We start from the raw sequence: 72,089 nt of genomic DNA on the forward strand, positions 1-72,089 counted from the left end.
CTGCCTCCTGTGTCTGCATCTGGGTCTCGCCTTGTACCCTTATAGTATCATGTGGAAGGACCACTAGAGGGCAGGCTGGGCTCATGGATAGTAGCCCAACAAAGCATTGGAGACCAGGTAACCAGAGTCAATTAAGCACAGCTGAAGGTACTAATGAGATACTCTCATTCCCCTATAAGAGAGAGAATGGAACCAACAGAGAGGGGGAAAACTATCTCTGGAAGATGGCTACCGAGAGAGAGAAGCTGTGCTGAAAGAACCAGGAAGATGGTGACAAACCCATGATTTATGTTTGTTGTAGTTTAAAGATTATCCTATTGTGTTCTTGTTTCATCTGGAGAAGAAGATGTGTTTTTTTCCTTGGAAGATTTTTCATTGATTATGTTAATGTTTTTGTTGACAAAATACCCTCAATAGAGAACCGTGTTCAATCAGAAAAACCTACTCCTGACTCGTTTATTCCACCTTCCCGCTTTAGAGTGACGCCTAATTACTTGGTACGCTCACATTGGTGGAGGATGCGGGCATTAGGTGGACGAGTGACACAAGGATAAGTGAGTAAATTAATATTCTTCCAGAAGACCCGGAGGAACCATTCAAGAACGATGGATAACGCCCTACTACAACAATTGATCACGGCACAGCAGACAACCATAGAACTCCTGCAACAACAGCTGAGTCGACGAGAAGAACCTAGAGTTAGGCCAAGAGCGGCTGCTCACGCCATCTTATCTCGTCTCTCCAAGGAGGATGATATTGAGGCCTTCCTCATGACCTTCGAAAGGACGGCCACCTTGGAAGAGTGGCCGCCCACAGAATGGGCTAGCGCATTAGCTCCTCTTTTGACCGGGGTGGCTCAGGAAGCCTATTTTGACCTGGATTCCCGCGAAGCTGCGGACTATGGGCGACTAAAAACCGAGATCCTGTCCCGGTACCAGCTGACTGCCAGAGATAGGGCTGTAAAGTTCCATCAATGGACCTATACAGCTGATCAACCCGTTCGTGCCCAGATCTTCGCCTTAATACGACTGACAAAACAGTGGCTAGAACCTGGAAAGGGAGTAGGACATGTGATAGAGACTCTCGTAGTGGACAAGATATTGAGAGAATTACCCAGTGACTTAAAAAGGGTTGTGGGGCAAGCCAACCCGTTGTCAGCCGAGGAAATAGCCCAGGCGGTGGAAACATATCGGTCTACAGGGGAGTTGTTAAAAAGTGACAAGGAGGAACGGAAGGAGTCGTCCAATCCCGTACCACGACTCACCCCGGCTTGCCCGCCACCGAAACGTCCAAGCCCCCCCCCGGAGGTGGGAGAAGTCAGCCACCACACAGCCGGGTCGGTGTTATAAGTGTCAGTCTCCCAACCATTATGCCCCACAATGTCCTAGCAAGGATGAGCCCATGGTCACAGAGTCGTCACTGCCTACCCCCACACATCCCGTTTTGAGGGGGCAGGATCAACACTGTTGGTTAGCAGAGATAGCCCCAGCCTCAGAGATTCCGGTGCGAGTTGAAGGACAAGATGTGGTAGCTATTCTCGACTCGGGAAGTATGGTTACGTTAGTAGAGGAGCGGATGGTGACCTCCGCAACACTGCTACCAGACAAAGTAGCCGTATCCTGTATCCATGGAGACACCCACTATTACCCCACTGTGAATCTGCCTATTCTCACTCCAAAAGGAAGGTGTACAGTCAGGGCAGGGAAAGTGCCCCAGCTGAAGGTGCCATTATTGATCGGGAGAGACTGTCCCCTATATAAGGAGCTTCGGCAGATGACGTTATGCACGGGAAGAAGGGGGACAGGAAAGAAGAGAATCTCCAAGCCCGAGGTAGTAGTACTACAAGGAGACGTAGCCGCGTCCTCGTCCTCTACTGCAGAGGAAGAAATAGCGACCCAACGTTTACGACAGATATTCCAGGAAACCACCGATGAAGACACCTGTGAAGGGTTATACACAACGCAGGAAGGAAGGAGCAACCAGGCACTAAGGGATATATTTGAAGCTCCATCCGAGGAGGGAACCTGGAAGGGATTCTCCTCGGTCTCCCTGATGGGGATGTGGAACAACCTCCACATCCCTCTACTGAGGTTGACCTGCCCCAGGAATTAAAGGGACAGTTCGGCACCTCGCAGCATAGAGACCCAGACCTAAGGGAGGCCATGAGGAAGGTGAAGGTGATCGACGGGAGGAACGTCGACGGATCAGGTGAGCCCCCTCTTCCTTACTATGCAATCAGGCGGGGTCTCTTATACTGGGTCGTACGACGAAGGGGGGAAAACCAGGAATTACTAATGGTGCCTAGACCCTACAGGGATACAGTTCTACAGTTAGCCCATTCCCACGTCCTAGGAGGACACCTGGCACGAGACAAGACTATTGACAGAATCATGCAGAGATTCTATTGGCCCCGTGTCACCCGAGATGTGGCCAGGTATTGTAAGACGTGTGATCAATGTCAACGTACAGCCCCAAGGCCACACCTACGTAACCCTTTGATTCCTCTCCCCATCATAGAGACTCCCTTTGAACGCATAGCTATGGACCTCGTAGGACCCCTCCCAAAATCCGCCAGAGGACACGAGTACATCCTAGTGGTTATAGATTATGCTACCAAGTTCCCGGAGGCCATACCCCTGCGTAACATGTCGTCAAAGGGAATTGCCAAGGAATTATTCCTGATGTTCTCTCGTGTGGGCCTTCCCAAGACGATCTTAACCGATCAAGGAACCCCGTTCATGTCCCGGTTGATGAAGGACTTGTGTCGGTTATATCAGGTTCAACAGATACGTACAAGCATATTCCACCCTCAAACAGATGGGTTGTGTGAACGCTTGAACAAAACAATTAAAAGCATGTTGAGAAGAGTGGTGTCCCGAGACGGGAAAAACTGGGACATGCTCCTCCCACACTTAATGTTTGCCCTGCGAGAAGTACCTCAGGCATCCACTGGATTCTTGCCGTTTGAATTGCTCTATGGCAGACCCTGTCGAGGAATCCTCGACTTAGCCAAGGAGACCTGGGAGACCCAACCATGCCCCTTTCGATCCACAATAGAACACGTTACCCTGATGAGAGACCGCCTGTCAGCAGTGTGGCCCATAGTCAAGGAGCATATGGAGAAGGCCCAAAGGACCCAAGGCCGGGCCTATGATAAATCTGCGACCCCCGTGAGTTCACCGTGGGAGAGAAAGTGATGGTGCTTGTGCCCACGGCCGAACATCGCTTGCTGGCGCAGTGGAGGGGGCCCTACGAGGTAATGAAAAGGGTCTCACCGGTCAATTACCTCATCAAGCAACCTGACAGGAGGAAGAAGGTCCAACTCTATCACATAAACCTGCTGAAGACGTACCATGGACGAGAGGAGGAGGTGGCTTTGATGGCCCTGGAGGGCAAAGAAAAAAAGAGGCTCTACCACAGGTGCGCCGTGGCCAAACTCTCCTACCGGAGCAGTCAAGACAGCTAGATAAGCTGATTATGAACTTTGGTCGAGTATTCTCTCCATTCCCAGGACAAACAGATGTCCTGTTCCACCATATCCACACTGAACCCGGCAAGAAAGTGCATATCCGCCCTTACAGGATTCCTGAGGCTCGCCGAGTCATCGCTAAGAAAGAGGTGAGGGAGATGTTGAGGATGGGCGTGATCGAGCCCTCGACGAGCGAGTGGTCCAGTCCCATAGTCCTGGTCCCCAAAGCCGATGGTAGTATGAGACTCTGCAACGACTTTAGGGGCGTGAATGCCATCTCTACATTCGATGCGTATCCCATGCCCCGTGTGGATGAACTCTTGGAGCGCTTAGGAAAGGCCAAGTTCATCACTACCCTGGATTTGACGAAGGGATATTGGCAAGTGCCGGTGGCTCCGGAGGATCGCTCAAAGACTGCCTTCGCCACCCCAGAGGGGCTTTTCCAGTATGTGAGGATGCCCTTCGGACTGCACGGAGCCGCTGCAACCTTCCAACGCCTCATGGATGCCATTCTACGCCCCCATCAAGAGTATGCAGCGGCGTACATAGACGATGTGGTCATCCACAGCGAGGACTGGGATAGTCACCTCCTGCGATTACGGGCGGTGCTCGTGAGTTTGGAAGCCACAGGGTTGACAGCCAATCCAAATAAATGCTGCCTGGGCCTGTCCGAAGCGGAATACCTGGGGTATACCGTGGGGAATGGGAAAATACGCCCGCAGGCAGAGAAGACCAGGGCAATTCGTGACTGGCCTCGACCCCGGACCAAGCGAGACGTTCGGGCCTTCTTAGGGATAACAGGATATTATCGCCGTTTTATCCCGGGATATGCAACCATTGCCAACCCCCTCACAAACCTCATCAGGAAAAACCTGCCAAACCAGGTAGAGTGGAAAGACGAGGCGGAAGAGGCCTTTCAATTGTTAAAAGATGGCCTGTGTTCTGATCCCGTTCTACAGGCTCCGGACTTCTCACAAGAGTTCATTGTGCAGGTCGACGCCTCGGATACCGGGCTCGGGGCCGTACTAGCTCAGGGTGAAGGTGAAGCAGAGAAGCCGATTCTCTTCATTAGTAGGAAACTCAGCGATCGGGAACAGAGGTATGCGACCGTAGAGAAAGAGGCCTTAGCCATCAAGTGGGCCCTCGATTATCTCCGGTACTACCTACTGGGTCGGAGGTTTGCATTAGTTACTGACCATGCACCCCTCGCGTGGATGGCTGGTAAGAGAAACAATAACAACAGAATAGCCAGATGGTTTTTGTCTTTACAACCGTTCTCTTTCCATGTCATCCACAGGGCCGGATCGAGGAACGGGAATGCAGACGCGCTGTCCCGACGCGACCAAGACGGTGCGTCTGGCGCCCGACCCTCCGGTTCGGTCCTGGGGGAAGGTATGTGGAAGGACCACTAGAGGGCAGGCTGGGCTCATGGATAGTAGCCCAACAAAGCATGGGAGACCAGGTAACCAGAGTCAATTAAGCACAGCTGAAGGTACTAATGAGATACTCTCCTTCCCCTATAAGAGAGAGAATGGAACCAACAGAGAGGGGGAAAACTATCTCTGGAAGATGGCTACCGAGAGAGAGAAGCTGTGCTGAAAGAACCAGGAAGATGGTGACAAACCCATGATTTATGTTTGTTGTAGTTTAAAGATTATCCTATTGTGTTCTTGTTTCATCTGGAGAAGATGTGTTTTTTTCCTTGGAAGATTTTTCATTGATTATGTTAATGTTTTTGTTGACAAAATACCCTCAATAGAGAACCGTGTTCAATCAGAAAAACCTACTCCTGACTCGTTTATTCCACCTTCCCGCTTTAGAGTGACGCCTAATTACTTGGTACGCTCACAATCATTTGTAGCCAGAACACCATTGAGCAAAGAGCAAGTTCATCTTCTACTTGCTACAGGCCAATCACATAATGCATGGATGGATTTGAAATACTGTAATGCGCAAACAGGTGCATTGCTACATATTTTTAGCAGTAGTTTACCCCCTGACCAAAAAAGAACAAGGCAAATACTTGCTACAGCAGGTTCAACATGGTTTTTCATATGTTCAACGTGAGGGTGGTAGATATACTCTGGCTGTGGTACCTTCCCTCAATAAAAATCTCCAACAGCATTTCAGGAGGTAATAACTGTCTGTGGGAAACAGCCATACATTACATTTTACACAAGATTTACACGTTTGCAATTGTAACATGTTCCATGTATTTGAAAGGACCTGATAACCTCTTTCCAATACATTTTAAGATTATTTAGGGAGAAAAAAACTGCACTCCAAACAAGCGTTTTACAATTCGGGGCCCCCCGAGTTGCGCAACCGGGGTTGTCCAGGTTAGGGGAGGGTTTGGCCAAGGGGCCTTTACTTGGCTCATCCTTGTGGTGGGCTGGGCGCCTGCAGGCTAACTTCAGTCGTCAGTTGAACAGAGTTTCCTCCGACACATTGATGCAGCTACCTTCCAGGTTAAGCAGGTGGGTGTTAAGGAGCGTGCTTAGGCGGGTCATGGTTTGGAGCATGTATGACTCGACCTTCACCTTTCCCGAGCCCGTTGGGGAGTTGCAGCGATGGGACAAGATCGTAATTGGGAGAAAAAGGGGGTAAAATACAAAACAATGTTTTTTTACAATTCAATTTGTGTTAAAATAAAAATATGCTATTGTGTAATTATTGTATTTCCAACTAGTTTTTAACATGTACTGTACATTTCCAGTAGGATGTACAATTCCGGTAGGCTTTGCCTGGCTACCCATCCACATCTCCGGCCAAATGCCACACCCACTAAAGTTTCTTCTCAACGAAGAGTCTGGATTTTGCCTTCTTGAATGCGAACACATTCAATCCGTTCTGGTTGGCCCCCAAAAACTGATGGGTTGGGTATACACACATATTCACGTCAGCACAAACAACATTCATGGGTAGTAGGGGCGGCAGGGTAGTCTAATGGTTAGAGCGTTGGACTAGTAACCGGAAGGTTGCGAGTTCAAACCCTCGAGCTGACAAGGTACAAATCTGTCGTTCTGCCCCTGAACAGGCAGTTAACTGTTCCCAGGCCGTCATTGAAAATAAGAATGTGTTCTTAACTGACTTGCCTGGTTAAATAAATAAATAAAATAAAAAGGTTCAGCGGTCAAGCAGCTAAATTAAATTCAGGATGAGTCATCAGGCAACTTCAACACTCAAACTATATAATATTGAGGATAACTTCCTAATATTGAGTCGCAACTCCTTTTGCCCTCAGAACACCCTCGAGTCTACAAAGTATTGAAAGCATTCCACAGGGATGCTGGCCCATGTTGACACCAATGTTTCCCACAGTTGTGTCAAGTTGCCTAGATGTCCTTTGAGTGGTGGACCATTCTTGATACACATGGGAAACTATTGAGTGTGAGAAACCCAGCAGCGTTGCAGTTCTTGACACACTCAATTAAAAGGCACTTAAATCTTTTGTCTCGCCCATTCACATTCTGAATGGCACACATACACAATGTTTTGTGTACTCAGTGGACGCGGCCTTATGCTATCTTTTCCTCATTGTGTGATACAGTAACACGAAAACATTTACATGACATATACAGCACTACATATGATATCAACATTCAATTTTGTATTTGAAATACCTTATATGTTCAGGTAATCAGTCCAATAAATAAACCACACATACAGTGGGTATCACAAGTATTCACCCTGGGATTTTTTTCACATTTTGTGGCATTAATTGTAATTTGTTTGTCTTTCATCTACACAAAATACTCCATAATGTCAAATTTAAAAGATACATCTACAGATGTGTACAAATTAATAAAACGAAATAACTAAGATAGTTGTTGTTGCATACATTTTCACCCCCTTTCTTTATGCAAGCCTAAATAAGTTCAGCAGTAAATATATGGACTAACTGTATGAAATAATAGGGGTTGACATTTTTTAATGACTACCCATTCCTCTGGCTCCCATACATACAACATATGTAAGGGCACTCAGTCAAGTACTGAATTTAGCACAGATTCAACTTCAAAGACCAGGGAGCTTTTTGAAAGCCTCATAAAGAAGGGCAGCGATTGATAGATGGGTAACAAAAACAAATCGGACATTTAAGCGTTAAGCTTATAATCAAGTTCTCTCAAAGAGTGTAGTGTATAAAGTCAGAACATCTGTTGTCTCTGCCACTGCCTGTCACCAAGGGAGTACACCAAGGCTCGATCCTAGGCGCCACGCTCTTCTCAATTTACATCAACAACATAGCTCAGGCAGTAGGAAGCTCTCTCATCCATTTATATGCAGATGATATAGTCTTAGTCTCAGCTGGCCCCTCCTCAGATTTTGTGTTAAACGCTCTACAACAAAGCTTTCTTAGTGTACAGCAACCTTTCTCTGCCCTTAACCTTGTTCTGAACACCACTAAAACAAAGGCCATGTGGTTTGGTAAGAAGAATGACCCTCTCCCCACAGGTATGATTACTACCTCTGAGGGTTTAGAGCTTGAGGTAGTCACCTCATACAAATACTTGGGAGTACGGCTAGACGGTACATTGTCCTTCTCTCAGCGCATATCATAGCTCATCCACCACATACAACACCCATTCTGCCGGTCACATTCTGTTAAAGTCCCCAAAGCACACACATCCCTGGTTCGCTCGTCTTTTCAGTTTGCTGCAGCTTGCGACTGGAACGAGCTGCAACAAACAGTTTTATCTCAATCTCTTCATTCAACGACTCATTCATGGACACTTACTGTGAGTGGTGGCTCCTTTGCGTGATTTTTTGTTGTCTCTACCTTCTTGCCCTTTGTTGTCTGTGCCCAATAATGTTTGTATCATGTTTTGTGTTGCTACCATGTTGTGTTGCTACCATGCTGTGTTGTCATGTGTTGCTGCCATACTATGTTGTTGTCTTAGGTCTCTCCGTATACAGTGTTGTGTTGTCTCGCTTGTCGTGACATGCATTTTGTCCTATTTAAAATGTTTAAATTTTAATTCCCTGTCTCCACAGGAGGCCTTTCGCCTTTTGGTAGGCCGTCATTGTAAATAAGAATTTGTTCTTAACTGACGTGCCTGGTTAAATAAATCAAATAAAACAAAAAAGTGAATAATTATGCTGTTGACGATGTATTAAACCATGCAGAAATATCAAAGGTACATTCGTCCTTCTGAACTGAGCTGCATAAAAGGAAGAAAACTGCTCAAGGATGTCACCATGGGGACATGCGTGATTTTAGAACAGCTACAGAGTTAAATGGCTGTTATGGGAGAAAACTGAGGATGGTTCAACAACATTGTAGTGACTCCACAATAATGACCTGAATGACAGCGTGAAAAGAAGAGTACAAAATATACAGAATAAAACATGCATATGTATGCAACAAGGCACTAAAGTAATACTGCAAAGAAACAGGGCAAAGGAATACACTTTTTGGGCTAAATGCAAAGCCTTATGTTTGGGATACATCTAACACAACTTATCGTTGACGAACTGAAGCCTAATTTTCAACGATGGTGTCGGCTGCATTATCCTATACGCACGCTTGATATTGGCAAAGACGAAAATAAATGGGATGGAGCTGAGCACAGGCAGAATCCAAGAGGAAAACCTTCTTAAATCTGCTTTAAACCAGATACTGGGAGAGGAATTCACCTTTCAGCGGGACAATAACCTACAACACAAGGCCCAATCTACACTGGAGTTGCTTGCCATGATGACAGTGAATGTCCCTGAGTGGCCAAGTTACAGTTTTGACTTAAATCTGATTGAAAATGTATGCCAAAACATTAAATTGCTGTCTAGTCATGATCCCCAAAACCATGACAGAGCTTGAAGAATTCTGAAAAGAATAATAGGCAAATATTGTACAATCCCGGTGTACAAAGCACTTAGAGACTTACCCAAGATTACTCATAACTGTAATCGCTGCCAAAGATGTTTGTAACATGTGTTGACTCAGGGGGGTGAATACTTTTTTAAATGTTCATTAATCTTTTAAAAAATGTTCTGTGAGAGTGTTTTGTGTAGATCGTTGGCAAAAAGGTCAATTAAATCAATTTTAATCCCAGTATGTATCACAATAAAATGTGAAGAAATCCAAAGGGGTTGAATATTTATGATGCCCAGTGTAGACCACAGACACTTGACAGTCAATAAAGTATTCCACAAAGAGCATAAACACCTGCAGCTAATCAGATAGGAGCAAACAAGCAAAGAAACGCCCAAGCATTCTGTCGGTTGGTCACAACTACCTGTGTACCCAATGCTACAGCCCCCCTGTGTTCCCCCTATACAGGGTCCATATTAGGAAGAAGTCCTGCTGAGACTGAGGCTGTCCTAATGTGGACACTGTACCCCTATTCCCCTTCACAAATAATCAGTAGGTCCCCGCGGTGCTCACTGTGGTATAGCTGATCTTGGACATGGACGAAGGACCAATAGTCCCTGTCACTGTCATCTCATCATCCCTGCCGCCCCGCCTCCCCCGGCGGCGCCGACAGCAGGGCGGACGGCAGTGGGCAAAGGTGGTGATCAACGCCTTGCGGAAGCGTGTATTCATAAAACAATAGATAACGGGGTTAACGCACGCCGATGTGTAGCTCAACAGGTGGATGAACGAGATGGGTGCCCCCGAGAGGAGCCGGTGGGCTGAGCTGATGTGGAAAGCCTTCCACGTGTTGGCCGTGTACAGGGGCATCCAGCAGAGGAAGAAGAGGACGGCAGTGACGATGAGCATGCGGATCACGCGCTTCTTGGCCAAGAGTTTAGCCTCCGAGCTATTGCTTCGAGGGTGCTCAGTGGACACTCTGGGTTTGGGAGGGGCCGGAGTAGGGGTGGTGAGGGTAGACAGCTCCATGGACGGTGGCTTCTTCGGCATCTGGATGTAGCAGCCATCATCGTCCGTGTCGTTGGTCACTGTGGTGTTTACTCCGTTCTTCAGTGCTGTGGAATGTACATGGAAGTCTGTAAGTGGGTCTAAATTGGGTGTAAGTGTGTAGGTGAGTGTATGTGTGTAGGTTGAAGAAAGAGTACATGACTAATAATAGCATAAGAAAAGAGTTGATGACATAAGCCTGCATTGTGGGGAACATGCATTCACGAACAAGTAGGCCTTATGAAAACAAAGTTACTGTATGAATGCAAAACCCTTACCCTGGACCCAGCCTTATTATTTCCCGGTTTTAAAAACCCTAAACCTAGTCCTTGCTCTCATTGCTTCTACACAGCACAACCCTATTTCAAAACCCCAATCCCTAACCCAAAACCTCAACTTCACTTGTGTAACTTTGTAAGAAACAAATGAGATGTTCAATCAAATCCACAACAGGATGATACATGTAGTGTAGGAGTCTCACCACTGCTCTCTCTGTTTTGGTCCAGCTCAAACTTCATCCCCCGGCACAGCTCTCTGGAGATGAGTCCATAGGCAACGATCATTACCACCCCAGGGATGAAGAACAAGATTAAAAGCAACAGCATGTACCTGAGAAGAAAGGATAGAGGGAAAATAGGGAAAATGAGAGAAAGAGGGAAGGAAGAGAGGGAAAGAGGGACAGGAAGCCAGACAGGAAGAGAAAAAAGTGACTGATCATTGTGGTCATAAAATTGCATAATATTTCTAAGGTGGTCATTAACATTTTACCAATTATCTTTACATCATCCAGATGCTATCAACTTGGCCGTATACAAAAAAAGTACAAATCCACTATTGTTCCTTCTAAACACTTTGAGAATTAGTAGAGAGGAAGCCCTTATTTTGTGTTGTGTGAAATTCTAATGGGTGCGTGGGTGTTTTCCTCTGAACATCCTCCATGGATGGTTCCTTTTTCATCTCCCATCAGCCTTTGCAGCAGGTTAGGCTCTCATTCATTCATTCATTAATGCAGCCTCTGATACTCAAAGCTTTTCATCAGTACTCTGTTTGATAGTGGGTCACATATCAGGGGTGGGGGGACACAAGGTGACAGGAAGCAGGGACATACAGAGAGGAAGTAAATAGAGGTTAGAGGTTTCGGTTCATCTTTTTGTTTAGTCTTTGATCCTGATTCTCTATCGTCAGAGAGGAACATGGAAGGGAACGAGGAACAGGTGCTACACTAATATTTCTGTTTCACATTATTTGAGGATTCTTCATGGCTGGCATCATTTGTAAGCATAATCATAATTACATACTCTGATTTAATAGCCAATTTGGGGAGTTGCCCCTAATGGACCCACAGTCCCTGTGGCTGTCAGTCCAACACCTTAGCCATTACACCAAGATGCTCAGCCTCAAATAGGTCACCAATGTACAAAAGTAAGTACAAGTTGTGTTTCAATAGCATCTTTTCTGAAGTATATTGTAGGAACTAAAAATGATAGGTATTATATTTTGTGTGCTTGTCGATGACAGCTACTGTCACCGCTGCTTTCATAATTTTTTAAATATCAATACACATTATAATATAAATCTGATTAAAATGATTTTACCTGCCACTGTAAAGAGAGTGGCCCCTTCCACAGACCCATTCCCTTTTTCCACATGTTGTTAGGTTACGGCCTTATTGTTAAATGGATTAAAAACAAAAAATCCTCATCAATCTACACACAATACTCCATAATGTATATAAACACATAATATTCAGAGACTCAAAATTGAGCTCAGATGCATCCTGTTTCCATTCATCATCCTTAAGATGTTTCTGCAACTTGATTGGAGTCCACTTGTGGTAATTTCAATGGACTGGACATGATTTGGAAAGGCACACACCTGTCTATATAAGGTCCCACAGTTGACAGTTTATGTTAGAGCAAAAACCAAGTCATGAGGTCAAAGGAATTGTCTGTAGATCCCCGAGACAGGATTGTGTTGAGGCACAGATCTGCGGAAGGATACCAAAACATTTCTGCAGCTTTGAAGATCCCCAAGAGCACAGTGGCCTCAATCATTCTGAAATGGAAGAAGTTCGGCCACCTGGCCGAACTGAATAATCGGGGAGTAGGGCCTTGGTCAGGGAGGTGACCAAGAAACCGATGGTCACTCTGACAGATCTCCAGAGTTCCTCTGTGGAGATGGGAGAACCTTCCAGAAGGACAACCATCTCTGCAGCACTCCACCAATGAGGCTTTATGGTAGAGTGGCTAGATGGAAGCCACTCCTCAGTAAAAGGCACATGACAGCCCGCTTGGAGTTTGCCAAAAGGCACCTAAAGGACTCTCAGACCATGAGAAACAAGATTCTCTGGCTGAAGAAACCAAGATTCAAGTCTTTGGCCTGAATGCCACATCTGAAGTAAACCTGGCACCATAACTACGCTGAAGCATGGTGGTGGCAGCATCATGCTGTGGGGATGTTTTTCAGTGGCAGGGATTGGGAGACTAGTCAGGATCGAGGGAAAGATGTGACGGTTCACCTTCCAACAGGACAAGGACCCTAAGCACACATCTAAGACAATGCAGAAGTGGCTTCGGGACAAGTCTTGGAATGTCCTTGAGTGGCACAACCAGAGCCCGGACTTGAACCCGACCGAACATCCCTGGAGCAACCTGAAAATAGCTGCATAGCGACTCTCCCCATCCAACATCAGAGCTTGAGAGGATCTCCCGAGAAGAATGGGAGAAACTCCTCATACAGGTGTGCCAAGTTTGTAGCATCATTCCCAAAAAGACGAGGCTGAAATCGCTGCCAAAGGTGCTTCAACAAAATACTGAGAAATGGGTCTGAAAACTTATGTAAATGGCTTGTTATGTTTTTTATTTATAGATTTGAAAAAAATGAGGGTTTTGCATTCATACAGTGCTTTGTTATTATGGGGTTTTGTGTAGATTGATGAGGGGAAGAAAAAGGATATAGATTTTTGAATAAGGTTGTAATGTAACAAAATGTGGAAAAGGTCAAGAGGTCGGAATACTTTCCGAATATCCCCAAAAGACTCTTGCGGTTGTAGTGTAAAATAAAAATAAGCATAGTCTGGGGGAGGGGTGGGAGGTTCTGACAGGCCACAATCAGTGAACAACTAAACTCAGCAAAAAATAAATGTCCTCTCACTGTCAACTGTGTTTATTTTCAGCAAACTTAACACGTGTAAATATTTGTATGAACATAACGAGATTAAACAACTGAGACATAAACTGAACAAGTTCCACAGACGTGCAACTAACAGAAAGGGAATAATGTGTCCCTGAACAAAGGGAGAGTCAAAATCAAAAGTAACAGTTAGTATCTGGTGTGGCCTCCAGCTGCATTAAGTACTGCAGTGCATCTCCTCCTCATGGACTGCACCAGATTTGCCAGTTCTTGCTGTGAGATGTTACCCCACTCTTCCACTAAGGCACCTGCAAGTTCCCAGACATTTCTGGGGGAAATAGCCCTAGCCCTCACCCTCCGATCCAACAGGTCCGAGACGTGCTCAATGGGATTGAGATCCGGGCTCTTCGCTGGCCATGGCAGAACACTGACATCCCTGTCTTGCAGGAAATCACACACAAAACAAGCAGTATGGCTGGTGGCATTGTCATGCTGGAGGGTCATGTCAGGATGAGCCTACAGGAAGGGCACCTTCTAAAACTGCTTCCCTAGCCCTGAGTTAATCCTAAAATAGAATTTATTTGCAATAATGTTGCTGCGGTGCTCCTAAATGTCTGGCTATGACAATTCTGTTCAGTCTTGCAGGGGGAAAAGGGAAGACTTTACTTTTGGGCAAATGTAATGTCAGTGGAAATATATTGAAAATAGCATAAAATGCCTCATTGCTTCCCTGATCAGAAAATCTATATTTTGAAATAAATCTATTCAATATAAGCAATCAAACATAAAAACAAACCGAACAAACCCAAGATACTTTTTTTGTACAAGGGACTGGCAATCTATGTTCCATTGATGCCTGCTTACTTTGAAACTACCACACGAGAACTGGCAATTAGTGTCAGGAACTTATCTAAGGGACCAGTCAGAAGCCTGTTCTGACCACTGCACTAGAGGTCTCCAGTCAGAAACTCACTCACCACGTCTGTTCTACCCCACCGCTTGGCCATTCCAGGCGGCACATGTGGCCCGTAGTTCGGTCGGGTTTGGGGAAGGACTTCAGGTGGCTGAACACTGGGTAGGGCACCATCATGACCAACGACAACACCCAGATGGCAGCGATGACCCGGTAGGCGTGGGAACGAGTCTGCCATGCCCGCGACTTCAGCGGGTTGCAGATAGCGCTGTACCTCTCGGTCGCAATGGCGACCAGGCTGAAGGTGGAGATGCTGACGGAGAGCGCTATGGGAACGCAGGGAAGGCGGAGGGGTCAATAAGAGAGAGATTAAAATGACAGTATCAACAGTGATCAGACCTGGGTTCAAATAGTACTTGTTTTATTTTCTTTCTGTCTGGAGTGCCAGATGTACGGGGTTTAAACTTTTATCACCATTGAGCAAGGCAAGTTCAATTAAGAAGAAAACATATTTGAATGAAAACAAATACTATATTACCAGGTGATACACACCTTCTATATATTTGAGCAGGCTTGACACATCAGAGAGATGCAAGTATGCCACCAAAAAAGTGAAGACAAATGGTGAAACCTCTTTAGCTTATCATTAAGTAAAGACACAAAGTACATTACATTCCAGGCAAATAGTCTCACACTGATGGAATCACACCATTGTCGTTCTGTCCTGCTCAATGTTAGACCTTTGAAGTGCATTATAATACCATAGGACACCCTTGTAATTGGTTTCAAACTTGAATGAAAATCCTTTAGTGAAAATCTTCAACCCAAACTGTGTTTGCCTACATAAATATGTATGAAGCTGCACTGAGGGAGTGCACTCAATCGGTCTGCAGTCAGAAAAGGAGTCAGCAGTGAAGATGAATAGCATTAATAAAGGCATACTGTACCTGCACTAAACCAGCAGCCATTACCCAGCACCTGAGACTCGCTCTAATATATTCCACCCACTAATCCTCCCTCCTTAGAAAGATCCACAACTTTAATACCAGGCCCACCTCTGTCGTGACGTGACTATCATTAATGTGATGACATCTATTTTAGCAAATCAATTAACTATGTTAATGATTACGTGATTAAATGAATCATGTAACAATAAACTCAATTGTAACTTGGGGCACTATGGAAAAAGTTTGTTTAACGAGTTAACGTTTCCCGAATTAACTCAAGAATTTGACAGAATATACCATTACCATACCAGTCATCCATTAATTATTACCTCATATCAGTCTCATTCTAAATGTTGTTGACTGCAAATCTGCATGAACTCTAGTCTAAATGATCATTCAGCGATACACAAATTGGCTTCATTATGTATTTACTAACTAACTAACTAATCATACAGAATTACATAAACACACACAGGATAGATTACAGGTTGATTAGTAACATAATGCAATGAAAAGTCCCTAGTGGACTAACCCAGTATGACGGCTTGTTACATAATGAAAGGGAGGGGCAAGATGAAGAGAGCAGGACAGACTGATTAGGCTGGTGCATACATGTGGAAGCTATGCTCATGAGAATTAATACTTTGCACACGAACAACCGCTCATTCGAAAACAATTGCAATGTATATATTTACAATTGTATGTCTCAGCAATGTACTGGTCTGATGTAAATTTTGTTATGAGTCCTTAGTAAGCACTCTGGCAAAAGGGGAGTGCCATCCTTTTGGCATAATGTCTGTGCTCACGTCAGCGTGATTACTGACTGGGTAAAACTTTACATGAGAAACAATTATGTAATTTAGAAGGCTAAAATCAAAATGTAATCTTCTCACAAATAGTTTTATATTGAATCATATATGTTTTACAACATTTAGATGTAACTCTGACATATACATTGTGAAAGTTACAATGTTTCCGTTATATGATGATCACAGAATAATTAATTATCTGATATGATATGTTTGGATCTCCACTGAACTTCCCAAAAGTTTGGATTTCAAAACTAATGTTCCATCGTCAAATCTTTTGATGCTAAAGTTTTTAACATGAGTCTTTCTCTACACACAAATCATTTTGGACTTCTACATACTGAAGGTCCAGAGAGAGAAAGTTTACAACTGGTTGTTAAAGTCATATAACCGGCCCCACTCCCCCTCTTCCTCTTTGGAAGAGTTGATTCTCACCCAGGAGTGAGAGTCATGACAACTCATACTCTATTTCACAATCACAGAAATGCCTTGTTTTCGCACTATAGAAGGCTGCATCCACAGAGGCATTCATTTCATAGGCTAATACAGACAGACAGACAGACAGACAGACAGACAGACAGACAGACAGACAGACAGACAGACAGACAGACAGACAGACAGACAGACAGACAGACAGACAGACAGACAGACAGACAGACAGACAGACAGACAGACAGACAGACAGACAGACAGACAATTTGACCCTCTTGAGGTTTGGAAACCCCAGCTTTATAGTGAGCACTTGGCAGTACATTTTTCTAAGCACTATATGCAACGTGCGCTCCATGCTAAGATAATAGAATTCTACTCTATCCCTCTGAAGTGAAGATTGTAAAGCTATCTGCTCTGTGCTCAAATTACATTTTAAGTCAGCATACAGTACAATAGTATGGCTTTAATCTCTTACAGGGAATTAATTTACACGTCTGAATTTTTTATTTAACCTTTATTTAACTAGTTAATAATATTTTTATTTTATTTACAATGACGGCCTACCAAAAGGCAAAATGCCTCCTGCAAAACACACATCATGACAAGAGAGACATCACAACACTTCCTAAAGAGAGAGATAAGACAACAGCACAGCATGGCAGCAACACATGACATGATAGCATGATAGCAACACAACATGGCAGCAGCACAAACATGGTACAAACATTGTTGGTCACAGACAACAGCACAAAGTGCAAAAAGGTAGAGACAACAATACATTGTGTGCTAAGCAGCCACAATGTCAGTAAGTGTGTCCATGATTTAATCTTTGAATGTATAGATCGAGATAAAACTATCCAGTTTGAGTGGTTTTTGCCGCTCCAGTCCAGTTTGCAGTTCCTGTTGTTCCTGCAGCAAACTGATCACATTCAATGAGACACACAGAATCGCCTTCAATAAGTCAACTAAATTCAATTAGCTACAGGTAGAAGTTTGACTTGAACTTTGGAGGAAAGGTCTTCTTTTGTTCTATTTCCACCCATGTTTAAGCATCTGCAGCATCTGTATCATCACTTTGCTAGAGACCTGTGTTCAAATAGTAAGCTGTGCTTAATTGTACTTTCTTGGCACCGTCCGTATTATCTCCCAAGGTAAATCTTGTCCATTATTGTCAAAGCGGTGTAAATCGTCCCAAAGACAACACCACGATATCCCTCAAGAAACTCCATTGGACTATGTGCAAACTGGAAACCATATATCCGGAGACTGTATTTATTGTAGATGGGGATTTTCACAAAGCACATTTGAGAACGAAGCTACCTAAATTCTGTCAGCATATCGATTGTAGTAACCGGGCTGGCAAAAACACTGGATCACTGCTACTCTTCTAATCGGTTGGGTCTCAATAGCACCCTATTCCCTGTGGTGCACTACTTTTAACCAGAGCCCTATGTAGTTGTCCTACATAGGAATAGGGTGTCATAAGTGTGCCATTTGAGATGTAGACATTGTTCACTCTAACTTCTGCGATTGCATCCCCCGCCCTTTGTTCAGCAAATGCGACCACAACTCCATTTTGCGTCTCCCCTCCTATAGGCAGAAATTCATACAGGATGTACCCGTGACAAGGACCATTCAACGCTGGCTTGACCAATCAGAATCCACGCTTCAAGATTGTTTTGATCACGCGGAATGGGACATGTTCCAGGTACCCTCAGAGAATAATATAGATTTATACTCTGATTCAGTGAGTGAGTTTATAAGGAAGTGCATAGAAGATGTTGTACCGTGGATACTGTGGCATTCGCTCAAAAGATGACTGGGAATATGGCCAAAAACAAACAGTGTATTTATTCCCTTCGCAAGGCAATCAAACAAGCGGAACGTCAGTACAGGGACAAAGTGGAGTCGCAAATCAATGGCCCAGACATGAGACATATGTGGTAGGGTCTACAGGCAATCACGGAATACAAAAAGAAAACCAGCCACGTCACGGAGACCGACGTCTTACTTCCAGACATACTAAATACCTTCTTTGCCTGCTTTGAGGATAATACAGTGCCACCGACGCGGCCCGCTACCAAGGACTACGGGCCTCCCCTCTACTTCTCCGTGACCGACGTGAGTAAGACATTTAAACGTGTTAACCCTCGCAAGGCTGCCGGCCCAGAGGACATCCCAAGCTGTGTCCTCAGAGCATGCGCAGACCAGCTGGCTGGTATGTTCATGGACATATTCACTCTCTCCCTATCCCAGACTGCTGTCCCCACATGCTTCAAGAGGGCCACCATTGTTCCTGTACCCAATAAGGCAACGGTAACTGAACTGAATGACTATCGCCCCATAGCACTCACTTCTGTCATCGTGAACTGCTTTGAGAGACTAGTCAAGGATCATATCACCTACACCTTACCTGCCCCTCTAGACCCACTGCAATTTGCATACTGCCCCAATAGGTCCACAGATGATGCAATCGCCATCACACTGTACACTGCCCTATCCCATCTGGACAAGAGGAATACCTATGTAAGAATGCTGTTCATTGACTACAGCTCAGCATTCAACACCATAGTACCCTCCAAGCTCATCATTAAGCTTGAGGCCCTGGGTCTCAACCCGCCCAGTGCGATTGGGTCCTGGACTTCCTGATGGGCCGCCCCCAGGAGTTGAAGGTAGGAAACAACATCTCCACTTCACTGATCCTCAACACTGAGGGCCCACAAGGGTGCATGCTCAGTCCCCTCCTGTACTTCCTGTTTGCTGATGACTGCATGGCCATGCACGCCTCCAACTGGATCATTATGTTGGCAGACGACACTACGGTAGTAACAACCTCCCACTCAACGTCAACAAAACAATGGAGATGATCGTGGACTTCAGGAAACAGCAGCGGGAGCACCCCACTATCCACATTGACGGGACCGCAGTGTAGCAGGTGGAATGTTTCAAGTTCCTTGGCGTACACATCACGGACAAACTGAAACGGTGCACCCACACAGACAGTGTGTTGAAGAATTTAACTATCGCCCTCAAAACTTCTACAGATGCACAATTGAGAGCATCCTGCCGGGCTGTATCACCGCCTGGTACGGCAACTGCACCACCCACAACGGCAGGGCTCTCCGGAGAGTGGTGCGGTCTAAACAAGGCATCACAGGGGGAAAACTGCCTGCCCTCCAGGACACCTACAGCACCCGATGTCACAGGAAGGCCAAAAAGATCATCAAGGACAACAACCACCCGAGCCACTGGCTGTTCACCCCGCTGCCATCCAGAAGGTGAGGTCAGTGCAGTTGTATCAAAGCTGGGACCGAGAGACTGAAAAATAACTTCTATCTGAGGCAATCAAACTGTTAATTAAACAGCTATCACTAAAACAGAGAGGCTGCTGCCTACATACAGAGTTGAAATCATTTGACACTCTAGTCACTTTATTAATGCCAATTTAATAATGATGTTTACATAGTATCTTGCAATTCTCATTCCAGATGTATATACTGTATTTTATACCATCTATTGCATCTTGTCTATTCCGGTCGGTCATGGCCCATCCATACATGTATATGTACATATTCTTATTCCATCCCTTTACTTAGATTTCTATGTATTAGGTAGTTGTTGTGGAATTGTGAGATTACTTGTTAGATATTGCTGCACTGTCAGAACTAGAAGCACAAGAATCACGCTACACCCACAATAACATCTGCTAACCATGTGTGTGACCAATAATATATGAATTGACTTGATTTGATTACCAGTCAAAAGTTTTGACACACCTACTCATTACAGGGTTTGTTTATTTTGACTATTTACTACGTTGTAGAATAATAGTGAATACATCGAAACTATGAAATAACATGTATGGAATGATGTAGTAACCAAAAAAGTGTTAAACAAATCACAATATATTTTATTTCACAATAGTCACCTTTTACCTTGATGACAGCTTTGCACACTCTTGGCAGTCTCTCAACCAGTCTCATGAGTTAGTCACCTGGAATGCATTTCTATTAACAGATGTGCCTTGTTAAAAGTGAATTAGTGGAATTTATTTCCTTCTTAATGCGTTCGAAACCAATCAGTTGTGTTGTGACAAGGTAGGGTTGGTATACAGAAGATAGCCCCATTTGGTAAAAGACCATGTCCATAATATGGCAAGAACAGCTCAAATAAGCAAAGAGAAACGACAGTCCATGATTACTTTAAGACATGAAGGTTAGTCAATTTGAAAGTTTCTTCAAGTGCAGTCCCAAAAAAGCCTGATCGTGTTTCTTGGCCAAATCAAATCTCTTCTTCTTACTGGTGTGCTTTAGAAGTGGTTTCTTTGCAGTAATTTGACCATGAAGGACTGAATCACAGTCTCCTCTGAACAATTGATGTGTCTGTCACTTGAACTATGTGAAGCATTTATTTGGGCTGCAATCTGAGGTGCAGTTAACTCTAATGAACTTATCCTCTGTAGCAGAGGTAACTCTTGGTCTTCCTTTCCTGTGGCGGTCCTCATGAAAGCCAGTTTCATCATAGTGCCCAATTTTTATTGCGTTCTTGAAATTTTATGTATTGACTGACCATCATGTCTTAAAGTAATGATGGACTGTCCTTTATCTTTGGTTATTTGAGCTGTTCTTGCCATAATATGCCATAACATGGATACCACCCCACATGTGGTAAAATTATGATGAAATTTAATCAAGGTCAGAATAGGGCATATCTGTAGACACAACTCAGCTACACCTTCATTTATTCGATCTCCACCCCGAACAAATAATGGGTGAATAGCATGCTAATCTCATGCTTAAATCAGAATACGTATAGAGAGAACTGCATAAAAGGGGAAATACGTTCCATTTATGCACGGTTAAGTTGGGTCGGAATTGGCCCCAATGAAAACTATAGATAATGCAGGTTTCTTATTGGAACATTACTTACTCAAATAAATCAATAATGGGCACCATATTTAGTTGCGGAGGTAGGCTTATTCAATAATCTCCATTAATTAAAGCACTACCTTCAAACGTAAAAGTGACCATAGTGGTCAACACCATGTCCACCAAGATTCAATATCAGAATAATATGATTTGTCCAAGTCCCAATGCAATAGAATCAAACAATACAATTGTGGAGCCTATTAAGGACTAGAGTATGAATCATGCATGCATGACCGCCGACTGGGCACCTAATCAGGGAGGAGGGGATATATTCAACTGGGTGAAACTAAGGATATAGGCAAGTGATTATTCTAATAATCCTAAAATAAAACAAAGCATGAAGATTACTGTTCATGTATTGTTTTGTCCGGAAACATTAAACACTCAAACAACTCTTTCTTGCAGAAAACAGTATAGTTAGCAAGAAAAAGAATGCTCAATAAACGTAATTAAAACCCAACTTCAAGCATGCCTTGATCTTAAATCAAATCAAATTTTATTTGTCAGATGTTAATGCGAGTGTAGCGAAATGCTTGTGCTTCTAGTTCCGACAATGCAGTAATAACCAACAAGTAATCTAGCTAACAATTCCAAAACTACTACCTTATAGACACAAGTGTAAGGGGATAAAGAATATGTACATAAAGATATATGTGTGAGTGATGGTACAGAGCGGCATAGGCAAGATACAGTAGATGGTATTGAGTGCAGTATATACATATGAGATAAGTATGTAAACAAAGTGGCATAGTTAAAGTGGCTAGTGATACATGTATTACATAAAGATGCAGTAGATGATATAGAGTACAGTATATACATATACATATGAGATGAATAATGTAGGGTATGTAAACATTATATTAGGTAGCACTGTTTAAAGTGGCTAGTGATATATTTGACATAATTTCCCATCAATTCCCATTATTAAAGTGGCTGGAGTTGAGTCAGTGTGTTGGCAGCAGCCACTCAATGTTAGTGGTGGCTGTTTAACACTCTGATGGCCTTGAGATAGAAGCTGTTTTTCAGTCTCTCGGTCCCAGATTTGATGCACTTGTACTGACCTCCCCTTCTGGATGATAGCGGGGTGAACAGGCAGTGGCTCGGGTGGTTGTTGTCCTTGATGATCTTTATGGCCTTCCTGTGACATCGGGTGGTGTAGGTGTCCTGGAGGGCAGGTAGTTTGCCCCCGGTGATGCGTTGTGCAGACCTCACTACCCTCTGGAACGCCTTACGGTTGTGGGCGGAGCAGTTGCTGTACCAGATGGTGATACAGCCCTACAGGATGCTCTCGATTGTGCATCTGTAGAAGTTTGTGAGTGCTTTTGGTGACAAGCCAAATTTCTTCAGCCTCCTGAGGTTGAAGAGGCGCTATTGCGCCTTCTTCACGATGCTGTCTGTGTGGGTGGACCAATTCAGCTTGTCTGTGATGTGTACGCCGAGGAACTTAAAACTTACTACCCTCTCCACTACTGTTCCATCGATGTGGATAGGGGGGTGTTCCCTCTGCTGTTTCCTTAAGTCCACAATCATCTACTTAGTTTTGTTAACGCTGAGTGTGAGGTTATTTTCCTGACACCACACTCCGAGGGCCCTTAATGTTTATATCCACACCCACTACTGTTTCAATTTTTAAAATAATATATTATTCCCAAAAACAGAGGTTGCCATTCCAATGCAATAGAATTGAGAGTACTTTCATGCATACAGCAGTTTTTTAGGCGGCGGGAGATCACAGCAGCAATTTAGGAGGCGGCCCACCAGGATCTAAGCAAGGGTGTACACTTATTACTATGAAATCATTATCGGGGCACCACTTGCTCAAAGTCAGCAAGAAACTATAAAATAGTTAAAATTATAAACTATGGCTAATGTATTATTCTGAAGGCAATTAAGTTCTTAAAATGAAAAGGCAATGCATTCTTCGAGACTGATATTTTATTAAACAAAGAAGATTTATTTCGAAATAACCAGGGTAAAGCAATGAGTTTACAGGATGAATGATTAATGGAGATTTTTTCTAAATTCTGAACTAATATGATAGGCTACAGAATCAGAGTCACAGGGAATGGGGATTAGAGGGTCTAAAATCAAACAGTTATTCTTGATTATTTCGGAATTAAACAAGGCAGCGATATTGTAACGGCATTCTTCCTCCTCATCTGAGGAAAATGAACGAAACAGTACCATGTGGCAACAAACACTCACACGGAAACAAACACCCACAACTCAAAAGTGAAACCCAGGATACCTAAGTATGATTCTCAATCAGAGACAACTAATGACACCTGCCTCTGATTGAGAACCATACTAGGCTGAACTCAAAACCCCAACATAGAAAAACACACATAGACTGCTCACCCCAACTCAAGCACTGACCATACTAAATAAAGACAAAACAAAGGAAATAAAGGTCAGAACGTGACAGATATTTGAATAAAAATATTAACGTGCAAAATTTCGACAAATTTACTCAGTTACAGTTCATATGTGGAAATCATTTAGTTTAAATAAATAAATTAGGCCCTAATCTATAGATTTCACATGACTGGGAATATAGATATGCATCTGTTGGTTACAGATACCTTAAAATAAATTGCCTCACAATGGGCCTCAGAATCTCATTGCGGTATTTTTGTGCATTCAAATTGCCAGTTGATAAAGTGCAATCGTGTTCACTGTCCGTAGTTTATGCCTGCCCATGACATAACCTGACCACCACCATTAGGCACTCTGTTCACAATCAGCAAACCGCTTGCCCACACAACCCCATACACATGGCCTGCCGGTTGTCACCCTGCCACATGTGACTGACGGGCTCAATTTGGTCTTATGTAGCAACATTCGAAATGGTGTTTTTTTTTACATAGGATAAAAGTAGAGACTCAGAGCTACAAAATTGTATATCATACTCTACAGTTGAGGAACAATGGGAAAGGAATTCTGCTTTGGAAGTTGATAAACATGTAACCTCACTTTTGAGAAAATAGCCTTTGAATGTTTTGGTACCTACTGGAAAGCACTTTTTGTCTACACCCATTCAGCATTGTCCACACCCTCTTAAGCTTTAGCCACACCCATCTATTTAATGGTTGATCCGAGCGTTCTAACAACAACAGTCAAACACCCAATCTAACTGGCTAATGTTGGCTAGCTACTTCCAGACACAAATGAGAGAACAGCTCACTCTGATTATTTTACTCACCCTTGCAGAGCTGGTTAGGCAGATTTTATGTTATCCATGCATTGGTGACTGCAATTGTGCTGCTAGCAACGGTTGAGTGTATTTTGCCAACGTTGACTGACACTGTGCTACTGGCAAAAATGTACATTTTTTGGCCAACGTTTACTGGTGTTGAGTGTTAATAAATTTGTCGGTTATTCTGTGCTCTGGCACACTCAGACGAGAGTGCTCTGAAATCGGAGTACATAGCCAGAACAAATTTACCGGCTATGTTTATCGACAGCCGTTATGTCAGAGTGACATCAAGAACATTCTATTGGAATGGATGCTTGCATAGTGGAGTCTTTTGTTATGACATGTAGCTAGCTAGCTAAACAATGAACCATAATCCCAATTCATGTCATTACAACCCTGCATGAATCTGCAGGTAGCTAACCAACCAGGTTCAACGTTTGCTTGCTAACAATAGGCTATACCGAGCCAAACAAATGGCTCTGAGATACGAATAATAGCTAACGTATACAACTTGAAATGAAAACAACTTTCTGACAAAATTAGAAACGTGTAATATCTGAAAATGTAGCTAGCTAGACTATATTACCCGTATACATGGCTGGACACTTCTCGCTCTCTGTCACTGATGCCATGGTTGCCCTTAGTTTGAAGATGTAATCCGGGGACAGGTGTTTTATCCATCTCCTTAGCTATCATACACTACTCTAATTCCACTGATTTCAAAACTCGGTCCTCCAGAAAGTGTAGAGCAACACTTATGCAGTTCTACTATGTGATATATTTTTTAAAGCCGAGTTAGACAGGATTGCCTAAACATACTGACCAGCTCAAATACACAGAAGTGTGGCAGACCAATTCGAACTCATCTCTCGACAAGTCCAGCCCAGTCATTATCTCAGCCAATCATGGCTAGTGGGAAAGTTGCTCCCTTTTTCTGTGGCTAAACAAAATAGGCTCAAAATTTAACAATTGTATTGGTGGATTTAATTTGATTTTCTCATGATGTCAAGCAAAGGGGCACTGAGTTTGAAGGTAGGCTTTGAAATACATCCACAGGTACACATCCAATTGACTCAAATGATGCCAATTAGCCTATCAGCAGCTTCTAAAGCTTTTCTGGAATTTTCCAAGCTGTTTAAAGGCACAGTCAACTTCGTGAATGTACATTTCTGACCCACTGGAATAGTGATACAGTGAATTATAAGTGAAATAATCGTTGGAAAAATTGCTTGTGTCATGCACAAAGTAGATGTCCTAACCGACTTGCCAAAACTATAGTTTGTTAACAAGAAATTTGTGGAGTGGTTGAAAAACTAGTTTTAATGACTCCAACCTAAGTGTATGTAAACTTCCGACTTCAACTGTACGCCACTATGTTTGACAGCAGAGAAAACCCCCTAAATTATATATTTTTCAACTTGAAATTTGATGACTTTTCCTAGAGTGACCCCAACATTAGAAAAAGAGAAACATCGCATTTTTTCATATTTCCATGAAAGCTGTACACCACCAGGGTACAACGATTGTCTTAGGGTCATTTTTTATTTCTGAGGTTTACAATGGGGTTTACACTGTTATTGTTTCCCTTCAATAAAATGCATTCAAAACTACTTTCTGCACATTTCTGCCACTTTCCTAGGCTATACAAGTGATGTCTCTTTTAAAACAAATAATGTTTACACCTATGCAGTGCCTTTAGTAATAATAAACCCCTACTTTAGAAAATAAAACAATTAAGACAGGTATGTTGGAATAAAAACGAGTGGTGTCCACTGATTAAATGCTGTCTTTCTGCATTGTGAGGAGGGTAAACCCAGACATTCAAAAGGTTTGAGATAAATTACATGTTTCTTCATGCAAAATAGATTTGGGGTTCAAATTTCAATTAAGCTGATTTATTTTAGGGGTTTAGTGAAGGCGGGTCATCTTTTACCCTTAGGACAAGGGGAGTATACAGAATGCTAAGACTACACAAGGGTTAATTAAATGTTGGCTGACAAATTTGTTGGTTACGCTATCCTTATTAGCTGCATAGCATATCAATGCATCAAACTTGCTTGTATATAAACTATTCACATCCTTTTTAGCATAGCTAAATGGTATAGTGATTGTGCATTCTCATTGGACATTGTTAGATAGGGTGCTTTGTAAATTCGCTCTGGCTATTTGTTTGGATTTCAGAACACAGAATATGCCAGAGTGCAGTATAACTGATGAATTTATGAGCGGTCAACTCCCGCTTGTCACACCTTGGTCATTGTATCTTGTGTTTTTGTTATATGTTTGGGTAGGCCAGGGTGTGATATGGGTTTATATGTTGTATTTCGTATTGGGGTTTGTATTAATTGGGATTGTGTATGATTAGGGGTGTGTCTAGTTAGGCTTGGCTGCCTGAGGCGATTTCCCAATTGGAGTCAGGTGATTCTAGTTGTCTCGGATTGGGAACCGTATTTAGGTAGCCTGAGTGCGCGTTGTATTTTGTGGGTGATTGTACCTGCCTCTGTGTTAGTCACCAGATAGGCTGTAATTAGTTTTCTTTCCGTTTGTTGTTTTCTTCTTCAGTTATTTCATGTACCGCATTTATCTTCATTAAAGTCATGAGTAACCTACACGCTGCATTTCGGTCAGACTCTCTTCATACAACAGACAAACAACTTTACAGAATCACCCACCACTCACAGACCGAGCAGCGTGTGAACTGGCAGGATCTGAAGGAGGACGTTATGGACAGCAGAAGAATGGAGTATACTATGTGGGAAGAAATCGACAGGTGGGCGGCCGACCCAGAGCGAGTGCAGGAGCCTGCCTGGGATTCCCTACAGCAATGCGAAGAGGACTATAGACGTATGGAATCGAAAAGGAAAGCACGGCTATACAGAGCAAAGACCGAAGGTAACGGGGAAAGCGCAGAGAGAGAGTGGCTGAGTCAGGAGTCAGACCTGAGCCTACTCTCCCTGTTCATTGTGAGGAGCAGCAATATGAGGACTTCTGGTCTTGGGAGATGATATTAGACAGAAAAGGACCCTGGGCGCAGCCGGGAGAATATCGCCGTCCCAAGGAGGAAATAGAAGCAGCTAAAGCGGAGAGGCGCAGGTATGAGGAGGCAGCACGGCGACGCGGTTGGAAACCGGAAAGTCACCCCAAAAAATGTATTGGGGGGGGCTAGAGGGGAGAATAGTTATGCCAGGTAGGAGACCTGCGCATACTCCCTGTGCTCACCGTTGGGCTAGAGAGACCGGGCAGTCACCGTGTTATGCTATGGAGCGCGCATGGTGTTTCCAGTGCGGGTGCAGAGCCAGCTGCGACACATACCAGCTCTTCCTATTGGCCGGGCTAGAGTGGGATACGAGCCAGGTAAGCTTGGGCAGGCTCGGTGCTCAAGAGCTCCAGTGCGTCTGCACGGTCCTGTCTATCCAGAGCCACCTCTACACACCAGTCCTCCGGTATCAGCTCCCCGCACCAGGCTTCCTGTGCGTGTCCTCGCGCCAGTACCACCAGTTCCAGCACCACGCACCGGCCTGAACTGCCAGTCTGCCTGTTGGAGTCCGCCTGTTCAGACTAAGATCTTCTAGCGCCGCCAGACAGTTCCAGCACCACGCACCAGGCCTGTTTAGCGCAGCCAGAGCTTTTCTCCTCTCCTGCGCTGTTGGAGTCTCCCGCCTGTTCAGCGCAGCCAGAGCCTTTCTCCTCTCCTGCGCTGCCGGAGTCTCCAGTCTGTCCAGCGCCGCCAGTGCTCCCAGTCTGCCCAGTGCTCCCAGTCTGCCCAGTGCTCCCAGTCTGCCCAGTGCTCCCATTCTGCCCAGCGCCGCCAGTCGGCCCAGCGTCACCAGTCTGCCAGGATCCGCCAGAACTGCCAGTCTGCCAGGATCCGCTAGAAGTGCCAGTCTGCCAAGATCTTCTAGATCGGCCAGACAACCTGAATCATCCAGTTCCACCAGCCAGCCAGGATTTACCGCAGCCTACTACCTGCCTAGCTTCCTCTCAGTACTGAGCTTCCTCTCAGTACTAGGCTTCCTCTCTGTACTGGGCTGCCTCTCAGTACCGGGCTTCCCCTCAGTACCGGGCTGCTTCGGTCCCGGGCTACCCCTCTGTCCCGGGCTGCCCCACTGTCCCGAGCTGCCCCTCTGTCCTGAGCTGCCCCTCTGTCCTGAGCTCCCCCTCTGTCCCGAGCTGCCCCTCTGTCCCGAGCTGCCCCTCTGTCCCGAGCTGCCCCTCTGTCCTGAGTTGCCCCTCGGTCCCGAGCTGCCCCTCAGTTATGTGGGGATCAGGGTGAGGACTATTAGGCCATGGTCGGCGGAGAAGGTGGATTATCCCAGGACGCGAAGGGGAGGAACTAGGACATTTATGGAGTGGGGTCCACGTCCCGAGCCAGAACCGCCACCATGGACAGACGCCCACCCGGACCCTCCCTATGCTCTTGAGGTGCGTCCCGGAGTCCGCACCTTAGGGGGGGGGTTCTGTCACGCCTTGGTCATTGTATCTTGTGTTTTTGTTATATGTTTGGGTAGGCCAGGGTGTGATATGGGTTTATATGTTGTGTTTCGTATTGGGGTTTATATTAATTGGGATTGTGTATGATTAGGGGTGTGTCTAGTTAGGCTTGGCTGCCTGAGGCGATTTCCCAATTGGAGTCAGGTGATTCTCGTTCTCGGATTGGGAACCGTATTTAGGTAGCCTGAGTGCGCGTTTTATTTTGTGGGTGATTGTACCTGTCTCTGTGTTAGTCACCAGATAGGCTGTAATTAGTTTTCGTTCCGTTTGTTGTTTTCTTCTTCAGTTATTTCATGTACCGCATTTATCTTCATTAAAGTCATGAGTAACCTACACGCTGCATTTCGGTCTGACTCTCTTCATACAACAGACGAACGACGTTACACCGCTGAATATGGCCGTAGACAGGAAATGTTAGGGAAAATAACGTAATTAAATTATTGACAGCAGCGCAGCGCAGTTAGTCACCAACGCTTTGAATAACATGAAAAAAGTCTAACCAACTCTGCTGGGGTGAATAGAATTGTCAGAGCGAGGATGTATTTTCTTGTTTATGTCTGGAAGTAGCTAGCAAGCTAGCCTATTTGGGATAGGGGGCGGTATTTTCACGTCCAGATGAAAAACGTGCCCAAACTGCCTGCTACTCAGGCCCAGAAGCTAGGATATGCATATAATTGGTAGATTGGGATAGAAAACACACAGTTTCTAAAACTGTTACAATTACGTCTGTGAGTATAACAGAACTTATTTGGCGTGTGAAACCCCGAGGACAAACTATCCAGGTTTCTATGGGAATCCAGATTTCTGAGGCTTTTGGTTGCAGTTCCTAGGGCTTTCACTAGATGTCAACAGTCTTTAGAAATTGGTTGATGTTTTTCTTTTGAGTAATAAAGAAGTATGGCTATTCAGAACGAGGGTCGAGTGTAGTGTGCTGTTGTGTTTGGGGCGTTTGACCAAGCGCTCGCTCCACTTTCATTTTATCCGCTATTGAACATGGTTTATTCGGTCTTAAATTTGATCGATTATTTACTGTATAAAATACCTAAAGTTGTATTAGAAAAGTTGTTTGAAATGTTTGGACCAAGATTACAGGTAACTTTTTAGATAATGTGTAGTCATGTTGGGCGAGTTAGAACCAGTGTTTTTCTGAATCAAATGGGCCAAATAAATGGACATTTTGGGGATATAACGACGGAATTAATCGAAAAAAGACCATTTGATGTTTATGGGAAATATTGGAGTGCCAACAGAAGAAGATCTTCAAAGGTAAGGCATGAATTATGTCGTTATTTCTGAGTTTTGTGTTGCGCCTGGTGGGTTGAAATATGATTGTCATTTGTTTGTTTGATGGGGTGCTGTCCTCAGATAATAGCATGGTTTGCTTTCGCCGTAAAGCCTTTTTGAAATCTGACACGGTGACACAGAACAAGAAGTTAAGCTTTAATTTGGTGTATTGCACTTGTGATTGTATGAAAGTTATATATTTTGAATCTTTTTTTTTGCGCTCTGCAATTTCACTGGATGTTGTCGAAACGTTCTGCTAGCGGAACACTCAGCCGTAACAGGTTAGCCAACTTTAGGCAGTTAGCTTGGGTGCTTGACTGCCTTTGTGAGGTCAGAGAGCTTGATTCAACCCTGCTCCTTGGCAGATTTTGGGGTTGAATAATCCTTATGGGAATCATCAGTGGATTAAGTAACATATTAAAATTGGCATGGTATGAAAGAGAGCACAAATTATGTTTACAAATAGTCTCACTTTGTATCAAGCCACATTTGAAACAATCACTAAATTGTGTAAATGTGAGTGTTCTGTGTAGATACAATATTTAGTGAATTGGTTATTGGCGTAAAAAGACGGAACATGCTAAACATCACCATGTTAGTAAAATGTGTGGTAGAGCAGGGTCACAAGGCATCATAAGGGAAAGTACAACCAGCGAAACAGGAGATAACATAGTAATTAAAGTGGCATCCCTGTGAAGAGAAGTTATTATGTTAGTTTTTGATTATAATTTGTGTCATTGTTCTGTACCAGATGTTAAGACTACAAACCATTATAATTGGGTTATTTGCAGGATTTATTTGTTATTTCAATTGCGTTACTGACTGAAAACTGACTTTCGGATTGTGATTAAACTATTGCCATGTTTTTCTTTTGTAGATATTGTAATGTCTGCTTCCAACTCACACTCTCAAACACGAAGATCCCCTGAACGCAGCTCACTTTCCAGCTCACACTCTCAAACACATAGATCCCTGAACGCAGCTCACTCTCCAGATCCCAATCACCTGAATTCTGACCACCTGTTCACACACCTGTATGTCATTATCAAACACTATTTAGTTCAGTTCTTTGCACCCCATCATTGGTATTGTTTTTTTGTGACACACTTCTAGTCAGAGTTCTGTTTTTCCTGTAATTAATCCTCCTGTGTATGATAGCTTTGGCCTGTATCTCTAACGACGCCCTTTGCCTATTCCCTGCCTGTACTTTTGTCTATCGGATTTCCTGTTATCAACCCACTGCCTGATCTCCTGGATGATGTTACTAGCCTTTTCCCTGCTTGTGCTGAAGCTTTTTTGGACCACCTGTGTATAACCTTCTGCCTGCTCCTGGACCCAGCTACTTGCCTCCTCATGTGGTCCTTTACAATAAACACCTGCTGCGCCCTGTACTTGAAACCAGATCTTTGTCTCCCACTATTACAGATATTGCTGTCAGTTTTTGTTTGAAGATGTAAACTGAATGTTTTCCCAGCTTGCATAGTTGAAATTTAAAGGAAATTTTATTCAACATAAATAGCGAGGAGATTGAGAGGTAATACATTTTTATGTGGCCTAAATGGTCGGCTGGAATATTCTACTGAGAATGGACTCGACATTTGAGTCACTGAATCATGAACTACACTACCGTTCAAAAGTCTGGGGTCACTTAGAAATGTCTTTGTTGTTGAAAGACAATCAATTTTTTTTGTCCATTATTAAAATAACATCAAATTGATCAGAAATACAGTGTAGACATTGTTAATGTCGTAAATGACAAGCATACAAGATGCTGACAGAGATGGTCGCCTAGCTTCGCATTCTTAGGAAAAAATTAAGTTATCAGAGCTCCAGAGTATACTCGCCAATGTCCAGTCTCTTTACAACAAGGTAGATGAAAGGGTTACCTTCCAGAGAGACATAAGAGATTGTAAAATTCTCTGTTTCACGGAAACATGGCTCACTCAGGAAATGTTAGAGTCGGTACAGCCACCCAATTTCTTCATGCATCGCGCCGCTCTGGTAAGAAGAATGGTGGGGGTGTATGCTTTATGATTAACGACTCATGGTGTAATCATGACAACATACAGAAACTCAAGTCCTTTTGTTCAGCTGACATATAATTCCTTACAATCAAATGCCGACTGCTGTAAGGGTTTTCTTCTGGTGAAAGAGAGGCGGACCAAAATGCAGCGTGGTGGTTATTCATGTTTTTAATAAAGACGACTATACATGAACAGACTATACAAAACAAGAAAAGTGAAAACCTAAACAGTCCTATCTGGTGCAAACACAGAGACAGGAACAATCACCCACAAAACCCAACACAAAACAGGCTACCTAAATATGGTTCCCAATCAGAGACAATGACTAACACCTGCCTCTGATTGAGAACCATATCAGGCCAAATATAGAAATAGACAAACCAGACACACAACATAGAATGCCCACCCAGCTCACGTCCTGACCAACACTAAAACAAGGAAAACACATACGAACGATAGACAGAACGTGACAACTGCATTATCTACCAAGATAATTATTTTGCCGTGTATATCCCTCCCAAGCAGATACCTCGACGGCCCTGAAAGAACTTCACTGGACTCTTAAGTAAACTGGAAACCATATATCCTGTAGCTGCATTTATTGTAGCTGGGGATTTTAACGAAGCTAATCTGAAAACAAGGCTCCCTAAATTTTATCAGCATATCGAATGCACAACTTGAGCTGGCAGCATTCTGGATCATTGCTACGCTAACTTCTGCAATGCATACAAAGCCCCCCCCACCCTCCTTCAGGCAAATCTGACCACGACTCCATTTTGTTGCTCCCAGCCTATAGACAGAAACTAAAACAGGAAACACCCAAGCTCAGGTCTGTACAACGCTGGTCCGACCAATCGGATTCCACGTTTCAAGATTGCTTCGATCACATGGACTGGGATATGTTTCGGATAGCCTCAGCCAACAACATTGATGGATATGCTGACTCTCTGAGCAAGTTCATTAGCAAAGTGCATCAGTGATGTTGTACCCACGGTGACTATTAAAACCTTCCCTAACCAGAAACCGTGGATTGATAACAGCATTCGCGCAAAACTGAAAGTATAAAGTAGAGTCACCATTCAATAGCTCAAACACGAGATGTATGTAGCAGGGTCTACAGGCAATCATGGATTACAAAAAGAAAACCAGCCCATTCGCAGATATAGAGATCTTGCTCCCAGACAAATTAAACAACTTTTTGCTCGCTTTGAGGACAATACAGTGTCACTGACACGGCCCACTACCAAAACCTGTGGGCTCTCCTTCACCGTGGCCAACGTGATTAAAACATTTAAATGTGCTAACCCTTGCAGGGCTGCCGGCCCAGACCGCATCCCTAGCCGCGTCCTTAGAGCATACGCAGACCAACTGGTTGGTATGTTTATGGACATGTTCAATCAATCCCTATCCCAGTTTGTGGCCACATGCTTCAAGAGGGCCACTATTGTTTCTGTCCCCAAGAAAGCTAAGGTAACGGAGCTATACAAATATCGCCCCATAGCACTCACTTCTGTCATCATGAAGTGCTTTGAGATACTAGTCAAGGATCATATCACCCCCACCCCTCCCAGCTGATACCCTGGACCCACTCCAATTTGCCCACCACCGCAATAGGTCCACAGAAGACGCAATCGCAACCACACTGCACACTGACCTATCCCATCTGGACAAGAGAAATACCTATATAAGAATGCTGTTCATTGACTACAGCTCAGCATTTAACATCATAGTACCCTCCAAACTCATCATTAAGCTCGAGACCCTGGATCTCAATCCCGCTGATCCTCAACACTGGGGCCCAAAAAGGGTGCGTTCTCAGTCCTCTCCTGTACTCACTCTTCACCCATGACTGCGTGGCCATGCACGTCTCCAACTCAGTCACCAAGTTTGCAGACGACAATACAGTGGTAGGTTTAATTACCAATGAGGAGGTTACAGGGAGGAGATGGGGGCCCTCTGAGAGTGGTGTCAAGAAAATAACAAAGTAGATCATCGTGGACATCAGGAAACAGCAGAGGGGGCACCCTATCCACATCGACGGGACAGTAGTGGAGAATGTAGAAAGATTTACTTTCCTCTGCGTACACATCACGGACAAACTGAAATGGTCCACCCACACAGACAGCGTGTAATAAAGGTGCAACAACGCCTCTTCAACCTCAGGAGGCTGAATATATTTGGCTTGTCACTGAAAACACTAAGACACTTTTACAGAGGCACAATCGAGAGCATCCTGTCAGGCGATATCATCGCCTGGTACGGCATCTGCTCCCCCCACAACCGTAAGGTTCTCCAGAGGATAACGCAGCACTGGGGGCAAACTACCTGCCCTCCAGGACACCTACATCACCCGATGTCACAGGAAGGCCAAAAAGTTCATCAAGGACAACAACCACCCAAGCCACTGCCTCTTCACCCCGCTGTCTTCCAGAGGGCAAGGTCAGTACAGGTGCATCAAAGCTGGGACCGAGAGACTGAAAAACAGCTTCTATCTCAAGGCCATCAGACTGTTAAACAGCCATCACTAACATTTTGTGCCTTTTCCTATCTTCTGCCACTTTTTCCTCTTCCGCATAACACCGTCCTCCACCCCCCCAGTCGCTTTTCCTTCCCCACTATACTCTCCTCATCCACTAGTTTAAACAGTTTTCAGCAATCTAAGTCAGAGTACATTTTTCATCAGTATGAAACAAATCATTATGTTGATACTGAGCACAGCCCCATTGGTCAGAATGAAACAGACGCCTCACAAGTCGTCAACTGGCAGCTTCATTAAATAGTACCCGCAAAACACCAGTCTCAACGTCAACAGTGAAGAGGCGACTCCGGGATGCTGGGCTTCTAGACAGAAATGCTGGGGTGGGATGCTGGGCCCCCACCCCACCCCAATGGGTAGCACAGAGCAACACTTTAAGGGGCATTGCACTAATAATGGCACTGACTAGGAAAACGTTCCCTCTGTTATTAGTGCCAGTCTGCACGTTGAAACTAAAACAACGTAACTAATAATGGCGCAAAAAACTCCCCTTAGTTATGAATTCGGAGGGCAGGCATTATTAAATAATAAAGCATTTGACCTCTCACTAAAGGCGTCACTCAAAAGTTATACTTCAATCTGAACTAGATTTAACGAAAAATGTAAATCCCCAAAAATTGGAAGGTGGTTACAATGAAGAATGTAAATAAGATGCTGTGTTTTTATTTACAGTAGTGATGGACAGATGGTGGCATTTTGAAAACAGGTTTTCAAACACTTGTATCGAGATTAACAGGACAATAGACAGTTATAGCCCGGCTACTGTAGGTGTGGAAGTCACACCTGCCCAGTACTCCTCACCCCGCTCTAAACTCCACCCTTAGCACAGTTACCGTACAAAAACAAGCTGTTTATCTAAAAAAAACATAACATTGCGACCAAAGAGTACAGACAAAATGTACATCGTTTTCATGGTTCATTATGGCCTATTATTATATTGACCATGGTGTTCAGGTCAGGATAACCAAAACACTTCTTTATTAATGCAACCGCTGTGTCAGATTTCAAAAAGGCTTTATGGCGAAAGCACACTGCGATTATGTTAGGTCAGCGCCTAGACAGAAACCCATAAAGCCATTTTCCAACCAAGGAGAGTGTCACAAAAGTCAGAAATAGCATTAAAATGAATCACTTACCTTTGATTATCTTCATCTGGTGGCACTGCCAGGTCTCCATGTCAGACAACAAATGTTTGTTTTGTTCGATAATGTTCATCTCAATGTCCAAATACCTCAATTTTGTTGGTGCGTTTAGTTCAGAAATCCAAAGGCACAAAGCACGCTCTCAACACTAAGACAAAAAGTCAAAAAAGTACAATAAAAGATAGTAGAAACATTTCAAACGATGTTTAAAATCAATCCTCAGGTTGTTTTTGTCATAAATAATCAATAATATTTCAACCGGACAAAAGCTTAGTCAATGGCAAATCTGACAAATCAACTGTACATTTCGGTGTTCCTCAAGGTTCTGTTTTAGGACCACTATTGTTTTCACTATATATTTTACCTCTTGGGGATGTTATTCGAAAACATAATGTAAACTTTCACTGCTATGCGGATGACACACAGCTGTACATTTCAATGAAACATGGTGAAGCCCCAAAATTGCCCTCGCTAGAAGCATGTGTTTCAGACATAAGGAAGTGGATGGCTGCAAACTTTCTACTATTAAACTCGGACAAAACAGAGATGCTTGTTCTAAGTCCCAAGAAACAAAGAGATCTTCTGTTGAATCTGACAATTAATCTTAATGGTTGTACAGTCGTCTCAAATAAAACTGTGAAGGACCTCGGCGTTACTCTGGACCCTGATCTCTCTTTTGAAGAACATATCAAGACCATTTCGAGGACAGCTTTTTTCCATCTACGTAACATTGCAAAAATCAGAAACTTTCTGTCCAAAAATGATGCAGAAAAATTAATCCATGCTTTTGTCACTTCTAGGTTAGACTACTGCAATGCTCTATTTTCCGGCTACCCGGATAAAGCACTAAATAAACTTCAGTTAGTGCTAAATACGGCTGCTAGAATCCTGACTAGAACCAAAAAATTTGATCATATTACTCCAGTGCTAGCCTCTCTACACTGGCTTCCTGTCAAAGCAAGGGCTGATTTCAAGGTTTTACTGCTAACCTACAAAGCATTACATGGGCTTGCTCCTACCTACCTCTCTGATTTGGTCCTGCCGTACATACCTACACGTACGCTACGGTCACAAGACGCAGGCCTCCTAATTGTCCCTAGAATTTCTAAGCAAACAGCTGGAGGCAGGGCTTTCTCCTATAGAGCTCCATTTTTATGGAACGGTCTGCCTACCCATGTCAGAGACGCAAACTCGGTCTCAACCTTTAAGTCTTTACTGAAGACTCATCTCTTCAGTGGGTCATATGATTGAGTGTAGTCTGGCCCAGGAGTGGGAAGGTGAACGGAAAGGCTCTGGAGCAACGAACCGCCCTTGCTGTCTCTGCCTGGCCGGTTCCCCTCTTTTCACTGGGATTCTTTGCCTCTAACCCTGTTACGGGGCTGAGTCACTGGCTTGCTGGGGCTCTCTCGTGCCGTCCCTGGGGGTGCGTCACCTGGGTGGGTTGATTCACTGTTGTGATCTGCCTGTCTGGGTTCCCCCCTTGGGTTGTACCGTGTCGGAGATCTTTGTGGGCTATACTCAGCCTTGTCTCAGGATGGTAAGTTGGTGGTTGAAGATTTCCCTCTAGTGGTGTGGGGGCTGTGCTTTGGCAAAGTGGGTGGGGTTATATCCTTCCTGTTTGGCCCTGTCCGGGGGTGTCCTCGGATGGGGCCACAGTGTCTCCTGACCCCTCCTGTCTCAGCCTCCAGTATTTATGCTGCAGTAGTTTATGTGTCGGGGGGCTAGGGTCAGTTTGTTTATCTGGAGTACTTCTCCTGTCCTATTCAGGTGTCCTGTGTGAATCTAAGTGTGCGTTCTCTAATTCTCTCCTTCTCTCTTTCTTTCTCTCTCTCGGAGGACCTGAGCCCTAGGACCATGCCCCAGGACTACCTGACATGATGACTCCTTGCTGTCCCCAGTCCACCTGGCCATGCTGCTGCTCCAGTTTCAACTGGCCTGGGCCCTAGGACCATGTCCCAGGACTACCTGACATGAGGACTCCTTGCTGTCCCCAGTCCACCTGGCCATGCTCCTGCTCCAGTTTCAACTGTTCTGCCTTACTATTATTCAACCATGCTGGTCATTTATGAACATTTGAACATCTTGGCCACGTTCTGTTATAATCTCCACCCGGCACAGCCAGAAGAGGACTGGCCACCCCACATATGCTCTCTCTAATTCTCTCTTTCTTTCTCTCTCTCGGAGGACCTGAGCCCTAGGACCATGTCCCAGGACTACCTGACATGAGGACTCCTTGCTGTCCCCAGTCCACCTGGCCATGCTCCTGCTCCAGTTTCAACTGTTCTGCCTTATTATTATTTGACCATGCTGGTCATTTATGAACATTTGAACATCTTGGTCATGTTCTGTTATAATCTCTACCCGGCACAGCCAGAAGAGGACTGGCCACCCCACATAGCCCGGTTCCTCTCTAGGTTTCTTCCTAGGTTTTGGCCTTTCTAGGGAGTTTTTCCTAGCCACCGTGCTTTTACACCTGCATTGTTTGCTGTTTGGGGTTTTAGGCTGGGTTTCTGTACAGCACTTTGAGATATCAGCTGATGTACGAAGGGCTATATAAATAAATTTGATTTGATTTGAATGGAAAAAGTAAACAAGAAATGCGCGCTCCCGATCACATGCTTGGTTCATGTCTGGAAATTTCCACTGTCCTCTCATTGAACATGGTGCATCTCCCTCATTTTTCAGAGTAAAAGCCTGAAACAATGCCTAAAGTCTGGTCACATGTTGAGGAAGCCATAGAGATTGTGAACTGGGTCCTAAGTCTTTGTATGGTGGATAGGCTTTCAATGGAAAAACAGCCTTTCAAAATAATAGTACTTCCTGGTTGGATTTTCCTCGGGTTTTCATGTGCCATATCAGTTCTGTTATACTCACAGACATTATTTTAACAGTTGTGGAAACTTTAGCGTTTTCTAAACAAATATAGTAAGTATATGTATATCCTAGGATATGGGCCTGAGTAGCATGGCAGTTTAAAGTGGGCACACTTTTCATCCGGAGGTCAAAAAACTGCCCCCTGCCCAAGACAGGTTTTAAACAATTTATATTTTTGAGACTGTGGGAATGGTCCGTGGGTATTAAGAACAATCCTGTCTAAGTTGTTTATTTGGTGACATCAGGAAGGACGGTATAGCACAGAATAACGGTAGCTTTGGAAGTGAACATTTCTATTCGTTTTCTACCTTGAATGTTTAAAACTTATGGCTGCAATCCCACTAACGGGATAAGTGTCATCAACAATCGCTGAATAGCATAGCGCTACATTCAATAAATATTACTATAAATATTTATATTCATGAAATCACAACCACAATATAGGAAAACACATCTTAGCCTTTTGTTAATCCACATGTCGTGTCAGATTTTGAAATGATTCAGCGAAAGCAATACAAGCGTTCGTGTAAATTTATCGATCGCACAATAAAACATTATGTACACTTAGCTTCAGGTAGCTTGGTCACGGAAATCAGAAAAGCAATCAAATTAATTGTTTACCTTTGAGGATCTTCGGATGTTTTCACTCACGAGACTCCTAGTTACACAACAAATGTTCCTTTTGTTCCATAAAGATTATTTTTATATCCAAAATACCTCCGTTTGTTTGCCGTGTTATGTTCAAATCCACAGGAAAGAGCGGTCACGACAACGCAGACGAAAATTCCAAATAGTTTCCATAATGTCCACAGAAACATGTCGAACGTTTTTTATAATCAATCCTCAGGTTGTTTTTAAAATATATAATCGATAATGTATCAACCGCAAATGTCTTTTTACAGTAGGAGAGGGAAAAGTAATACCTATACAAAGTCTGTTGCGTGAGCAAAACTCATGTGACCACTTGACGCGATGTTATCGTTCTGGTTCATTTTTCAAAATAAAAGCCTGAAACTATGTCTGAAGACTGACATCTTGAGGAAGCGATAGGAAAAGGAATCTGGTTCATATCCCATTAAATCCAGCAAAGGGAGGCTATGGAACATGGAGTATTCAAAATAGAAGGTACTTCCTGTTTTGATTTTCCTCAGGGTTTCGCCTGCAATATCAGTTCTGTTATACACACAGACAATATTTTGACAGTTTTGGAAACTTTAGAGTTTTCTATCCAATACTAATAATAATATTCATATATTAGCAACTGTCCGTTTACAATGGGCACCTTTTCATCCAAGCTACTCAATACTGCCCCTGCAGCCATAAAAAGTTAAAATATACGATTGAATATGAAACTATTTGTGAGAAGATGTAATGTCATGTTGGCCTTCTAAACAAGATAATTTTTACTAGTCAGTGGCCACACCCTCGTGAGCCTAGACATTATGCCAGAGTCATGGACCGCCCCTTTCTCAGAAGTGTATAAAACCCACTCCTGACGAAACTTACATTAGACCAGTCCGCATGCAGCTGTGGCTACATGGCTGACAAATGGTTTAAAACTACAAGTCCAGAAAACCAGACCGCGTGTTGTGTTGGCTACATGGCTAGAAATTGTTAAACACTGAGACTATCAATCACTACAAAATAAGAGCAATCCTAAATATAGAATTACTGGTCTGCAGCTAGAAATGACATAAACCTAGGATGAGAGTACTGACATCTGCCGAAACATCTATTCTAAGAACATGGCACGCCTGACATATCCATTATGAACACAACCCAAGAATTTCTGTCGATTGATTCTTCAACAGACGGACCAGCGATATCATCAGAGAGACAACAAAACAAACAAATGTATATATCTACATTGCAATTTCTTTGAGAATGAGAGGCCTTTCATGTGCAAAGGATTAACATTTCAATTAATATAATTATCAACTGTGCATAGTGAATCCATTTAGTCTTTCCTGCTCTTTTATCTGTCCCCACCCCTTTCCATTATCTACCAAGCCATCATACCGGTTTAGCCCACTAGGGACGTATCAATATATTGTGTAGTAACCAATATCTACTGTTCATTTGTTACGTATGTTACGTATATTAGTTAGTAAATAAATAATTAAACCAATTTTGTATATCGCTGATTCATCATTTAGGCTAGAGTTCGTGCAGATATCCAAGTGTTTGCGACATTCAGTAATGAGAACTTATGAAGTAATAATAATTAATTAGTAGAAGACTGTAATTGATCAGATATTAAAATATCTGAAGATTTATATTCGGGAAATTATAACTCTAATTCTCAACATTGTCCGTGGTGCTCTGACTTCCTAGTTAATTAATGTTTACATGATTAGTTTAATCACATAATAAACCTAGAGTACTGATTTGATATAAACAAATCTTCACATTTAATGATAGTCCAGAAACGACGACATGGAATTAGATAATTGGTGAATTTGTGCAGTTCGACTGCTTTGCAGATGGTCTGGAGATGGCCACAATCTTACCCATGAAGTAGGTGACCATTTTACACATGGCGGCTCCGAAGATGAAGTCCTCCAGCAGGTTTGGGATGAGCGTGAAGGGCATGCAGAAGACAGCCAACATCAGGTCACTGACCGCCAGCGACAGCAAGAAGGAGTTAGTGACCGTGCGCATGCGCTTGTTGACCGTCAGGACCACAATGATCAGAAGGTTGCCAAAGACGCTGAGCAGGAAGATGAGAGAGTAGAGCAGGATGCGCACCGAGTCCATCTCTGAGAGAGAGAGAGAGAGAGAGAGAGAGAGAGAGAGGCAGATGACAATGATCACATATTAAAACATCAGTAAAAGTCGGAAGTTTACATAAATTATGGCGGAGTCATTAAAACGTATTTTTCAACCACTCCACAAATGTATTGTTAACAAACTATCATTTTGGCAAGTCAGATAGGGCATCTACTTCGTGCATAACCAGTCATTTTTCGAACAACTGTTTATTGACAGATTATTTCACCTATAAGTCGCTGTATCACTATTCCAGTGGGTCAGAAGTTTACAAACACTAAGTTGACAGTGCCTTTAAATAGCTTGGAAAATTCCAGAAAATTATGTCATGGCTTTAGAAGCTTCTGTCGATGTATTTCAATGCCTACCTTCAAACTGAGTGGCTCTTTGCTTGACATAATGAGAACATCAAAAGAAATCAGCAAAGACCTCAGAAAAAAACTTATAGCCTTCCACAAGTCTGGTTCATCCTTGGGAGCAATTTCCAAATGCCTGAAAATACCACGTTCATCTGTACAAACAATAGTACGCAAGTATAAACACCATGGGACCACGCAGCCGTCATACCGCTCAGGAAGGTTCTGTCTCCTAGAGATGAACGTACTTTGGTGCGAAAAGTGCAACTCAATCAGAGAACAACAGCAAAGGACCAAGATGCTGGAGAAAACAGGTACAAAACTATCTACATCCACAGTAAAACTAGTGCTATATCGACATAACCTGAAATGTTGCTCATCAAGGAAGAAGCCACGGTTCCAAAACCGCCATAAATTAGCCAGACTGCGGTTTGCAACTGCACATGCGGACAAAGATAGTACTTTTCTGAGAAATGTCCTCTGGTCTGATGAAACAAAAATAGAACTGTTTGGCCATAATGTCCATTGTTATGTTTGGAGGAAAAAGCGGGAGAGAAGCACGGGTGTGACAGCATCATGTTGTGGGGGTGCTTTGCTGCAGGAGGGACTGGTGCAGTTCACAAAATAGATGGCATAACGAGGCAGGAAAATTATTGGATTTATTGAAACAACATCAAGACATCAGTCAGGAAGTTAAAGCTTGGTCGCAAATGGATCTTCCAAAAGGACAATGACCCCAAGCATACTTCCAAGGTTGTGGCAAAATGGCTTAAGGACAACAAAGTCAACGTATTGGAGTGGCCATCACAAAACCCTGACCTTAATCCTATAGAAAATTTGTGGGCAGAACTGAAAAAGTGTGTGTGCGCAAAGTGGCCTACAAACTTGACTCAGTTACACCAGCTCTGTCAGGAGGAATGGGCCAAAATTCACCCAAATTATTTTGGGAACCTCGTGGAAGGTTACCCGAAACGTTTGACCTAAGTTGAACAATTTAAAGGCAATGCTACCAAATACTATTTGAGTGTAAATTTCTGACCCACTGGGAATGTCATAAAATGAATAAAAGCTGAAATAAATAATTATTTCTAGTATTATTCTGACATTTCACATTCTTAAAATAGAATGGTGATCCTAACTGACCTAAAACAGGGAATTTGTACTAGGATTAAATGTCAGGTTTGACTGAGTATAAATGTATTTGGCTAAGGTGTATGTAAACTTCCGACTTAAACTGTACAGTCGTTTTATTTATATTAGTTCAACAATTTTTTATGTACATTTAGTTTAGTTTCAGTTCGTTTTCAGATGCATTTGACTAGTTTTATGAACAGATTGTCAGAGTCGTGCGTATAGGTGGCAATGAAGTCAGGCGCAGGAGAGTCAAAAACAGAGTGTAAAATGGAGTCATTTAATAAATGTCCAAGTAACATGCTCCATAACACTACCAAGTACAGACATAAACAAACATGGGTACGAGGACCCGTCGCGCACCTATATAACAAACACAACACTGACATAAAACAATCTCTGACAAAGACATGAGGGGAAACAGAGGGTTAAATACACAACAGGTAATGAATGGAATAGAAACCAGGTGTGTGGGAAGACAAGACAAAACCAATGGAAAATGAAAAATGGATTAATGATGGCTAGAAGACCGGTGATGTCGACCAGAGACACCTCTCTGTTCCGCTGTGTCTCCTCTACCACTGCTGAGACACCTCTCTGTTCCTCTGAGTCTCCACTACCACTGCTGAGACACCTCTGTTCCTCTGAGTCTCCTCTACCACTGCTGAGACACCTCTCCGTTCCTCTGAGTCTCCTCTACCACTGCTGAGACACCTCTCTGTTCCTCTGAGTCTCCTCTACCACTGCTGAGACGCCTCTCCGTTCCTCTGAGTCTCCTCTACCACTGCTGAGACACCTCTCTGTTCCGCTGAGTCTCCTCTACCACTGCTGAGACACCTCTCTGTTCCTCTGAGTCTCCACTACCACTGCTGAGACACCTCTCTGTTCCGCTGAGTCTCCTCTACCACTGCTGAGACACCTCTCTGTTCCTCTGAGTCTCCACTACCACTGCTGAGACACCTCTGTTCCTCTGAGTCTCCTCTACCACTGCTGAGACACCTCTCCGTTCCTCTGAGTCTCCTCTACCACTGCTGAGACACCTCTCTGTTCCTCTGAGTCTCCTCTACCACTGCTGAGACGCCTCTCCGTTCCTCTGAGTCTCCTCTACCACTGCTGAGACACCTCTCCGTTCCTCTGAGTCTCCTCTACCACTGCTGAGACACCTCTCTGTTCCTCTGAGTCTCCTCTACCACTGCTGAGACACCTCTCTGTTCCTCTGAGTCTCCTCTACCACTGCTGAGACACCTCTCTGTTCCTCTGAGTCTCCTCTACCACTGCTGAGACGCCTCTCTGTTCCTCTGAGTCTCCTCTACCACTGCTGAGACACCTTTCTGTTCCTCTGAGTCTCCTCTACCACTGCTGAGACACCTCTCTGTTCCTCTGAGTCTCCTCTACCACTGCTGAGACACCTCTCTGTTCCTCTGAGTCTCCTCTACCACTGCTGAGACACCTCTCTGTTCCTCTGAGTCTCCTCTACCACTGCTGAGACACCTCTCTGTTCCTCTGAGTCTCCTCTACCACTGCTGAGACCTCTCCATTCCTCTGAGTCTCCTCTACCACTGCTGAGACACCTCTCTGTTCCGCTGAGTCTCCTCTACCACTGCTGAGACACCTCTCTGTTCCTCTGAGTCTCCTCTACCACTGCTCTAATCAGCTAACTACAGTACACGTACAGCCACTAACTAAGCAAACAAACAACTATACAGTCAAATACAGTATAAAGAGATGCCACAGCACAGGGCTATGGGAGAGGAGACCGACAGGGTCATAATGATGATAATAATAATATTATTTAGCAGATGCTTTTTATCCAAAGAGACTTACAGTCATGCCTGTTTACATTTGATGTATGGGTGGTCCTGGAATTCTGGCTTTGCAAGGACCATGTTCTACCAACTGAGTTACAGAGGACCACATAATGATCATTATGATTGATATGGCTAAATAAAGGTAAACATACTGATTGAGAAGTGTACCTCAGTCTATTCTTGTTTAAGTGTGTGTAACTCATAGTCTACATAAACACAACCTTCCTTATTCACAGAGGTAACCTATCTGGTTTGTATGCTGTGTGTATGACAATAGAGCCTCCCGCACCGCCCAAACAAGGAGAGGCAACGACTTCGGCAGAAGTCGTGACATAGATTTATATAAAAATTGATTGGATTTACAGTATATAGCACTTTTTTACAGCCTGAGGTACTCAAAGCGCTTTTCATAGTAAGGGGGAAACTCACCTCATCCACCACCAATGTGCAGCACCCACCTGGGTGATGTACGGCAACCATTTTTCGCCAGAATGCTCACCACACATCAGGTGGAGATGTGAGGAGTGATATATGCCATCTAGGAATGAGGGGGATGATTAGATGGCCATGATGGAATAGGGCAAAATTGGGACACTAGGATTAACACCTGCACTCTTACGATAAGTGCCATCAGATTTTTTATTACCACAGAGAGTCAGGACATCTGCTTTAATGTCCCATCCGAAAGATGGCACCTTACGCAGGGCAATGTCCCCTTGCATCTACATGTCAACTGCATTAACTTTACAAGAATCCTGTAATCAAAGATTGTGAGGTTTTGACTGCAGTGGACTGCAAGCTTCTGCATTTGCCCTTCAACCAACTTCATCCTGCAGGTTTTGTCTGCATTGTGGGAGGCTCTATTGTCAACAAATCATTAGGGTGTTTTTGTTAGACTAACGCGAACGTTACCCAAGGCATGACTGAAACAGGATTAATATGTACAACAGTGGATATACAAATAAATGTGATATTTGAGGCTCTTTCTCTCTAAGTGATTGTACAATGTACACATATTATATTATGAATTTAGTTTGTGAGTGTGTGATATGTCTACTTCGACATTATAAAGAAAACCTTTCATAAACAATAGCAACACTGCCATGTTAATCTGAGCCTTGCTGTTAGAAAACCACATTCGGGTCCGACTTTCGGCTGTCACTTCATTCCTAGACTGTTCATCTACAGTCTACAGCTTTATCCTTACCACTCAAATGCTCCCAATATCTGCAGTGCTGCTTGTGGCAATGTCATTGCACTGAGTCAGGGTTAGAATCAGGGTTTCCCAAACTAGGGGTCGCAACCCCAAATGGGGTTGCACGATTTGAAAATTGGGTCACGAGTGAAAATTTGCGCCTGGTAGATCCAGGGTTATGCCAGAAACCTCTGGTTGCTGCACGATGCGGTTGTAATAGCCTAATAAACTGTATGCTTTCCCAAGTCGTAGTGGGAGGGCCGCACACCATATCATCACGACTTAAAGTTTACTTCGATATGGTTATTATATCAATATTTACGCACAAAGGCGTTTCCACAGCCAATTTTTAATCATAATTAATTTTACAGACACCAAACAAATCCTGCCATGTCGAACAAACAAATGATCTGTCAGCATTTATAAAATTGTACCGAAACCTAATGTTTCCATCACAGCTGTCCTGATTTTATTTTAAACCGTATGAAATTACCTGCATTTAAACTGTGGATGCTAACGGGGTTAGTGATGTTATTTTCTACACAGGATCAATCATACATTATTGTATGATTGTAATACCTTTCTGGTGCATTTCATTCACTTCAAACCATACTGTCAAAAAATACTGTCAGACTGATTTTTACATGGCGTGGGTCGCATTTATTTAAAAAATGGAACATCTGTCACACCCTGACCATAGTTTGCTTTGTATGTTTTGGTTGGTCAGGGTATGAGCTGAGTGGGCATTCTATGTTCCATGTCTAGTATGTCTAGTTCTATGTTTGGCCTGATATGATTCTCAATCAGAGGCAGGTGTTTGTCATTGTCTCTGATTGGGAACCATATTTAGGTAGCCTGTTTGGTGTTGGGTTTTGTGGGTGATTGTCCTTGTTACTGTGTCTGTGTTACTTTGCACCAGTATTAGGCTGTTTCGGTTTTCGTGTTACGTTTATTGTTTTTGATTCGTGTTTACTTTGTTTCATTAAACATGGATCGCAATAGCCACACTGCATTTTGGTCTGACTCTCTTTCACCTAAGGAAAACCGTGACAACATCATTCATGATGGCCTTTATTTTATGTATAAAACGGGTTTTGTTAAAAGTACTCTAAAAGTACTCTCTACTCATAGAAGTAAAGTTGCCTTGAAGATTATTTTGTGTTGCCACACCGGCAGAACCTTTCCAGTTGAAAAAGGTTTCTCCAGGAACACCTCTGAAAAGGGTATTTAAGGAGCCCCTGTGTAAACGTTCAAACCGGAACCCTTTGTGACGGGATGAGTTCAATTTTTAACTGTTTTAATATAGGAGGTGGCAGCCTATCGGATTAGAGGTGTGCCTTTCAGGTAGTTGTTTGGTCCACTGTTAGCGTAAATGTCATTCCTGTTAAGTTTGTTAACTGCAACAAAAATTCCTTGAAAATGTATAGAATTATATATTCTAATATAATAGTAACATTGCTGATTACATTCAGTATTAAAGTGGTAACTAATCCAACTATGGGATTTGCATAGGCTTCTGAGGAACTCATAAACCTCTGTTAGCCTCATTGATGCTACAAAACTGTCAGTGTTAAACCTTGACAATACAGCAGAAAAGTTTAACAGGAATGGCATCTACTCTGAAAAATATATATTAAAGCCACGCCCCTAATAAGCCAAGCCTCCATTCCATGGTTCCTCCAGGAAGGTGCAAATATGAAGCATTAAACAGCCATTGTTCCTTGAAGAACTCTAGGGTTTCCTTGATAATCTCAAGGGTTCCTTGAGTCAGTCCTTATTTTAAGAGTGTAGACTCAGCGAAATTACTTTGCCATGAGCAGCACCACAGATATTGAGATGAGTGAGATGCAAGACTTTGCTCTCACATAGTATCTCCACAAATGCATAGGTTCGCTTCACACCATTACAGCATGATAGCCACAGGACCAAAACAGTGGAGTGAAGTGAAGTTTAGCCTTGTGGTTTAAATATTTTATTTCAGTTTTTTTTCAGGATTCGTTTTGTTTTAGTTTCAGTTTATTGTAATAACCTTGGATGGAAGGGACAGTTACTGTCAGGCCATAAATTTCTCTGTCTCCGAGTCAGCTGAAAACATTTTTGCTATGGAGTCTGCAGATGAAGTCTACATTATAAGAAGTGTGTGTGTGTGTGTGTGTGTGTGCTTGTCTGTGTGCATGCGTGCATATGCTTGTATGTAAGGGGGGCTTGTGTCGTATCTATGAGTGCAGTTCTATACCTTTTCCCCATAATTTTGGTCCATACCTCTCCTATTTTGAGGAAAGGTATCTCCACAGGTTTTCATTTTTTTCTATATTTGATTAATTACACAACTTTGTCTGGTGATAGTTAAGTTTAAAATATATGAACTTTAATAGTGATGCTCTGTGGAAAATGCAATTTCAGTATATTGAGCCATAAAAGTGATGCACCAGTGGAGTGTGAAATATATAGAATTATATAGACTTTGATTTAATTTCCTCCTCTACTATAGTAAAAACCTATGAGAGAACAGCGAATAGCCTGGAACCACAAGGTCTGTCTCAGTCTGATAATAGACGCCTAGTCTACTAAGTATGTACCAGACACAGCCAGCCGTGAGGAGTTTCTCAACTATTGTAATGTTCAGTGGTGCATAACAACCAGTGGCAAAAACTGATTTGTTCTTATTGTCAGTCAAAGAGAGTCGAGCATATAACAATTGCTTGGTTTTTTATTCTTGTAGATCATAATAAGCTTGAATATGAATTAAAGATGCCTCATTTAAATTAAATATGACCAAATATAAAATTGAAGGAGACCATATTTAATTGAATAATATAATGTGAATATGTTGAGATCGATGTGGTTGGGGTATCAATAGAAATCACTCCAGCCAGGTGACCGAAAACAGTTTGAGATTCTCCAAAGTTACCACCCTTTGCCTTGATGACAGCTTTGCACACTCTTGGCATTCTCTCAACCAAATTCACGAGGTAGTCATCTGAAATGCATTTCAAATAAACAGGTGTGCCTTGTTCAAAGTTAATTTGTGGAATTTCTTTCCTTCTTAATGCATTTTAGCCAGTTGTGACAGGCAGGAGTGGTATACAGAAGATATCCCTATTTGTATACAGAAGATAGTTCTATTTGGTAAAAGACCATATTATGGTAAGAACAGCTCAAATGAGCAAAAAGACAACGACAGTCCATCATTACTTTAAGACATGAAGGTCAGTCAATGAGGAAAATTTCCAAGAACTTCAAGTGCGGTTGCAAAAAACACTAAGCGCTATGACGAAAGAGGCTCTCATGAGGACCGCCACAGGAAACGAGGACCGAGAGTTATCTCCGCTGAAGAGGATACGTTCATTAGAGTTACCAACCTCAGAAATTGCAGCCCAAATAAATGCTTCACAGAGTTCAAGTAATAGACACATCTCAACATAATTTTTTCAGAGTAGAGTCCGTGAATCTGGCCTTCATGGTCGAATTACTGCAAAGAAACAACTACTACAGGTACAGTCTTCAAGGCAAAGGGTGGCTACTTTCAAAAAATCTCAAAAATATTTTTATATAACACTTTTGGTTACTACATGATTCCATATGTGTTATTTAACTTATTCGATATAGGGGGTGCTCTTTTAATTTTTGTATAAAAACTTTCCCGTTTTAAACAAGATATTTTGTCACGAAAAGATGCTCGACTATGCATATAATTGACAGCTTTGGAAAGAAAACACTCCGACGTTTCCAAAACTGCAAAGATATTATCTGTGAGTGCCACAGAACTAATGCTACAGGCGAAACCAAGATGAAATTTCATACAGGAAGTTCCCCAGATTTTGAATGCGCTGTGTTCCAATGTCTCCTTATATGGCTGTGAATGCGCCAGGAATGAGCCTACACTTTCTGTCGTTTCCCCAAGGTGTGTGCAGCATTGTGACGTATTTGTAGGCATATCATTGGAAGATTGACCATAAGAGACTACATTTACCAGGTGCCCGCTTGGTGTCCTCCGTCTAAATTATTGCGTAATCTCCAGCTGCGTGCATTTTTCCATTTGGTTCAGAGGAAAAACCAAACTGCCACAAATGATTTATCATCGAATAGATATGTGAAAAACACCTTGAGGATTGATTCTAAACAATGTTTGCCATGTTTCTGTCGATATTATGGAGTTAATTTGGAAATAAGTTAGGCGTTGTAATGACTGAATTTTCGGGGGTTTTCTTAGCCAAACGTGATGAACAAAACGGAGCGATTTCTCCTACACAAATAATATTTTTGGAAAAACTGAACATTTGCTACCTAACTGAGTCACCTCATTGAAAACATCCAAAGTTCTTCAAAGGTTAATGATTTTATTTGAATGCTTTTCTTGTTTTTGTGAAAATGTTGCCTGCTGAATGCTAGGCTTCATGCTATGCTAGCTATCAATATTTTGAAAATCTGAGATGACAGTGTTGTTAACAAAAGGCTAAGCTTGTGTTTGGTTTGAATATATTTATTTCATTTCATTTGCGATTTTCATGAATAGTTAACGTTGCATTATGCTAATGAGCTTGAAGCTATGATTACGCTCCCGGATACGGGATTGCTCGACGCTAGAGGTTAATAGTTTTGATTATTCACTATCATTCTACAATGTAGAAAATAGTAAAAATAAAGAAAAACCCTTGAATGTGTAGGTGTGTTCAAACCTTTTGGCTGGTACTGTATATTAACTTTTGTTTGTGCCTAGATAAAGAACCATTACATTATGTGCACACTGAATGAGTGGTCACCAAATGTATTTTCAACACTTTCCCTGGATGCCACTAGTCTTGTTCAACTAAACATTTCATCTGTTTTATCCGATGTGTCCCCACTTGCATCACCGAACAACTAGCTTTTGTGTGGCATTGACTGGTAAGACGCTTCAGGAAGGTGTCACCTGTGCCAGCAAGGCAGAGTTTGCGCCAGGAACAGGCCGAATCGAGAGGAAGTAGTACTCTCTAAGCAAGCAGCATGACGTCCTTTACATGTGCAATGTCATTTTGTTCCAAAATTTGATTTATTTATTGTTTTTTAAGAGGCAATTACTCAAAAATGTCAAAATAAAATTAATTTGAACACACAAATCTCCGGGGTGATTTTGCAACAAAAAATATTCTGCCCACTTATTTCCCTTTAAAATGTGTTTGCCTTAGGATAGCCAGCATGCACATATCTAAATCTTACCGAACTTTACTTTTTTTCTCTCAGAAAATATAAATTTCCATTAAGGTTGGCGTCTTCCCCCAAGTTACCCTATTGTTCAATGTGGTGTGAACAACCTGCTGCTGTGACAAACAATGCCAAATATTGAAAATGATTTTCTTCACAACCCATCATATCATTTAATGGAGGAATTAATCTCATGTAATTAATTAAATGATAGGAAATTATTCAAGAACCTCAAAACAACAGAGAGAGTTATAGAGCGTCTTTAGGAATCTTCCAGTATTACCTTTTTGTCGTGCGGATGGGGGTTTTGTGATGACAGACGCATTGGTACAGGTGGTATTGGTAACTTCCTTGCTCATATTTCCAGATGCGTTCATGGATGATTTGCTCTGCAGGCGTGGCAGACAGTCCAGGAATGTTGACAAGGAAGTGTCATTCGAAGTTTGTAATGCCATGTTTTGTTTCTCTGTTCTTCAAACTATTAAAATTAATCAAATAACTTTTCATCCTTATCAGTTGTATCTCTATGAAATAACTATAAAGTTGCAAAGTGCATCAGAAAAATGCCCATGGTAGCATATCTGGTCCACAGGATTATTTCCAATTTACTCTCCTGTCGTTTCGACATAGAAACGTTCTGTAGGCGAGCTGTCATATATGTCAATCCACTGACAGTCTGCGGAAAGATGCAGATCCATGAGTAGAGTCACCGAGAGCACACTGGCATTACTGTTGTGTGGAGACCTGAGAGATTTTCTGGCATATAGAGAGAGGGTGTGTGTTTTTATACTGAAGGATATCTCTCTCTCTCGCTCTCTCTCTCCTCTATGCGTGTCACTATATAAACACGCATTGGAGAGGGGTGTTTGGGATGAGGGGCCATGCAGTTACTTAACTGCAGCACAGTAGCACATACTGTAGCTTGATGCTGCCTCCCAGTGGAAGTTACAACACTGGCCCAGTGGTCGCCAACATTTTCTGAGCCAAGATCACTTTTTGAGTCCAAACAAGCCGAGATCTACCATTCAGATTTTTTTTAAAGCATATTGCCTATGCTTAAATTGCCTATGCTTAAATACTCCATTTCCATCATAATTTGCAAATAAATTCATAGAAATCCTACAATGTGATTTTCTGGAATTTGTTTTCTCATTTTGTCTGTCATCTTTTTAAGTGGGAGAACTTGCACAATTGGTGGCTGACTAAATACTTTTTTTGCCCCACTGTAGTTGATGAAACTCTGTATTTAACAAGTCTACCAAGGTCTTAGTTTTGTCCTCACACAACATTTTTCATTAAACTTTTTCACCCGGACGCTTTATCTGGACATAAATCTGTGGGATCTCCTCCGGCCGAGGAAAAAAAGCTAAGTAACATTATGCCTTCCCGTTGCAGTCGCTGTAATCTTAATATACAGGAGAACTGTTGCCTTATGGTGAGGATAGCCGAGTTGCAAGCTTGGTTTAAGACAAATCGTTAGGCAAGGGCAATTTAAGTTTTGGAAAGGATGGTAAAGTGTCTGTGTCACAAGTAAATACAGGTATTTGTGAGAGAACCCTTCCACAGTCCCCACAGATGAACAATTTCTCATGGCTTCTGGAAAGAAATGCTGCAGGCATGCTTAACTGGTGACTTTCATTCAGCCAATAAAAACTTTCAACTGGTTTTCTCCTCTAAGCATCAGAGCCTGATCTTCTCGGTTCTCTCCTCCACCAGTTATGGGTCTGAGCTGCTGAAACAGCCTACAATTAGCTTGGGCAAATTAAAAACACAAGTCATTGGCGACTCCATTACCTGTAAAATTGCTTTAAAATAATCATCCAGTGATCATACATTGTTTACCAGGGGGCGGGGCTACCGACGTAAAGGTTCATCTAAATATGTTACTGGCTGAGGCTAAAACTGCCGTGTGTAGATGGTACAAGGATAATGTTATCCACGGCGGCAACAACAGTGCTAGGATGAAACAGTCAGAGGTCATCAAGTGGAACTGAGGATTGATGGACTCCATTCAAGCTGGAGGAGTGCTCTCATCTTATCTATCAACAAAGACAGGGCTCTGACTCCTCAAGCTCCACAATGAGATATGGTGCAAGCCAGGCAGCAGGCTGTTAGCCAGCCTGCCAGGAAAGTGGAGTCTGAGCTAGCACAGTCAGTGTAGTCAAATCAGCTTTCCCCATTGAGACCGTTTTTGTTCTTCGATCTAGGTCGGGCAAACCTTAAGAAGGCGGTGTTCGCTTTAGCAATCTCACTGGAATAAAGATCTCCATTCCTGTCATTATTGAAAGAGATTTTGATAATATCTCACATCTCAAAAGAAGAGCACTTAATGTTAGATCCCTCACTTCCGAGGCAGTCATAGTCAATGAACTAATCACTGATCATAGCCTGATGAATGTACTGTGAAGCCTCTTTTCCTGGTTTTACTAGTAACCATTATCTCCCTCACATCCCGCAATGGTGAAGGTGTTGCAACATTTATGACAGCAAATTTCAACGTACGAAAAAATGACTGCGTTTTTGTCTTTTGAGCATCTAGTAATAACATCTATACAGCCTGCTTAATCACTTTTTATAGCAACTGTTTACAGGCCTCCTGGGCCATATACAGCATCCCTTATTGAATTCACTGAATTCATATTGGAACTCGTAGTCATGGCAGATAATATCCAACTTTTTGGTGACTTCAATATTCACATGGAAAAGTCCATAGACCCACTCCAAAAGGCTTTTGGAGCCATTATCGACTGAGTTTTGTCCAACCTGTCTCCGGACCTACTTATTGCCACAATTATACCCTGGATCTCACACAACCCAAAGTTTCCTAGATGCCCTTCCAGACTCCCTCCACCTACCCAAGGACATTGAAGTACGAAAATATGTTAAATTAGCTCCCTGTTATACAGAAAATACCAGAACCCTGAAGCAAGCTTCCAGAAAATTGGAACGAAAATGGATTTCCACCATACTGGAAGTCTTCCGACTAGTTTGGAAAGACAGTTCCCGTACAATATCGAAGAGCCCTTACTGCTGCTGAATCAGCCTACTTTTCCAACCTGATTGAGGAGAATTAAAAACAATCAAAAATGTTGTTTTTATACTGTCGCAAATTTAACATCTCTGGGATATGTGGAACGGTAGCGTCCCACCTCGCCTACAGCCAGTGAAAGTGCAGGGCGCCAAATTCAAAACAACAAAAATCTCTCATAATTAAAATTCCTCAAGCATACAAGTATTTTACACCATTTTAAAGATAACATTTTCGTTAATCTAGCCACAGTGTCTGATTTCAAAAATGCTTTACTGCGAAAGCACCACAAACTATTATGTTAGGTTACCACCAAAACACAGCTATTTTTCCAGCCAAAGAGAGGAGTCACAAAAAGCACAGATTGAGGTAAAATGAATTACTAACCTTTGATGATCTTCATCAGTTGACACTAAAAGGACTTCATGTTACACAATACATGTATGTTTTGTTCGATAAAGTGCATATTTATATCAAACATCTAATTTTATATTGGCGCGTTATGTTCAGTAGTTCTAAAACAAGTTCTAAAGTTAGCTGACATCTGGTAGAAGCCTTAGGAAGTGCAACATAACCAATATCCCACTGTATCTACAATAGGGGATGAGTTAAAAAAGTACAAGCCTCAGATTTCCCACTTCCTGGTTGGATTTTTCTCAGGTTTTCGCCTGCCATATGAGTTCTGTTATATATAGAAACGTCACAGTGTTTTATATCAAATACTACTAATAATTTGCATATACAGAGTAGCAGGCAGTTTAATCTGGGCACCTTATTCATCCAAGCTCCTCAATACTGCCCACCTGTCACTAAGACGTTAACTTCTTCGATATAGGGGGCGCTCTTTTAATTTTTGGATAAAAAAACATTCCCGTTTTAACCTGTTAAGGCTATGCACAATACTGCCCCCTTTGGAGGAATTGCGTGCCCATAGTAAACAGAAAACAAATCTGTCCAAAATTGCTAATATATGCATATAATAATAATAATTGAATAGAAAACACTCTAAAGCTTCTAAAACCGTTCAAATTATGTCTGTATGTAAAGCAGAACTCACAGGGCAGCCATTCTCCAAAACTCTCTCTGTCATCAGGAAAGTCGGGCCAACTTTGACGTCATCGCTCCCACCCTTCCCAACCAGCTACGGATCTGGGATCAGTTTCTGTGTCTTCGGCGGGATGTGTTCTTTCAATAGGGCGAGTAATGGAGAAGATCGCGCAAGCTTTGACATTTTGGTAGCCATAATTCTAGGTGTTGCGATAAAATAGACGTGCGTTCTGGCGCGAATGGTACACAGTCATTCCCTTTGTTCCAGATTGCCTGAGAGGAGCTCCTTTTGTCCGGTCGTATTGCCAATTGTTTTGTACGTTTATAACATCCTAAAGCTTGATTCTGCACTTAGTTTGACCAGTTTAGTCGACATATAATATGTAATTTTGAAGTTTTGATGCGCAAATGTGCGGGACCAGAAGTCATTTTGGGTGCATTTCAGCTGAAGCTGCTAGCATATGCTAATATAGAGACACACAACTCGAAACCAAATGATGTATTGGGTAAATATGACTCTTTCCACTACATTCTGATCGAAGACCATCAAAGGTAAGGGAATATTTATGTTGTAATTTTGTATTTCTGTTGACTCCAACATAGCAGAGAAATATTGCTTATGTCTGAGTGCCACCTCAGATTATTGCCTAGTGAACAAATTCTGTAACGTTAAAAATAAATGTAACACAGCGGTTGCATTAAGAAGCAGTGTATCTTTCCAACTATATGTAGAACATGTATATTTAGTCAAAGTTTATGATGTGTATTGCTGTTATCTGGTGGAGTTGTCATAATTTCTCCGGACATTTTAGTAGCATTTTTTGAACATGTCGTCATTGTAAACAGAGATTTATGGATATAAATGGCATATTATTGAAAAAAAACATAAATGTACTGTGTAACATGTCCTATTACTGTCATCTGATGAAGATTTTCAAAAGGTTAGTGAATTACTTTTCTTTTAATCCTGAGTTTGTGATTACATCTTTTGTTCGACAAAATGGCTATTTAAATTAGCTGTGTCTTTGGTGGTGGTTTGACATAAATATGTGCTATGTTTTTGCAGTAAAACATTTTACAAATCTGACTTGCTGGGTAGATGAACAAGGTGTTTATCTTTCATTTGAGCTATTGGACTTGTTAATGTGTGGAGGTTAAATATTTCTACGAATATTTTTGCATTCTGTGCGTCACCTTTTGAGTTGAGTGTGGGGTGGGTGCCCTTGGGGAACATGGTAGCGTGATGTCGTTAAACAAGATATTTTCTCACGAAAAGAAGCTCGACTATACATATAATTGACAGCTTTGGAAAGAAAACACTCTGACATTTCCAAAACTGCAAAGATATTGTCTGTGAGTGCCACAGAACTGATGCTACAGGCGAAACCAAGATGGAATTTCAAACAGATAATGCCCCAAATTTTGAATACGCTTTGTTCCAATGTCTCCTTATATGGCTGTGAATGCGCAAGGAATGAGCCTACACTTTCTGTCATTTCCCCAAGGTGTCTGCAGCATTGTGACGTATTTGTAGGCATATCATTGGAAGACTGACCATAAGAGACTACATTTACCAGGTGCTCCGCTTGGTGTCCCCCGTTGCAATTATTGCGTAATCTCCAGCTGCTTGTATTTTACCATTTGCTTCAGAGGAGAAACCAAACTGCCACGAAAGATGAGGATTGATTCTAAACAACGTTTTCCATGTTTCTGTCGATATATGGAGTTAATTTGGAAAACAGTTCGGCATTGTAATGACTGAATTTTCAGGGTTTTTTCTTAGCCAAACGTGATTAACAAAACGGAGTGATTTCTCCTAAGTCGCTCTGGATAAGAGCGTCTGCTAAATGACTTAAATGTAAATGTAAATGTAATATTTTTGGAAAAACTGAACATTTGCTATCTGAGTCTCCTCATTAAAAACATCCGAAGTTCTTCAAAGGTAAATTATTTTATTTGAATGCTTTTCTTGTTTTTGTGAAAATGTTGGCTGCTGAATGCTAGGCTTAATGCTATGCTAGCTATCAATACTCTTACACAAATGCTTGTGTAGCTATGGTTGAAAAGCATATTTTGAAAATCTGAGATGACAGTGTTGTTAACAAAAGGCTAAGCTTGTGAGCCAATATATTTATTTCATTTCATTTGCGATTTTCATGAATAGTTAATGTTGCGTTATGGTAATGAGCTTGAGGCTATAATTACGCTCCCGGATACGGGATTGCTCGACGCAACAGGTTAACAAAAAAATTGACATTCTCCAAGTTAGGATGGCTTTCGCTTTAGCAGTGATGAATTCATGAACTACTTCGACAAAAAGATAATGATCATTAGAAATACAATTATGGACTCCTCTTTGAATATTTGTATTTCTCCAAAATTCAGTTGTCCTGAGTCTGCACAGAAATGCCAGGACCTAGGATCAATAGAGACACTCAAGTGTTTTAACCCTGTACCTCTAAACCTTCCAAATGCCTACTAGACCCTATTCCAACAAAACTACTGAAAGAGCTATTTCCTGTGCTCACTAAAATTGGCAGTAATAAAGCCTCTCCTGAAATGTAAAAACAAATATTGGCCTATATCGAATCTCCCATTCCTCTCAACAACAAAAAAGCTGTTGTGTAGCAACTCACTGTCTTCCCGAAGACAAATAATGTCTGCGAAACACTCCAGTCTGGTGTTAGACACCATCAAAATACTGAGACTGCATTGCTGAAAGTGCTAAATTACCTTTTAATGGCGTCAGACCAAGGCTCTGCGTCTGTCCTTGTGCTCTTAGACCTTCGTGCCACTTTTGACACCATTTGTGGATGGTTTGTTCTCTGACAAATTAATGGTAAGTTAATGTTCCTCAAGGTTCCGTTTTAGGACCACTATTGTTTACTTTTAAATTCCGACAAGACAGAGATGCTAGTTTTAGGTCACAAGAAACAATCTGACAATTAATCTTGATGGTTGTACAGTCATCGCAAATAACACAGGGAAGGTCCTTGGCATTTTTTCTGGACTCTGATCTCTCTTTAGACGAACATACAAGAATGTTTCTTAGGGCAGCTTTTTTCCATTTTCGTAACAATGCAAAAATCTAAAATGTTATGTCCAAAAATGATGCAGAAAAACGAATCCATGCTTTTTCACTTCTAGATTAGTCTACTGCAATGCTCTACTCTCCGGCTACCTGGATAAAGCAATAAATACAGAACATTTGGCAGGTAGAATATTGACTATAACCCCCAAAATCAAGCAGACTACTCCAGTGCTAGCCTCTCTACACTGGCTTCCAGTTGAGGTAAGGGCTGATTTCAATTTTTTTTTTTGCTAACCTATAAAGCATCAAATGGGCCTGATCCAACTTTGTTCTCTGATTTGGTCCTGCCGTACATACTGTACCTACATATACGCTATGGTCAGAAGACTTAGGCCTCCCTATTGTCCCTATACTTTGTAGGTAAACAGCTGGAGGCATGGCTTTCTCCTATTTATCTCTATTTTTATGGAATGGTCTGCCTATCCATGTGGGAGACCCAGATTCAGTCTCGACTTTTAAGTCTTTCCTGAAGACTCATCTCTTCAGTGGGTCCTATGATTGAGTGTAGTCTGGCCCAGGGGTGTGAAGGTGAACAGCAAGGCACTCGTGTGACGAAGCACCCTTGCTTTCTCGGACAGGGCCACACTGTCCCCGACACCCCCTGTCTCAGCCTCCAGTATCTATGCTGCAATAGTCTATGTGCCGGGGGGCTAAGATCCCTGACCTGTTCATAGGACATACTACCTTGCCCTGGTCCTGCTGTTTTCGACCATCTCTCTCTCTCCCTCTTTCTCACTCTCTCTTTCTCCCTCTCTCTCTCTCTACCGCACCTGCTGTCTTGACCTCTGAATGCTCCGCTATGAAAAGCCAATTGACATTTACTCCTGAGGTGCTGTCCTATTGCACCCTCTACAACCACTGTGATTATTGTTTGACCCTGCTGTTCTTCTATGAACGTTTGAACATCTTGAAGAACAATCGGACCTTAATGGCCATGTACTCTCATAATCTCCACCCAGCACAGACAGAAGAGGACTGGCCACCCCTTAAAGCCTTGTTCCTCTCTATGTTCCTGCATTTCTAGGGAGTTTTTCCAAGCCACTATGCTTCTACATCTGCATTGCTTGCTGTTTGGGGTTTTAGGCTGTGTTTCTGTATAAGCACTTTGTGACATCTGCTGATGTAAAAAGAGCTTTATAAATACATTTGATTGATTTATGGATATTTATTGCACTACTTGTGACCAGGGCCTATAGGGCTCTGGTCAAAAGTAGTGCACTAGACTAGGGAATAGGGTGCCATTTGGAACGTACTTACTCCGCTGCCTGTCCTATTGTGTACTACTTTGTGTTGAGTCAGTGACCAATCAGAGAGGGCGCTAAGCATCCTGGGTAATGATGGGAGTGACAGTGATGAAAGGAGAAAGCCATTTAATTGGATCATTTTTTAGGACCAATCTGAGTGGGAGTCTGACGGAGAAGCCTTGTAAATCACAGCTTTGTGTGTGCACAGACATGCATCTGTGTGAATGTGTGTGTGTGTGTGTGTGTGTGCCTGCGTGTGTGTGATGCATGAGCACAGGAGAGTGCACCTTTATTCTGAGAATTTACCTTCATCATTAGGTCTTTCATCCATCTATTAGTTGGATGAAGGGATATGTCATCTTCTTTGATCCTTTCTGTCTGTGTCCGTATTCTCTGCTGGAGGCAAAAGCAGCCTGATGTCTGTGCAAAAGTTAATGAATCCCTCTGATGTGATTGAATAACCATAATTTTATGAATAAATAGCTACCGATTTAATGTTTGAAAATGAGCACAGAAATAAAGGGGCAATCGGCGATTCAAACAACAACAAAGCCCTGGTCAAATTCCCAAATTGATGTACCAATCCCAGATTTCCCCTTCAATAGATAGAGGTTCAGAGTTTGTGTATTAGGCTATTTGCTTATTCTCTCTCTCTTCCCTAGTTAGCTTCGTCCATAGTAGGTTCTGTCTTACCTGGTAGGTTCAAATTTGGACGAATACTAAAAGTGAAAAGGGAGTAGATTTAACACACATCGGTCTTGCTCTTCGCTGGCGTGTAATTGGCACTTTATTCTCCTCCACAAAGAAATCGGAGGGGAGACGATGGCTCTGTCGCCGTCCGTTTGTACGTTAGTAATTCCAAACTTTGAACAAGCATATCTCCTGTCCCATTTGAGCTTGAAATGGTGTCACTAATTGGCGAAAGGGGAGGTGCTGCATCATTCGCAGGGGATGACATCTTTACTGGTGCCTTAAGCACTTACAAATACATAATATATATGAGTTGTAGGATTTTATTAAAAAACATTTTCCGGGATGTAACATATCATACGAAATGGTTGGTGTTGTACACAATCGTGTACAATTCCCATGAATCCATTTTGGCTCGTGAGCAATACTTTCAAAAACTCTGCTGCATCACTTTAAAAATATGATTTTAACTGGCAATGTATAAATGTATTTAAAATGAATAAAAGCACATGACTAAATATAGACTTTTGTATTATTGTATAGTATTTCTCAGATCAGCATCACACACAGTCATCATAATCTTCTTCAGAGGAGTCTTCTGGGGAGTCAGTCCATGCAGCTGCAGCCATTGTGGTCATCTCCATGTTAGACGAGCCAGCCTGTGGGGATTCTTCATCGGAACACTGCATTATACTGCCCTCTGGTGGTGGGTTCCACACAGGACAGCATTTTCCTGCAAGGAGACAGGGGTGACATTCAGTAACATAAGTGGACCACTAGACCCAACACGCTATGCACTTGTGGAGATCTGATAGGATTTGACAGGTGCAATCAACATGATAACAACTCCACCTTGCCCTCGGAAAGGCAAGGTTAAAGTTTTTTTAACTTTGCTTGTAGCGATCAAATAATCCCAAAAGTTTTAGGTATCCATTTGGGATTGGTCCAAAGTCTCCCAACAACGATTTCATAACAAAACATAAAAGGAAATGTAAAACATGGATATTGTCCTCTGTTTGTTTAGATTATTTTAACTGAAGTAGGAAGATTGGTACCATACCTTTATCTTTCATAACCCACCGCCCACACAACCCCATGACAAGCAAAGTGAGAGACACGAACAAGACGATACGCATGATGTTCCCGATGACACTGAGCTTGTCTTTAGAAAAGGCAAAAAAAAGTGTTAGGTAATCTGTTGGATGTCTACATTGTTATGCATTTCAAAAATAATCGCAATATAAACAGAAATGTAAATGTGATGATAATAGGTTAAAACGTCTCCCCAGCAATGTGTGAGTGATATTTAAAAAGTACAGCATTTCTTTTGATGAATAACTGCATGTTAAGGGGATTTGTTCATTCTGAAATGTCATGACTCTCCTGTGAAAATCCAAAGGATCAGGTTACAGTGGGTCAAAGTTGGCCAGTTTTATGATGGAACTGTCTCTCATTTACCATGCAGGCTTGAGGGGAAATAACCCTTTTGTTAAAAGGAGATTGGTGTTTTGTGATATCTTTAAGGACTGTATAAGCAAATAACTAACTCTACAAATGTATTCGTCCCAGTTATCAGATTTACATTTAGATGTTGTAAAACTTATATGATTTAATATGAACCAATTTGTGAGAAGATGAAATGTGATTTTAGCCTTCCAAACGAGATAATTGTTTTTCATGTAAAGTTTTACCCAGTCAGTAACCACGCCCACGTGAGCACAGACATTATGCCAAAAGGATGGAACACCCTTTTTGCCGGAGTGCTTATAAAGGACTCCTAAATAATTAACATATTAGACCAAGCAGGCGGACGGTGTTGAGACAGACGTCACGAATGGTTAGACTATACCAGACCAGCGTGACAGACAGCGTGAGCTGAACGTTACGAAATGGGTTAAAACTAAAGACCAGTATATGTGCACCGCGAGCTGAATACTTTACGAAATGGTTTAAAGACTACAATACCAGAAAATAGTAAGACTCTGAAACTCTCCAGAAGAAGAAGACTACACAGGAACATTCTGCAGCTGTTTATGCGCAGTTAGCCTAGGAAACTCGACCGAAGACGAGAGACAAAGAACAATTTCCTCTCACCTCTATAGGTATCTCTCGGGTATCTATGCTAAACAAACAGAGCGAAGGACAAGGCCCGCGGAACACAGTGTGGTACACCTCTGAAAGATCCGTTCTAACAGACACAACCAGACTTTCTGTCAACTGACTCCCCAGGAAATGGACAGGGCATTTTCAACAAAGTAAGAGGACAAAGACATACAAACGTAAATATGTACAATGCATTTGAGTGGTTGTTAGGATGCTAAATATCCACATTTACGATGAGCACATTATTTAACTGTATGTACGATATTTGAATTCCTTTGTCTCTTTCTCTCCCCACCCCCTCACCATAACAACCACTCATTCGGATTTAGAAATGCAGTGCTCTCTGCTGCCAATGACTGGAATGAATTGCAAAAATCTCTGAAGCTGGAGTCTTAAATCTCCCTTTCTAACTTTAAGCATCAGCTGTCAGAGCAGCTTACCGATCACTGTACCTGTACACAGCCAATCTGTAAATGGCACACCCTACTACCTCATCCCCATATTATTACTTACCCTAGATCTTTCTATTTTTATTTTATTTCAAGTTATTGACTATGTTTGTTTATGTGCAACTTCGTGTTGTTTTTGTCGCACTGCTTTGCTTAAACTTGGCCAGGTGGCTGTTGTAAATGAGAACCTGTTCTCAACTGGCATATCTGGTTAAATAAAGTGGAAATAATAAATAAATAAATTGTGTAACAAGCCGTCATAATGGTTTAGTCCGCTAGGGACTTTTCATTGCATTATGTTAATATTCAATTATATCCTGTGTGTGTTTATTTCTGTGTGATTATTTCATTAGTCAGTTAATAAATAATTAAGTCAATCTGATTCATCATGGAGACTAGGGTTCGTGCAGATTTCTAGGATGTTACGACATTCAGAATGAGACTGAAATAGGAGCAAATGATTGATGGATGATGGCTATGATATCGAGATATTTTGATATTTTGAGTTAATTCGGGAAATGGTAACTCGTTAAATGAACTTTTCCCGTGGTGCCCCAGATTACTACTTAATAAATTATTATATTATTAATTTAATTGCGTAATAATGACAAATGGTTAATTATTTAATAAATAGCGTTTGATTCGCATTAATGGTAGTCATGACAGAACTTAGTGAGTGGGAATGTCATACCTCCCCTACTTATTCTCATTCTCTTCACCGTGCTCTACCACAAATTTCCTCTATCCTGCTAGACAGAACCTTTTCATCATCGACCAACTGAACAATTACTCATGGATCAAACATCAATGATATTATAGCAAGTCAGTTTTGGTGAGGTGACCGAGATTGAAAAAGTACATTATTCTTTAATGAATAGCTATAATTAAAGGTGATTTGGTCATACAGAACGTATAGTGAGTGAGAGGGTCATACTGTACCTTCCCCTGGCTTATGGTCATTCTTTTCCCCACGCTCGACCACATGTTTCCTCTCACCTGCTAAACAGAACATATTCATCACCCACTGGGCACAAACTGAAAATACATTGGATTTGAAAAAAGTTATCAAAGTAAAATGTTTTTTTTTAGGGTAAAATTTCAATCACAGGATTATGTCATCATAGTAACTAATTTTCAACAGAGCAAAACCTTGTATAAAATCTGTTGAACTTGTACCTTTGAAACAACGTCAGATTTTCAACGTTATATCCAGGCTGGGCAGCAACTATCTATCTACAGCTAACCATGTGGTCTCTCAAATCCAGGGTTTTAAACCAAGCGCAGCTTCAAAACGTGTTATTTATTTTTATTTAACTAAGCATGTCAGTTTGAGAACAAATTCTTATTTACAATGACGGCCTACCGACGAACAATGGGTTCGTTCAGGGGCAGAACGACAGATTTTTACCTTGTCTGCTTGGGATTCGATCCAGCAACCTTTACTGGCCCAACTCTCTAACCACCAGGCTACCTGCCAGCACCGAAATGACTACTACCAATGTGCTATTGTGAGAATGATTGTTGAGAGATCTCTTAGCAACAGTGAATCTATTTAGTTATTATCTAAGTCATTCCAAAGCTTAGGTTTAACAGAGCAAATTAAATGTAACCATACTTTATAAGTCATATATCATCAATAGGGCTAGAGCTACATAGCATGTCAAAAGTAATCAACAGCTTTGTTTCAAGTCAACCCAGAGTTAAAGTAAAAAATAAACAATACATATAGGCCTAGTGTTTCAAGCTTTGGTTGATTTCAAATGTTATCTCCAAGTTGATAAGTTGATTAATATGTTGGATTCGCGTCTCCATCTCATCCCAAAATCTATGTAAAAAATAGGACTAAATCCATTTTAATCAAACATTAAATGCACTTTAAATAAAATGAAAGGAGGACCAATGCACTCTTCATATAATTGATTAAAATACCTTTATTTGTATGGAAACAAAGATAAAAACCTCAGATGTGTTTCAGTACTACTATAAAATAGATGGCTCTCTCCACTTCCGACTGTACATTTGTTTATGTGTAACTCTGTGATGTTGTTTCTGTCACACTGCTTTGCTTTATCTCGGCCAGGTCACAGTTGTAAATGAGAAGGTTAGAACATATCTATTTCACTTTTTATGTGTATAGTATTGCTCACTGGGCTCTGGAGTGGTGCAGCAGTCTAAGGCAGTCTAACTAATTTATCAGTATTTATTCAACCTTAAAATGAGTAACACATCCACGGCCACATTTTGAGGTCAATGTGACTATACATTTCTTATGTAAATCATAGAAAGCGTTCATCTTCAAGATAACATGGAAAGGTCGCTGGTCTGTGGAGATCTTGTTATAATAACGTGCAGAATCTCAAACACCATTGATCACTTGCACTAACCAATTTTTTAAAAATTTGATTGTGCTTTTAAATGGTTAAAAGCACGATAACACATTGGGAATTCAACACACTTCTAGCTATCTTTTTGAGTGGGTTAATACAATTTTGAAATCTCATTGATCAGCATCTCAACCAAATATTACCCACATTTCCACTTTGAAATGACGTGGTGTGCCCAGTGACCAACTCAACACTCAAGGAATCAAATATCAATGGTGTCTAAGTAAAGCTGAGTTTGTGTCCGACAAAATAAGTTAACATTATAACCTTTGACTGATGCAATTTGTATTACAATCTGAGAATGGTGATTAATGAACTGCTTACCTGAGACGATAACATTGATGGCATGACTTACAGAACTGTGAATTTCACACCTGTATAGACCAGAATCTGGATTGGATATGTTGACAAAAACTAGAAATGACATCCCTGTACCGTCTGTCAAATCTCTCCACCATGTTTGAACGTGAGCATTAATGTTGACAGCAACGCAATGCCTTTCTTCATCCAATTTACACCATGAGACTGATGATGATAATGAGTTGGGACAGAAACCAATAGAACAGTTAATCTTCAGGTGACCCCCCGGTGGAACTTTCCACTTTCCATTATTGAACACAGAATGAGTTATTATGCGATTTGTTAATTAAGCACATTTTTATTCCTAAATGTATTTTGGGCTTGCCATAACAAAGGGGTTGAATACCTATGGGCAAGACATTTTAGATTTGTATTTTGTATGAATGACAAAACATTTCTAAAAACAAATTCCACTTTGACATGATGGGTGCAGGCTGTAACACAACAAAAGGTGGAAAAAGTCCAGGTGTGTAAATACTATCTGAATGCACTGTATATATATATGCAGAGTTTTAGTCGGAAGTTTACATAGACCTTAGCCAAATACATTTAAACTCAGTTTTTCACAATTCCTGACATTTAAAGGTAAAATAAATTATCCCTATTTTAGGTCAGTTAGGATCACCAGCATTTTAAGAATGTGTAATGTCAGAGTAATAGTAGAGAGAGATTTATTTCAGCTTTTTTTTCAGTCCTTAAGCCATTTTGCCACAACTTTGGAAGTATGCTTGGGGTCATTGTCCATTTGGAAGACCCATTTACGACCAAGCTTTAACTTCCTGACTGATGTCTTGAGCTGTTGCTTTAATATATCCACATCATTTTCCATACTCATGATACCATCTATTTTGTGAAGTGCACCAGTCCTCCTGCAGCGAAACACCCCCACAACATGATGCTGCCACCCTGTGCATTACGGTTGGGATGGTGTTCGTCGGTATGCAAGCCACCCCCTTTTTCCTCCAAACATAACGATGGTCATTATGGCCAAATAGTTCTATTTTTGTTTCATCAGACCAGAGGACATTTCTCCAAAAAGTTTGATCTTTGTCCCCATGTGCAGTTGCAAACCGTAGTCTGGCTTTTTAATGCGGTTTTGGAGCAGTGGCTTCTTCCTTGCTGAGCGGCCTTTCAGGCTATGTCAATATAGGACTTGTTTTACTGTGGATATAGACACTTTTGTGTCTGTTTCCTCCAGCATGTTCAGAGGATCCTTTGCTGTTGTTCTGGGATTGAGTTGCACTTTTCACACCAAAGTATGTTCATCTCTAGGAGACGCATCTCCTTCCTGAGTGGTATGATGGCTGCATGGTCCCATGGTGTTCATACAGATAAACATGGTACCTTCAGGCATTTGGAAATTGCTCCCAAGGATAAACCAGACATGTGTAGGTCTACAATTTTTTTCTGAGGTCTTGGCTGATTTCTTTTGATTTTCCCATGTCAAGCAAAGAGGCACTGAATTTGAAGGTAGACCTTGAAATACATCCACAGGTACACCTCAAATTGACTCAAATTATGTCAATTATCCTATCAGAAGCTTCTAAAGCCATGGCATCATTTTCTGGAATTTACCATGATGTTTAATGGCACAGTCAACTTAATGTATGCAAACTTCTGACCCACTGGTATTGTGATACAGTGAATTATAGGTGAAATAATCTGTCTGTGCATGATGCAAGTCATTTTTCCAACAATTGTTTACAAGTAGATGTCCTAACCGACTTGCCAAAACAATAATAAATTTGTTTCACAAGAAATTTGTGGAGTGGTTGAAAAAGGAGTTTTAAAAACTCCAACCTAAGTGTATGTAAACTTCCGACATCAACTGTACATGCAGTAAAAGATCAATGTGCAGGGGTACAAGGTATTTGAGGTAGAGAATGAAGGCAGGGTAACGTGACATGACGGCAGGGTAACATGAAGGCAGGGTAACGTTACATGACATGAAGGCAGGGTAACGTGACTAGGCATCAGGATAGATAATACGAGTAAAGTAAATTACAGAGCAGAACATGTGTAAAAGTGTGTATGTATGTTTTTGTGTGTGTTCGTGTGTGTGTATGTATTTGTTTTGGGTTGTGTCGGTGTCTGTATGCATATGTAGTGTTTAAGTATGTAGTTTATAAGATATAAAAACACATAAAATATTTTGTAACAGTAAACACGAAGGCCTACAAAAACAACAATATTATTTACCCAACAAGAAGATAAAATTGTGCCGTTCATACATTCGTTACTTATAATATATAATAAACACATATGTAAAATTTGAACATTATATACACAATTTGGATACAATGAAAGACTAAAATGTTTACCTTGAATTTGGTTTCCTAATAAGATGATGATACCAACCAAGGCATTCAACATGATCATTGTATTGGTGTGGTCCCTGGTAGTTCGCTAACGTGGTAACAAATATTATCTGAATGCATAGCATACCTTTCCCCTCCCCATGCTGTAAGGCGGAAGAGATCATTTGAACTAATATAGACTTCTTGTAGATGTGGTTTTAACGGAGACATTCATGTGTGTAAACTCATTGTTAATTACAACTGTGATCGCTATTGTTTCTATGTTTTAGGTAACACTTTACAGTATTTTTCATTATATTCATTTTTTTTATACACAAAACATACAAATACAAAAAACATACATAAGCATACAAACTTCCACAAAATTAGCCCTACCCAGACCCACCTGCCCACATCATCTCCAGCTCCTGCATCACCCTATCACATAGCCTCAAACTGCACCATTTTGTTTTTTTTCGTCACCCACGGACAATCCACATTTAGGTGATAAAGCATTTGATCTTTCCATTGTGTTAACGATAGAGGATTAGCTGATTTCCAGTTTAAGTTTAAAAAAAAATCAAGATGATTGACGAGAAAAAGTATTGTCCAACCCATCGGGTTTCTCACTGCACTCTCATATGCCATGTCTTGAAATATGTAGACAGACAGATTAAAAGTACATTTATATTGTAATACTTCTGACAGCCAACTTTCTAACTCTGCCCTTGAATTTTGGACTTCATATCATTCCCAGAAGGCATAGTTTATTGAGTCATTGTTAGTTTTACACATGAGACATGACTCTGCCATTGTGCTGTTGAATTTGTAAATTTTATCTCGTGTCATACATTAGTTTATATTGGACTTATGAAGGGTCAATTTTCATTAAATGTAATTTTGTTAGCTATGGTAAACTTTAAAACATTTTAAATGTCCCTGTTCTCATGATTTGTTCCAGGGTGTGCATGGCGCAACCATCCCGTTAGCGGGATCATTTTCGTCAACATCCACTTTGGCAGAGCGGCAAATTCAAATTGAATTACAAAAAATATTTAATTTTCATGAAATCACAAGTGCAATATAGCAAAACACAGCTTAGCTTGTTTGTAATCCACCTGGCGTGTCAGATTTCAAAAAAGCTTTACAGCAAAAGCTATCCAAGCGTTTATGTTAGGATATCATTACATTACAAACAGCTAGCTGCAAAATAGACTGGTCACGAAAGTCAGAAAAGCAATAAAATGAATCCCTTACCTTTGATGATCTTCGGATGCTTGCACTCACGAGACTCCCAGTTACACAATAAATGTTCCTTTTGTTCGATAAAGATTATTTTTATATCCAAATATTGGTTGGCACGTTTTGTTCAGAATTCCACAGGCTCGTGCAGGTCGTGACGTGCAGATGAAAATTCCAAATATTATCCGTAAAGTTTGTAGAAACATGTTAAATGTTTTTTTTAGAATCAATCCTCAGGTTGTTTTTACAATAAATAATTGATAATATTTCAACCGGACCGTAGCTTTTTCAATAGGAGAAAGAGAGAAATGTCTGCTCCAAGCTTTTGTGCATGCAAAATTCTGCTTGCACCCAGCCATCCACAGACGCGATGTGATCGGACTTGCTCATTTTTCAGAATAAAAGGCTGAAACTATGTTTAGACTGTTCACACCATGTGGAAGCCACGGGGAAAGGAATCTTGTTGATATCCCTTTAAATGGAGGGAAGGCATGCAATGGAACAGGGAGATTAGTTTCTCTTAGGCACTCCCTGGTTGGATTTGCTTCAGGTTTTCCCCCGACAATATCAGGTCTGTTATACTCACAGACAATATCTTAACAGTTATGGAAACTTGAGTGTTTTCTATCCTAATCTGACAATTATTTCCATATTCTAGATTCTGGGCCTGAGAAATAGTAAGTTTCATTTGGGTACGTTTTTCATCCAAACATCAAAATACTGCCACCAACACTCAACAGGTTAATTACAGGTCAATTTTCATTAAATGTAATTTTGTTAGTTATGTTAAACATTAAAACATTTTAAATGTCCCTGTTCTCATGATTTGCTCCAGGGTGTACATGGAGAGATGAATGGTTGACTTTAAAATGTTGTTTCACGTAAGAATGTATACAGTGAATGCTGAATCTTGCATTCTGATTAAAACCACATTCTAGACTGTGTCTATTCCGGCTAAATCTATGACGTTAAAATGCCTATTTACTCAGTTCCATCTGACTGCACAATCCACTGTCTCATCAGCCCAGCAAGGCAATTTATAAACTTGATCCACTATAAAAAAAACATCTAGACATTATCTGACATTTGTTTTAGACTAACATTTATAAAAAACATACAGAAGCACTCAAACATCCACAATATTACCCTTAATTGAATACAAAGTACTACGCATGGTGTGTATGCCTGTTTGAAAGCATACACAGGGGGAGGTTATTAGGAAAAAAGATGGAGAATCTTCAGACCACAAAGTTTAAAACCCCCCCACCCCTTTCCATCAGCAGTAAGCATCATGTTTTCATGTGTCGTATTTACCATGTCTGCTAACTCTACTTTGGCATTTCCGGCCTCCACAACTCGGAGGAAAATAAATGAATTGATGTGGTCAATTGCATCAGAAGCGAGAGAGGACATGGAGAGCGAGAGAAAGAGGGGTAGAGAGTGTGGGAAAGAGATTGTGAGTATGCAAGAGAGAGAGATAGAGAGAGTGTGCTTGTGTGTGAGGGAGTGCCTTGTATGCTTGCGGGTAGAACAACAATGGTCTATGGACCACCCATACGTAGAATGTATGCACACATGACTGTAAGTCGCTTTGGATAAAAGCGTCTGCTAAATGGCATATATTATTATTATTATTATATTATTACTCCAACGCCCCTAGTGGTAAAGGATATGTGTTGATGGATGTTGGGCATCATGCGTCTTAATGACGCGGAATTAAAATCCTCCGGCAATGAGAAAAGCAGTCTCTGGATGAAAGATTTCACACTTGTTTATAGCCTTGCACAGTTCGTAAGTGACAGCTTATTATTTTTCTTGTCCTGGGGTGGAATGTATACGAAGGGTCATGATAACAGCTGAAACCTCCATTGGGAGGTAGAAGGGTCGGCATTTGACAATCAGGTATTCCAAGACGGGTGAACAATTTGCTGACACTTCCACCGTGCTCGAGTCAGCACACCAGCTGTTGTTGATGAAGAATCAACCCCCCTCTCGATTTCTCTGACCCCACTGTCCAGTCCGCACGGTGAATGGAGAATCCATTGAGTTGGTTAGCCACGGGGGGTATCTTGTCTGAGAGCCATGTTTCAGAAAAGCAGAGGATATTGCAGTTTTGAGACATCGCGTTGGTAGCAAATATGTGATCTGAGGTCATCCATCTTATTTTTGAGTACATTGGAAATTTGAATGGAGAGAAGAGGTGGACAGTTTTCCCTACGCCTTAATCTCGCCAGGATCCCCCCCCCCTCTCTTGTTTCTGATGCCAGTATTTCCTCTTGGGTAGCCCGAAAATTGGATCGGAATTCGAAGTTGAAGCCAGAATTGAGGTAAGTAACTGCCAATCTGATGTTCAAAAAGTTGTCGTTTTTAAGAAAAATAGCAAAGTTGGGTCAGAGCATGCAAACCGGCACCATCATTTTGAAATTCAGTACTTGACTGAGGGACCTTACATATGTTGTATATATGGAAGAGAGAGAAAGAAAGTCATTTAAAAATCATGTCAACCTCTATTATTTCACAGACTGAGTCTGTAACGTATTACGAGATTTGATTAAGTCCCGGTATATTTAGGCTTCCCTAAACAAATTCATCTTTAACAACTGTTACACTTTTCTTCCACTTTGACATCAGAGTGTTTTGAGTAGATTGTTGATAATGAAATAAATTTGAATCCT

General features: G+C 41.9%; 1 protein-coding gene across 1 annotated transcript; it reads right to left on the reverse strand.

The window, feature by feature from the left end:
* Nucleotides 1-9,811: 9,811 nt before the first annotated feature.
* Nucleotides 9,812-41,793, reverse strand: cckbra (cholecystokinin B receptor a). The gene is made up of 4 exons (XM_046320537.1): nucleotides 41,547-41,793; nucleotides 14,438-14,699; nucleotides 10,810-10,937; nucleotides 9,812-10,396 (listed from the first exon to the last, which is right to left on the reverse strand). Exons 1-4 carry the CDS (start codon nucleotides 41,791-41,793, stop codon nucleotides 9,831-9,833), a joined length of 1,203 nt encoding a protein of 400 aa, XP_046176493.1. The 3' UTR covers nucleotides 9,812-9,830.
* Between the last annotated feature and the right edge of the window lie 30,296 nt (nucleotides 41,794-72,089).

Source organism: Oncorhynchus gorbuscha, linkage group LG21 (genome assembly GCF_021184085.1).
Source record: "Oncorhynchus gorbuscha isolate QuinsamMale2020 ecotype Even-year linkage group LG21, OgorEven_v1.0, whole genome shotgun sequence".
In the NCBI taxonomy this organism is placed as follows: domain Eukaryota; kingdom Metazoa; phylum Chordata; class Actinopteri; order Salmoniformes; family Salmonidae; genus Oncorhynchus; species Oncorhynchus gorbuscha.

What these genes read in the sequence shown, in the direction of transcription:
- cckbra (XM_046320537.1), bottom strand. Translation starts at nt 41,793, where the DNA reads ATGGACTCGGTGCGCATCCTGCTCTACTCTCTCATCTTCCTGCTCAGC. An exon ending in GGTGGGGTAGAACAGACGTG is followed by an intron (nt 10,938 to 14,437) that starts GTGAGTGAGTTT and finishes CTTTCTTCTCAG; the next exon opens with GTACATGCTGTTGCTTTTAA. An exon ending in CCAAAACAGAGAGAGCAGTG is followed by an intron (nt 10,397 to 10,809) that starts GTGAGACTCCTA and finishes TACATTCCACAG; the next exon opens with CACTGAAGAACGGAGTAAAC.